At 43.1% G+C, this 55,174-nt stretch overlaps 2 protein-coding genes across 2 annotated transcripts; both read right to left on the bottom strand.

Annotated features, from left to right (window-relative positions):
- Positions 1-9,007: 9,007 nt before the first annotated feature.
- LOC145356086 (hydroxycarboxylic acid receptor 3-like) lies at positions 9,008-10,179 on the bottom strand. Its single transcript, XM_080208691.1, has one exon. The coding sequence runs from the start codon at positions 10,177-10,179 to the stop codon at positions 9,112-9,114; it is 1,068 nt and encodes a 355-aa protein (XP_080064817.1). The 3' UTR covers positions 9,008-9,111.
- Positions 10,180-33,661: 23,482 nt separating this feature from the next.
- On the bottom strand, positions 33,662-51,114 carry LOC145356166 (uncharacterized). Its single transcript, XM_080208775.1, has 3 exons — positions 50,052-51,114; positions 35,087-35,160; positions 33,662-34,750 (listed from the first exon to the last, which is right to left on the bottom strand). The coding sequence occupies exons 1-3, from the start codon at positions 51,112-51,114 to the stop codon at positions 33,662-33,664; spliced, it is 2,226 nt and encodes a 741-aa protein (XP_080064901.1).
- Positions 51,115-55,174: the final 4,060 nt, after the last annotated feature.

The raw sequence follows: 55,174 nt of genomic DNA, 5'->3' as shown, positions 1-55,174 counted from the left end.
ACTCGAAGGACCATCGTAAACTCGACCATAAATTTGCAAGTCCAATTTCAAGACCACAGTAATGAATATTCTATGAGTCAGCATGTGTTGTAGGAATTTACCATATCATCCATAATGTGGCCATTACTAAGGATTTGATATTCCGTGTAAAGAAAGGGAAGAAGGAAACAATGAGCAAAAGAGAATTCCCTTACTTACAATGAAGATGCCCAGGAGATAGGAGTTTGACGTAGCAATGTTATTACCAGCTTGCTGACAGAGGATCATCAGCAACCTCTTCCAAGATGGAGATTGCCCTCCAGTTTCTTAACACAATTAATGCCTTCAATAACCTTTACATTTAGACAATCATTCAAGTCACTAATAATAATAATTTTTATATGATGTAGTTAGTCCTGTTAAAAATTTGCGTGGTAGGTATTTTGATGCAGCACTTGTCCACACTTTCAATAAAAATGCTTTTTGACACCGGGGTTTCGTTCCACATTGTAATATCCAGAGTGCTGACAAAATCTCTATTTTCTGGTTAGAGATAAAACAGACTTTAATCAAATACAAAGAGGTAAGAAAATTATCAATCAATTCATAAAGGCTTCTCCTGCAAAATATCAACTAATTACTCCAATCATCTGTCATATAACACTGTGCTCACAGCACCACCTATGGGTGTGAGATACTGAATAGGAGACATCATGATTCTACAAAGTCTGAGAATCTGAAGTGCATGATGTTAATGCATACTAAAAATTTTGGGACTAGTTAAAGATGGGTCCCTGGCATTGTCGTGGCCAGGACAGGCCCGGTATCATATGAAGTAGAAGTTTCAAGGTAAAAATATTGAAGAAGCATCAGGATCACTTGAGAAGAATGAAGTCACATAGAGAACCAGTGGGGAGTCCACTCCAAGAATGTTGTTGTGTTTGAAAGCAGTATGGAAATACATTAGTCTGAGGTAGAGTCAAGTAGTATTCCAATGAGAACTGGAGAAGTGATCTGCACTGATGCATCTTTACAAGTTGGGAGTCTGATTTCTGAAAGTCAAATCAAATTTACCCCTGCTGTTGAGGCACTTTTCATGGAGCTGCATCATTCCCAGAGAGAAAGAAAACCCCCTGACAGATTGACTTTATAATTGTCTGTGCGAAATAATTCATTTATGGTGTTATATTGTAAACAGCTTAACTTTTGTTGGTATGTGTTAATGAAGACTTAAATGTGTAGCAAATCCATTTAAGGGGCATAATGGTGTTATATTGTAAACAGCTTAACTTATGTTGGTATGTGTTAATGAAGACTTAAATGCGTAGCAAATTCATTCAAGGGGCAAGGTTTAGGAGGGTTATGTGTCCGGTTTGGCCAGCTGGGCCGAAGCGAGTGAATCCTAGGGCTGAGCACAGGCTCTCCCAGGCAATCTGGAGACTTGCGTCAAAGTAATCGGTAGCATCTTTCTCACTCTCTGTGTCCAGTTATTCCTGTTAATAAATAATTCTTTAGTTACTCAGCTTTGTGGTCACCACTCTTTCCAAATATTACAACTTCAGTTGTACAGATCTTTGCTTGGATTACTGTGTTCAGCTTCCATGGACTGTGAATATCTGATTTCCTTGCATTAGTTGCTCCAAATGCACTTAATTATGACCCATTCCAAAACTGGCCTGATCCTTTCCTCTTTTAAAGTTATCTTGTCTATACCAAACATATTGTTCATTTGCCTGTCAGCTGAGTTCTGGAAACTGCACTCGAAGCATACCTCTTTACCGCCCCTAGACTGATTTTTAAAAAAATTCCATGTCCAATTACCGGAGTGGAAAAATTGTTAATAACATAAAAATCAACATACAGCCACAACACTATCCTTTGCACACACATCACTTCCATACAGAACAGAATAACTACTCCAGAAACATTATGAAGAACCCCACTTGTTCCGACAACCCAATCTCCCATTTCCATTCCCCCCCCCCCACACTTCCCACTCAAAAATGAAGGTAATTCATGATTCAGCAGATTTGTTAATATAATTGACATTTATATTGACCAGTGGCTGAATTCTTCAATGTTAACCAGGCAATATCTTGAGGGCAGTATTTTGTTCTTGCCTTGGCCAGTTTTTGGCTTGCGTTCAAGATTGAGACTCAAATAGCAAAATTCAGTATTCATTGGTCATTATAAAACTATTAGAAGGTTTAAGTAATATTTATTATCATTAATCATTATTATTACTTAACATCAAAGAAAAACATTTTTCTATCTGTAAAGGACCAGATCAAAAACTCCAAAGTATATTATGAAGTTAGTCTAGACCCTAACATTTACATTTGCTTTTGGCATTAGGGTGAGCATAAAGTTTTTCACTCCAAGTATGAATCAAGTGACCAACTAGGAAGCCTTTATCAAACCAAACTTTATTTAAGAACACAGTTAGAATATAACAACAAAAATTAGCATAACTTTTACCAATTAAAATATTGAAACATGACAAAATATAATTTTTAACAGCTAGTTAACTCTATTGTTCTAATTTAGCAGTTTTCCCAGACATTAATCCCATCTTTAGAACCAGTTAGCTCAGAAATCAAACATGCTTCCATGAGTACTAGATTTCTAGCCTTTCGATACTTCTAGAGAGTGATCCAGACAGACACCTGTCTTCTAATTCTCATGCAGCAACTTCCAGAGAAAATTCAACAGTCAAATCTCAGAGATAAAAGTTTCTTTCTTGGCAGATTGTGGTCTCCACTTCAGACAGAGCAAGAAATACAGTGAAAGCAACCTCTCTCTAAAAATCCCAAAAGGAGTTCTCTGTGAAAGCCTAGCTGTACCCAGTCGTGTGAATCGAACTGTCAGTCAACCCAATCAAGGTCTAGTCTGCAATATTGCAGAGGAAAACACAAAACAGAATCCTTCATTAATTCAGATAAAAACAAACACTGCATCAATTAAGATCAATCATGTTGTTGCAGTAACAGTACAGTGCTGCTGGATCTAGACAAAATGGCTCCGATACAATGGTAGGGAATAGTAACCATATTCAGCACAGAAACATGACTGAAATACATTTCTTAAAGGTACAGTATTGTCACATATCCAATAGAGAAGTGACTTGGTAATTATGAAAAAAGATGGAGCGTGTTGTCGAAACACACAGACCTCAACCCTACAGGAAAAATAATTTGAGTTATATATTTCTTTACTTTGTTCCTGAAAAATAAGCAAAATTGTTTCCAATGTATTCACTCTGCTCTTTCTGTTTGTGACTTGGTTCCACAGAGAGAATACATCCCTCTTGTGGAACAATCTGTAAGTACAAAATTAATTTGTTGAACCTTTGGACAGGGAAGTTCAGAAACTTTTTAATCCCCTCTATGATCTCTAGAGAAACCATGAATCCAGCCAGCTCCTTGTCAAAAAGTGTTCTTTGTCAAAGAAGTCAGAAATTAATTAAAAATGGAAAAATATTGACAGTAAAACCGTTATGTTTTGACAACTGATTTTTATCACATATACCACAGGACTGATATCAGTTTTTCAATGTCACTTATCTTTACACAGTACGCAACAGAATATTCTATCCTACTTCCTCTTTATTCTATCTCTACTTTGTTCTGTTGTAGCTGCCTTCCTTCTTTCTGGTAACCTATAGTTTGAAACCTTTGTTAGTTTTTTGAAGTATGTCATTTTTTCAGAAATTCATCCCAAAGTTATGTCATATTTCCCTCTAAAATTAAATATTCCTAGAAATTGAACATTTTAAGTATGTTATCTTATCTGTTTGATTGGTAAGGCCAGCATTAATTGCCATTTTGTTATCCTTAAATTAGGAGAAATGAGCTGCCAGTTTAAACATCCTAAGAAGTCTCACAACACCAGTTTAAAGTCCAACAGGTTTATTTGATAGTAAACACCATAAGCTTTCGCAATGCTGTTCTTCCATCAGGTGAGTGGAGAGTTTGAACATCTGCAGATTATGTAGTGAAAGTACCCTCACAGTGCTGTTAAATAAGGAATTCCAAGATTTTAAAACACCATCAATGAAGGAATGGTGATATACATCCAAATCGTGATTGTGTGTGAATTAGAGAGGAACTTAGGAGGCAGTGGTGATCCCATTGCTTGTTACCTTCATCTTTCCAAGTGGTAGAAGACCCATCCATTGAAGGAGCCTTTCTCGTTTCCACTGTGCATCCTGTAAATGATACACACTACTGGCACTGCATGCCTGTGAAGGATGGAGTGAATATTTGGTGTGGTGAAAAAGATGCTGATCAAACAGACTGCTTTGTACTGAATGGTATTACGCTTCTTGATTGTTGTGGGAGTTGACCTCATCCATGCAACTGGAGACTATTCCATCACACTGATGACTTGTGGGTGATGGAAATGCTTTGTGAAGGCAGAAACAGGTCACTCTCCACACAATACGCAGCCTCTGATATGGTCTCGTCACTATACTATTTACATAGATGGTCTGGTTATGAGTCTGTTAAATGCTAATCCCCAAGATGTTGATGGTGAGGATTCAGCTGTGATAATGTTATTGAACATCAAGGGAAGATGGTTAGACTCTCTCTTCATAAAGATAATCATTATCTCGGTATTTGTTTGCTGTGAAAGTTGCTTACCATTTATCAGCATAAACCTGAATGTTTTCCTGAACTTGCTGCATCCATGTTTTAATGTTTAATTATGTCAAATGACAGTGGACTCTGTATAATCATCAACAAACATCCCCACTTCTGACCTTATGGTGGAAAGAAGGTCTTAATGCAATAGCTGAAGAGGGTTAAACTGAGGATGCTGCCCTCAGCAATGACTGCAGCAATATCCTGGGACTGAGGCATTGGTTTCCAAAGCCATAACCTTGTGTTAGGTTTCTTTGTGTGATGAAGTGTCCCCCATTATTTTCAACCTTTCTTGGATTCTTTGAGGTCACATTTAGCCAAATATCAACAGCAGTCAATCTCCAGCTCTGGAATACACCCATTATGTCCATGTTTGGACCAAAGCCGCAATGGGATGTGCAACGGAGTGATCTGGTGAAACTGAAATTTAGCATCAGTGGGTAAGATACTGGTGTTTGTTACTCAATAGCCCAGTCAATAGCACTATTCATCACTTTGCTGATGATAACTAAAAGAACAGAAAATGATGGAAACACTCAGCAGTCCTAGCATTATCTGTGGGGAGTCGAGCAGAATTAAGGTTACAATTCTGCGTGATTATTCATCAGCATTGAAGAGAGGTCAAAATGTGGTGGGATTTATACTATTGAGAAAGGGAATGGAGCAGATGGAGCAAAATAGAAGGTTAGGCAGAGGTGAGAACTCAAGTGAGATTTAATATTGGTGTCATGGACACAAGACAAAGAAAGAGGTAATGAAAGACTAGTTTTGTTACAAGCAAGATTAAGGATAGAAAGAGTCAAAGGAAATATTTCTGTCAAATTTATGTAACATTTCGCAGGGTGGAAGAGTCAATTACTGGGGGCATGGGTTTAAGATGTAAGGGGCAAGATTTAAAGGAGATGTGTAAGGCAGATTTTTTACACAGGGTGGCGGATGCCTGGAACTCATTGCCGGGGGAGATAGTGGAAGCAGATATGACAGTGACTTTTAAGGGGTGTCTTGACAAATACATGAATAGGATGGAAATAGAGGGATATGGTCCCCGGAAGGGTAGGAGGTTTTAGTTAAGTCAGGCACCATGGTCAGTGCAGGCTTCGAGGGCCGAAGGACCTGTTCCTGCACTGAAATTTTCTTTGTTCTGTAAGCCCCAATTTTAATCACCCACACCTGGGCCACGGCGATGGGGTAAAGGTTACAATCACAGCTGTGTGTAAATTATCAACCTTTCCCTCCATGCCACTTCAATGGGCACATTGTGGACAGCAAATAAAAACCTCATCCCAAGCTGGGTACTTGTGCTTCTAATTAGCTCATGACTCCCAAGATTTAAAGACAACCCACATGTCGCAAAATAGGACTTTTGGTGACTGTTTGAGCTGTTGCTGAATAAAAAATATCTGCCTCTTCCATCACTCAGATATGTATGGCATGTAGGTTATTAAATCTAATCATAATTTCCCTGTGGTTCCATCTCCTCATCACTGCTGCAGGGAAATGTAAATATATTTAATGGGTTTATACAATATTGGCATAAAGCAGGCTTCAGCAAGACACACAGATATCCCAGACTGGATTTGAACACACCATCAGGGAAGTGTGAGAAATGAATGTTAAATTCAGCATTAAACTCCTTTTGCAATGAACATTATTAGAGATGACAACACCTTGATGAAACTGTACAGAGAGCAGAAGTTTCCTAATTTTCTAATGACCTAAGTCAGTTGACAGCAATATGAAAACAAACATAGTTGACCACTCTCTGAAAGAATGCCAATAATAAATATTGTAAATGGTTATCGATAAGGACAAGCCCCTCTTGTGATGCTCAGCCTTAGGATCATAAGGATTCCCAAAAAAATTAAACTCAATGGCATAAGAGATACAAGATACAGAATTGAAGACATGAATTTTATTGGGCTGAAATATAACCATTTTGGGCAATGAAATGAATAATAGAATGATTCTTTTGTTTCACTTCAGAAAAACGTAAGTTAGCATCTGCACCAAAATCACAAACATGTAAAACTGCCTAAATGCTTAATCTGAAAGGGCTGATAGAATCTTGTAGAAGTCTAGTAATGCTATGACCAACTGAGTTCATATGGACCCCAATGAATTGAGTAATATTGAGAAAAGATATCTCATGTGTTCAATAGAAACCAAAATGTTGCTGGCCATAGGCAATGTATATTGAAGAAACCCACTTGAAGAAGTGAGCAATGACTTAAAGCAACATCTTGAACTCCTGAGGCACTCTTGCTACAGACCTTTTTTTATTCAACTGTTGGACATGAACATCGCTGGATGGCCAGCATTTATTGCCCATCCTCAATTGCCCTTGAGAAGATGGTGGTGAGCTGCCTTCTTAAAACACTGCAGTCCATGTGCTGTGGGTTGACTCGCAATGCCATTAGGGAGGGAATTCCAGGATTTTAACACACTGACTGGAAAGAAAGAGCAATATATATCCAAGTCAGGCTGTTGAGTGGCTTTGAGGGGAACCTGCATGTATCTGTTGCCCTTGCCTTTACTGATGGAGGTGATTGTGGGTTTGGAAGGTGCTGTCTAAGGATCTTTGGTGAAATTCTGCGCTGCATCTTTTAGATAGTCCACATTGCTAATACTGAACATTGATGGTGGAGAGAGTGGATATTTGTGGATGTGGTGCTAACCAAATGAGCTGCTTTGTCCTGCATGGTTCGAGCTTCTTGAGTGTTGTTGCAACTGCACCCATCCAGACAATTGAAGAGTAATCCATCAAAATATTGACTTGTGCTTTGTAGATAGTGGACAGGTTTTGGGGAATCAGGAGGAGAGTTATTTGCTGCAGTATTCCTAAAGTCTGACCTCTTGTAGCCACTGTGTTTATGTGGCAAGTCCAGTTGAGTTTCTGGTCAATGGTAACTCCAAGGATGTTGACAGTGGGGGATTCAGTGATGGTAACACCATTGGATGTGAAGGGGTAGTGGTTAGAGTGTCTCTTATTGGTGATGGTCATTGCCTATCATTTGTGTAACATGAATGTTACTTGCTACTTGTTAGCCCAAGCCTGGATATTATCCACATGCTGTTGCATTTGAACATGGGCTGCTTCATTATCTGCAGAGCCGTGAGGAATGCTAAGCATTGTATATTCATCGACAAACATCCCCACTTTTGACATTATAATGGAGAAAAAGTCATTGATGTAGCAGCTGAAGATGGTTGGGCCTAGGTCACTACCCTGAAGGACGCATGGAGCTGAGGTGACTGATTCCCCCACAATCATACCATCTTCCTATGTGCCAGTTATGAGTCCAACCAGTGGAGAGTTTCCCCAATATCCATTCATTCCAGTTTTGCCAGGGCTCCTTGATGCCACACTCAGTTGAATGCAGCCTTGATGTTGAGGGCAGTCACATTCATGTCACCCCTGGAATTCATCTCTTTCCACATAGGAACGGAAAAACGGAGTGGACTATCTAGTTCATCGGGTATTCTGCTATTCAATAGAATCATGGCTGACTTGTACCTCTAGGGACTCAGCATTGTTGGTGCCTGTGAAGGTGATAACAGTCCTTTACTTTAACACATCCATGCAATGTGACATGGATCACATCAGCCAGTCAGCTGATCAGCACTGATTATCACACCTCACTGGATGCCTTGTTCAAGTGCTTCCAATATGGAACCAGTACAGCAGACAAAAGCGACCCACCAGTGTATTTAAAATAGTTAAATCCCACAGAGCAAGATGCTACTGATGCAGTCCATAACAAGATGACCACTTACCTTCTTCTAACCCACTCTCTTCCCTTTCCTCCTTGCTCTGATCTTTAGTCCAGAAGGATTCAGCTCCTTGTGGAAGAATGTATTTTATCATTGAAAATCCCTGACCATATTGTGTAGTAAAATACCATACGTTTTCTGGTAAAGCAGTGTCATGTTTTGACTGCAGACACTTTTCTAATATCCCAATCCTTCTTGAGTTAAACAGCAGTGAGAATACAAAGAATGAGATCTATTTCTTCCATTTCATTCTACAACTCACTTTCTCTCTTTTAATTCTCTTCTTTGTCTCTACTTAATTCATTTTTAAAGTCTTTGTTTATTTGTTGGAAACTTCTACCTCTAGGATGTATCACATTTCCTATTGGAACAGTGAAGAGCTGTCAGCAATGACGTGCAGGAGGAGTATGTTGGGGTTGGGTGGAGTAAGGTGTCGCTTAAATGGGTGTAATTGGTAATGTTTCTGATGCAGAAGCTGTTCTACCAACGCTTTCTGACTATTCAATTTCCATTGCTTAGCATGATCTTTAAATCCCTGTAGAAATCATCTTGCAATAAAAATATTCTACACGTGGATAAGTTGAATTAAAAACCGCAGTTTATTTCAGCACACATTTGTTAGAAACAGATTGGCTAGTTTGAAAATGTGACAAAATCGCCTTATTTCCAACATTTAGCAATTATTGACAGTCTGTACTTTAATTACACAAGCTGACAATTAACCACTGTGTATTGCAGTCGATGTGATATCTGACTGGGATTGATCACGGGGATTACATCCCGGGATCCTTTTTAGTTCCTGACCCATAACCATTTCTCCTCTGGGTTCTCCTCGTTGCATTGAACGACGAGTTGTTGATCTGAAGCATCTTAAACTAAAACGGGCAACTGCTTTCATCATAGCACTTCTGAATTTTGAACTTGAAAAGTAGTAAATAACTGGATCCAGCACTGTGTTCAGATATGTCATAAACAGTGTATTACAAAATACCTCAACAGCTATTTTATACGACTTGCAGCCTTCACTGCCTGTTAGTCTGGTAACTAAAACAGCGATTACAGCAATGTTTGTGGGCAAGAAACACAGTACAAAAACTGCTGCCACAGCTATCACAAGCTTTACTGCTCGTTTATATTTACCCCTCGATTCAGTTTTCATCTGTTTTAACTTCCATGTTATACAGAATGTGGAGAACAGGATAATCGGAGCTGGCAAAGCAAACTTGAAAACAATAAAAACAATATCAGTCCAAATTTGTGTAGGACTGAGATGATGGGTCATGTTAAAGGGTTCACAGTACGTCACATCGTCATGATTGAAGGTATGTGATTCTGCTAAAAGATGCGAACAAATAGCCACTGCGAAAATCCATAAGGCGCCTGTTACCTTCACTGCACAGCTTGCAGGCATCTTGTTCATTCTGTGGTGAGGGTGGACCACTTTAAAATAGCGATCGATCGATATAACAGTGAGGAACAGGATGCTTCCTGCCCGGTTTAAGGAGATGAAAAATACATTCAGACGACATGGAGCATCACCAAAGATCCAGTTCTTGCCCCGTATGAAGTAATCTGCTCGAAATGGTAAAGAGCAGATTAACAGAGTGTCTGCAATCACCAGGTTCAGTGAATAAACAGTGTTTGGCCTCCAGGACTTTACATGAAAACAGAAGATCCATAAAGCAATCACATTTCCAATGAATCCGAGGATACAGGTCACAATAATTATGGGTGGATTATAGGCTGAAGGAACCTTTTTCTCAAAAACACACGTCTGGTTGTCCATTTGGGGCAGCATTGCAGTAAACTCTCAGCCACACTGCCACAGGAATGAGTTGATGAACTGAACGTTCCATAACTTTATATAAAGTTCTTCCACATTACATCATGGATTGTGGGTGGTGCTTTAATTTTACAAAATTACAGCCAAACTCCAGAAAACACTTCAGCTAGTATTTACAGTGAGGTCACTCTTCACATTTGAAATACAGTTAGGTTTTTAAAATGGTTATTTGTTAAAATACCGACATATTAGAATATTGAATATTGAACTGTAAAGACTGAAGTTGCTCTGTGAGAGCAGTTCAAAATGGGCTGACAGTCAGTCAGCAAGAGATATTTCACTGTTACCCATCTCCTTTACACTGGAGTGCACAGGACAATCGTTCATTCCCTTCTTAGAGACTCGTTTCTTGATCTCACTGTTGGGTACAATTGCTGTGAAATTTAACAGTTTGGCAACATTTTCCATGATGTGGATATGCAACATTTTCCAAGCCAGCATAAAATAAAAACTGTGTGGTAAAAAGTGAGCAGCAATTCAAAGAAGCTTGTTGGCTAGTTTCACTCACTATATTTCTATTGATTTTTGAACTGAGTATCTTCACCCTGTCCTTCGGCTAGAGGTTCTTTACAGTTAATTTATTTGCTTGCTCAACCAATGTTTTGCAATTCCTATTCATGTGGGAAGTGGTAGAATGTTGACTGAAACTTTTTCTTTTACGAATTGGCTTCCAGTTCAGTTCAGTGTTTAACTGTTTAAGTGCTCTGACTGTAAATGGTGCAACCAGATAGGTTGTCTTGTAAGTATATGGTAAAAGAATAGGAAATAATGATTATTCTGCTTAACACATTCCAACACTCTCCCTCTCTCTCTCTCTCACTCACACACACACACAGTGAAGAGTTTTTAAAAATAAAAAACATACACATAAGGTCCTCAGACATTGTCTTAGACATGGCTTGGCGATCACTATAGTTTTACCTTAATTAAAAGGAATAATTGGACACGTATGGGAAACTATTAGAATGGCCAAACTAATCCATACAGAGAGGTATGAACCCCTAAAAACAAAAATATAATGTATAACTCTGCATGGATGATACTCCGACCGCATGGTGACTGGATAGAATCCACAGGCAGATCTGGGGAAAGTGCAAATCTTTTAAGTATTCGACTATCAGAAGCAATGGTAGAAACCTGTACATAGATTGACTCATTACAACTAACGAGGTTGGATTGACCATGCTGAATTCTTCCTCAGTTTACCTTTCCACGGTAATTTCATTACATTGCTAACGTGAGCCTACTGGAGACACTCATTAATTAACTAAATAAATTGTCGATGAAGTAATTTTTGCACTACCAACAAAAGACTTATCCTCATACCAAACCCATAAACCAACCAAATAAATGGGAATATCCCTGTACCAACTTGCTCCAACAACTAGTGCCCCCACCCCAACCCAGTACATACTACCTGAATCCACACCACGACATCCTGCCCACCACAACATAAAACACCCACAAAGAATAAAAAGTCACTCCATCCCATCAGCTCTGGGAGCCCCCTCAACCCACCCAACCTAATAGGCACACACAGGAGACGAAGGCGCCAAGATAGGGGAGGACAACAAACCACCCTTCAACCAACAACCTACCCTCCAAATCCCTATCAGGAAACCCCCAAGATCTTTCTTTTCCACTGCCTGACCTCTTGCCCCTCCCCATCCCCAGTAGCCCACCTACTATCCCATCAGTAGCCCAACCACTAACAAATCCTCCCTCACACACACACACAAACCCACCCACCCACCCCAGAAAACAGAATCTGACTTGGCAACAGACACAAAACCTTCCTGGGGCCAGGAAACCCCCAAAATACAACTCTCCAACACACACACCACTTGGACATCCATCACAGCCCCCAGAAACATATAAACCCCTGACCTAGCAGCCCCCTCCTCCTAACACACACCAACTCAACAACCATCTTCCCTGACCCTCCTAAAATATGACAGAAGCAGACCATTACCATGTTTTCCTTTGTTCTTTCCCCCCCACCCCAACTATTCCTTCTCTTTCGCCACATGGGGGTAACCCCCACTCACCACCGCACACAAGAAAAAACTAACAAATAATAATATACAATATATAAGAAAAAGGCCTAGGAGGCGATAAGACAACAAGCCACAGGGAGCAACAAGGGTTAGACGTAAGCCGAAAAAAAAGTGGCGGAGCACAAAGGAAAAGGGACAGGTCCTCTCTCTGTCCGATCCCAAAAATCAATCTCTCTCACACAGACATGCATTTAAGAGTTTACATTTCCTGACACATGTATGTCACAAAGCAGAAGAATGGATGAAATTGTAAACAGCCCAGTACAATCCTGTAAATTGATCACTGGGATTATTTTTGACCAATCCTGATAGTCTTTCTGGATTCTAAGTGATTTGGAGATGTTAACAGCTGCTGAGTTGAATTTTACAAAGCTGCCCACATTATTTGGCTCATTAAACAACAGACAAGGTTCAAGTGGACAGCATGTTAGCACTGTGGTTAGCACGGCAGCTTCACAGTACCAGGGACCCGAGTTTGATTCCCGGCTTAGGTCACTGTCTGTGGGGAGCTTGCATGTTCTCCCTGTGTCTGCGTGAGTTTCCTCTGGGTGTTCCAGTTTCCTCCCACATTCTGAAAGACATGATAGTTAGGTGCATTGACCCGAACAGGTGCTGGACTGTGGCGACTAGGAGAATTTCACAGTAACTTCACTGCAGTGTTAATGTAAGCCTTCCTTGTGACTAATAATAAAATAAGTAAATAAAGCATGCAGGATAGCTGGAGAGAGAGCGAGTTGTTAGGGTCCCAGCCAAGAACCCCAGCGTATATCATGAAGCCAGACTAGCCCAACATCCTTTTCTATTTTGGCATGAGTGTGAGGAAAGGATGCTTCACTCCAGGAGTAATTTTACTGACAAGTTAGCAGTCTTTTATCAAAATAAGCTTTATTCATAACACAGTTTAAGTATAACTCTAACAAAATTAAGCAGTTTAAGTATAAATAATTGAACAGTCTTTAAATATGAAAAGACATATCTCTAGTTTCTAACTTAACACTCTTTCTGTTCCAAATATGCAACATCCTTAAAACCCCCTTTAAATATAGTTATCAATCACAAATATAATTGCTATAATCTGTGTTGACAGCCTTGAAGTTTTCAGATATAGTGCTTTTAGAAGCCTAAAAAAATCTCCTAACTTCAACAAGAGCAGCCAAGCTCCTACTCCTTTCAGCAAAAGCCTGTTTCCATGTTTCAAATCCAGGACTGTACATAAACCACAAGATCACATGACCCTGTAAATCAACTTAATCAGAAATCCCAGGGAACTTAAATAAACAAAATCCATTAACTCTACTTAACTTGCTAGGTTGAAATGAGAAATTATCTTGCTTCTCAGCATCTGAACTGTTCATCCCAGACTACCTGTCAAAAAAAATGTGAACTTTAAAACATTCTCCTGAAATGGAAAAAATACACTATGTATATACATATATTCACACCTTTCCCTTAAAAACCAATGTCTTCATTTTACTAAAGGCTTTTTCCCCCATACTATTGGTACTCTATAAGATATGTACCATATTAAATCTAAGCATGCAAAGTTACACCATGGTATAGTCCAGTTCAGCCTTCCTTTTCCAATATTGAACATTCCATCCTTTTACATCAACGTTGTGATAAGGCATCTGCAGTCGCTTTCTCTGTTCTTGCTAATGCTTGTAACTCTGCTGTTGTTCAACTGCTTCCTCTTTCTTTTCAGGTGTCTCCTTCTATCCTTCGTCCTTTTTTGATTCCAAGTCAGTGTCTGGTTCCCTTGTCTTGATTGTAAGTTAATCTTGGTGGTGTCCTCAGAGGCCGGATCTGGAGGGTAAAACTTTATATTGAATGCAAACTGCCGCAAACCATTTCAGATTTGCTTTTTAATTTCTTTTGCTGAATCCAAAAAGTTCTTTTGATTTTCAGAGTTCTGAAATTTCAAAACTGAAGTAACCTTTTTCCAGAAGGTTGAGCTTCACATAGACTTTGTCAAAGAGAATCTGTCCCTTTGCACACTTTCTTAACTTTGCATATGTTCAGAACCATCCAGAAAATGTCACTTTACCCCTGTCCCTTTTCCTTTGAAATGGCCTTAGTTGCTCTGTCAGGCAGTCCAACTCCCCCTTCTGCTGTGAAATGGTATGCTCAAAAGTCTTCCCAGAGTCTCCAGTTTTCAGCTTCAGTTTATTCTTACAGCTGCTGGCATTCCTTTATCATTCTGCTATTTTGTTCCCCAGTCTCCATCTTGTGATCACATATGACTGCTGACTGATCTAAATTTTTCTTATCATGGATGCTGAGCTGTTGTTGAAGGTCCTGCGGTTTATAGTCAGTTAATTTCAACAACTCAGGAACAGGCTCCAAATCAGTCAACTTTTTCTATCTTCATCATGGTCAACAAATACTGATTCTCACTTTTCATTTTAGGCAAGGGTTCCATGCAATCAATTAGCACACTAGAGAAAGATTCCTCAAATTCCCAAATGGAAATTAAGGGTACTGGTTTGATTGTCGCTTGAAGGTTTCCAAGTACCTGAAATGTGGGACATGTAAGGCAAAATTCAACCACACTGTTGTGTAATCCAGGCCAATAAAAGTATTTTTGTATTTTTGCTTGTGTTTTCCTTACCTGCAAATGACCTGCTACGAGAATCTCAAGTGCCTCCCACAAAACCTCCTTTCTATAACCCAATGGTAGTATAACTTTATGAACTTCTCCCCATTTTTCATTTACCTGAATATGCAAAGGTCTCCACTTCTCCATTAAGAAATTACTTCTAAAGTAACCACACTTCAGTTTGACTTTGTTGTATTCCTATGTTCCATCGGGAATTGGCTTAGTCATTTAGACAATGATCCTTGGTCACAAATTACCTTCAACGAATGCTTCATTGTCTGAACAAACCTGTCAGCCAGCTTATTTATGGCAGGATAATAAGGAGTGGATCAGATGGGTTTGATTCTGTTCTCTTTTCGATAATTTGTTAATTCTTGCAAAATGAACTGCAGCCCATTGTCACTAACAAGCTTTTAGGTTAACCGATTCTTGCAAAAATCTCATCCAGTCTTTCTTTTGTTCTTTCCAAGGACATAGACTTCCTAAAAGTGACTTCAGAACATTTTGAGTGCATGTTTCCCATAATCAAAACCTTTTGTCCTTTAAATGGTCTGGTGTAAGGCAGACACAGGGAGAATGTGCAAATGACAGACAGACAGTCAGCCAAAATCAGAATTGAACCTGGGTGGAGCTTAGCAAGCCTGAAATAATCAGAGCTTTGAACTGCGCATGCACAGTGAGAAAATAATGTCTGTGGGAACCATCGCTCCCAGGCTGCAAATAGGGGATAAAGTGGTCCAGGAACCAAAAGCGGGAATGATGGCCCCCATAGACATTGCCCTACCCCCACAAAATAACTGTCTCCCTTATCCACCCACTCCCCTCTGCTACCCAGATCACAACCCCCACCGTTCAACCGCAGAATGGCAGCAGTCCCCCCTCCCCTACCAGAGATCCGTTGGCCTCGCCCCCAACCCCTCTCCACCAGAGAATTACCTGGCTCGCCTTTGCCAAGCCAGTCTGTATCACGCTGAATCTGGACACACGACCGCGATGGTAAAAAGGGAAATGCTGGTAAAGTTGGGCGGGCGGCCCATTAATACAATTTAAATTGTTCTGCTCAGCAACGTTCAGATGGGACAGGGAGGTTTTGGTAGGTTACGGGAGCCATGGTACATGAAAGTTGTAACGAACCTAGTCAAAAAGAAAAGTGTACAATAGGTTCAGAAAGATAGGCGATGTTAGGGATCTAGAGGAGTATACGGCTTGTAGGAAGGAACTTAAGGATATTAGGAGAACCAGAAGGGGTCATGAGAAGGCCTTGGTAGGTAAGATTAAGGAGAACCCTAAGGTGTTCTACAAACATGTGAAGAGTAAAAGGATGAGATATGAAGGAATAGGAGCTATAAAATGTGAAGGTGGGAAAGTTAGAAATAGCAGAGGTGCTTAGTGAATACTTTACCTCGGTATTCACAGTGGAAAAAGATCTGGGTGGTTGTACTGCAGGCTTGTGGCGAACTGAAAAGATTGAGTATGTGGACATTAAGAAAGAGGATGTGTTGGAACTTTTGAATAGCATCAAGATAGATAAGTCCCTGGGACAGGATGGGATGTACCCCAGCATACTGTGGGACGTGAGGGAAGAGATTGCAGAGCCTCTGGCGATGATCTTTGCATCATCGATGGAGACAGGAGAGTCCCCGAGGATTGCGGATGTGGTTCCTATATTCAAGAAAGGGAATAGGGATAGCCCAGGAAACCTCACTGGTTGGTAAGTTGATGGAGAAGATCCTGGGGAACAGGATTTATGAACATTTAGAGAAGTTTAGTATGCTCAAAAGTAGTCAGCACAGCTTTGTCAAAGGCAGATCGTGCCTTACGAGCCTGGTTGAGTTCTTTGAAAATGTGACTAAACACATTGACGAAGGAAGAGCGGTAGATGTGGTTTATATGGACTTCAGCAAGGCATTCGATAAGGACCCCCATGCAAGACTTCTTGAGAAAGTGAGAAGGCATGGGATCCAAGGGGCTGTTGCCTTATGGATCCAGAAGTGGCTTGTCCGCAGAAGGCAGAGAGTGGTTGTAGATGGGTCTTTTTCTGCATGAGGTCGATCACCAGTGGACTGCCCCAGGGATTTGTTCTGGGACCCTTGCTGTTTGTAATTTTCATTAATGACCTGGATGAGGAGGTGGAGGGATGGGTTGGTAATTTTGCCGACGACATGAAGGTTGGTGGTGCTGTGGATAGTTTGGAGGGAAGTCAGAAGTTGCAGCGTTACATAGATAGGATGCAAGACTGGGCGGAGAAGTGGCAGATAGACTTCAATGCAGATAAATGTGTAGTGGTCCATTTTGGCAGGTCAAATGGGATGAAGGAGTATAATATCAAGGGTTGGACTCTTAGCAGTGTAGAGGATCAAAAGGACCTTGGGGTCCGAGTCCATAGGACTCTTAAATCGGCCTCGCAGGTAGAGGATGTGGTTAAGAAGGCGTATGGCGTACTGGCCTTCATCAATCGAGGGATTGAGTTTAGGAGTCGGGAGACAATGCTGTAGCTTTATAAAACCCTAGTCAGACCCCAGTTGGAGTACTGTGCTCAGTTCTTGTCGCCTCATTACAAGAGGGATGTGGAAGCTATTGAAAGGGTGCAGAGGAGATTTACAAGGATGTTGCCTGGATTGGGTGGCATGCCTTATGAGGATAGGTTGAGGGAGCTTGGTCTTTTCTCCTTGGAGAGACGAAGAATGAGAGATGACCTTATAGAGGTGTATAAGGTGTTGAGAGGTACAGATCGGGTGGATTCTCAGAGGCTTTTTCCCAGGGCTGAAATGGTTGCTACGAGAGGACACAGGTTTAAGGTGATGGGGAGTAGGGACAGAGGAAATGTCGGGGGTAAGTTTTTCACTCAGAGGGTGGTGGGTGAATGGAATTGGCTGCCATCAGTGGTGTGGAGGCAAATTCGATGGGGTCTTTGAAGAGACTTCTGGATGAGTACATGGGATTTAATAGGATTGAAGGTTATAGGTAAGCCTTGTAGGTAGCGATATGATCGGCACAACTTGTGGGCCGAAGGGCCTGTTTGTGCTGTAGTTTTTCTGTGTTCTATGTTCTAAATGCATGCAAATGTATTTAAATCGCCATTGCACCCGTTTCAGGTGCGAATCGGATCGGAGCCATTTTCGGGCCTAGGTAAAATGGGCATGGGCGTGGATCGCGTTATGGGCCTCACGCCCAACTTCACCAAGTTTTCGCGCCCACTATGGTAAAACCAGGCCCATTGAGTCACATTGCAAAAGCTTGTTGGGCTATCCCACTTTCCCCAACAAAGAATATTCAGAAGCAGAATCTGGGTACCTTCTAGAAGAGCAAGTTGCATTCTAATAACAGAATTTACAACACAGAAGAAAAGAACTACGACCGTGAAGAAGAGAATGCCATTTGGATTTTGGGTGATTCTGAAGTTAAATGGACAACCTATCAGGATGGAGGGCAATACTGGTACTACTGTGTCTTTATTTCCGTGGACTGCATATCAACAAAAGCTGATCTCTCTTCCTTTAAAACCAGTTGACGTGATTTTAAGGACATATGTGGAAGAGAAGATGCCATTAATTGGTTATATCATGGTCAACATTGACTTGAATGGACTGCGGAGTTGCCTCTCATGTGGTCCTTGGTAATTTTCCTGCTCCAACTGGAAGATAATGATTGGGGAAGATAAAGCTTAACTAGTGTGCTCTCATTTGACTAGTCAATGTCAAAACAGACCTACCACACCTTCTGGATAAATATAAGCATATTTAAAGTTTGGATGGATAGTTAACTGTACGGCGGTATGCCTTGGACTACAAGAAGATATAGACAGAATGCCAAGTGGGCAGATAAGTGGGAGGTAGAATTTAACCCTGAAAAGTGTGAGGTGATATACTTTGGAAGGAATAATTTGACAAGAAAGTATTCAATGAATGGGAGGATACTAGGAAGTTCTGTGGAACAAAGGGACGTTGGCTTGTTTGTCTACAGACCTCTGAAAGCAGGATGTTAATACGGTGCTGAAAAAGGCATATAGGACACTTGCCTTTATCAGTCGAGGCTTTGATTACAAAAGCAGGGAAGTCACATTGGAGTTGTATAGAATTTTGGTGAGGCCACAGCTGGAGTACTGTGTGCTCCACGTTATAGGAAGGATGTGATTGCACTGGAGGGAACATAAGAACATAAGAAATAGGAGCAGGAGTAGGCCATCCAGCCCTTCGAGCCTGCCCCGCCATTCAATAAGATCATGGCTGATCTGTCGCTGCTCAGTTCCACTTTCCCGCCCTCTCCCCATAACCCTTAATCCCCTCTCCTATCAAAAACCCATCAACCCGCGTCTTAAAAATATTTAGCGAGGCAGCCTCCACCACTTCAACGGGCAGAGAATTCCGGAGATTCACCACCCTTTGAGTGAAGAAGTTCCTCCTCAACTCCGTTCTAAACCGCCCCCCTTTTATCTTGAGGCTGTGCCCCCTAGTCCTATTGTCTTTTTTGAGCGGGAAGAGTCTTTCCACCTCTATCCTATCCATCCCATTCATCATCTTATACGTCTCAATGAGATCTCCTCTCATTCTTCTAAACTCTAACGAGTACAAGCCCAGTTTATTCAGCCTCTCCTCATAGCTCAACCCCCTCAACTCCGGTATCAGCCTAGTAAACCTCCTCTGCACTCCCTCCAAGGCCAAAATATCTTTGCGCAGGTGCGGCGCCCAAAAATGCACACAGTACTCCAGTTGCGGCCTCACCAATGCCCTATACAGCTGCAGCAAGACCTCCCTACTTTTATATTCAATCCCCTTCGCTATGAAGGCCAGCATCCCATTCGCCTTCCTGACCACCTGCTGCACCTGCAAGCTGGGTTTTTGCGACTCATGCACAAGGACCCCGAGGTCCCTCTGCACCGTCGCCTGCTGCAGTTTTTCGCCCCGTAAGTAATAGTCCTTCCTACCATTCTTCCTACCAAAGTGGACCACCTCACACTTGCCAACATTAAATTCCATTTGCCATTTCCTGGCCCATTCGCCCAGCCTATCTAGATCCTTCTGCAGACTCTCCACACCCTCCGCACAATTTGCCGTTCCCCCAATCTTGGTGTCATCAGCAAATTTCGACACTCTACACTCGGTTCCTTACTCCAGATCATCTATATAAATGGTGAAAAGCTGAGGCCCCAGCACCGACCCCTGGGGCACTCCACTAGTCACCATCCGCCAATCCGAATAGCACCCGTTGACCCCCACTCTCTGCCACCTATTTGACAACCAATCCTCTATCCACGCTAACACCCTACCCCCAACTCCATGTCCCTCGACCTTCTGCAATAACCTCTTGTGAGGCACTTTGTCAAACGCCTTCTGAAAATCTAGAAAGACCACATCCACCGGCTCTCCTCTATCCACCGCCCTAGACACATCCTCATAGAACTCCAGTAAATTTGTCAGACACGACTTCCCTTTAATGAAACCGTGCTGCGTCTGCTCTATCAAACAATTCCCTTCAAGATGCCTCGCAATTTCCTCCTTAATGACAGATTCTAACATTTTACCTACCACAGACGTTAAACTAACCGGCCTATAATTCCCCGCCTTTTGCCTGGCACCCTTCTTAAACAACGGCGTAACATTAGCCGTTTTCCAATCATCCGGCACTTCCCCGGAATCCAGCGACGTTTGGAAAATAACCACCAAGGCATCCACTATCACCTCCGCCATTTCTTTCAGAACCCTCGGATGCATTCCATCCGGTCCTGGGGACTTATCCACAATCAGCCCCTCCAGTCTGTCGAGCACCGCCTTTCTAGTAACAGTAATGTCATTAAGACCCTCCAGTCCTACCACCTTTCCATCGCTAACACCCGACAAATTATTCAATTACCCCTCCGTGAAGACAGAAACAAAAAAGTTATTCAATATCTTAGCCATATCCCCATCTCCTACCACTAGGTCCCCTTTCTCATCCTCTAAAGGACCAACATTCACCCTAGCCAGCCTCTTCCTTTTTATACATTTATAAAAACTCTTGCTATCCTTTTTTATATTAAGCGCTAGCCCAGCTTCATAGTTTCTCCTACCCTTCCTTATCAACTTCTTTGTCAATCTTTGTTGACATTTAAACCTCTCCCAATCCTCTTCTCGCCCACTACTCTTAGCTACTCTAAATTCCTCCACTTTTAGTTTAACACTTTCCTTCACCTCCTTCGTTATCCACGGCTTATTACCTCTCCTCCCACTATCCCACTATGAAAGGAGATTCACCAAGATGTTGCCTGGGATGGAACATTTAAGTTATGAACAGAGGTTGGATAGGCTTGGGTTGTTTTCATTGAGCAGAGAAGACTGAGGGGTTACCTGATTGAGGAGTGCAAGATTATGAGAGACATGGACAGAGTGGATAAGGAGCAACTATTCCCCTTAGTTGAAGGGTCAGTCACGAGGGGACATATGTTCAAGATGAGGGACAGGAGGATTAGGGGGGATGTGAGGAAAAATCTTCTTAATCAGATGGTGGTGACAGCCTGGAATGCACTGCTTGAGAGGGTGGAGGAGGTAGGTATCTGGATGAACACTTGGCACACCATAACATTCAGGGATCTGGGCCAAGTGCTGGCAGATGAGATGAGGTGGAAGCTCAGGTGTTTCTAATGTGTTGGTGCAGACTGGATGAACTGAAGGTCCTTTTCTGCACTGTACGATTTTAAGAGTGCACTTGAAGAGACACTGGTTCACTGAAGGGAGCTCAAATCAAACTCAAGATAAAGCCTAACAGAATGAGGGGAGATTTGATAGAGGTGTCTAAAATTATGATGGGTATAGGTAGAGTGAATACAAGCAGGTTTTTTCCACTGAGGCTAGGGGACAAAAAAACTAGAGGACATGGGTTAAGGGTGAAAAGGGAAAAGTTTAAAGGGAACATTGGGGGGGCTTCTTCACACAGAGAATGGTGGAAGTGTGGAATGAGCTGCCGGATAAAGTGATGAATGTGGGCTCACTTTTAACATTTAAGAAAAACTTGGACAGCTACATGGATGAGAGGGGTGTGGAGTGACATGGTCCAGGTGCAGATCAGTGGGACTAGGCAGAAAAATAGTTCAGCACAGCCAAGAGGGGCCAAAAGGCCTGCTTCTGTGCTGTAATGTTCTATGGTTCTATGAAACCTAACAGTCAACCAATAAGTCTCAAAACAAGAGCAGTGCCACATGTCATTTATTTGGAGTTCGAAGAAGAATTAGTATGACTTGTTAATACTGATGCATTTGAGCTGGTTCCAATGAGTGACTGGGTTCTATCCTAAAGATTGATGGATCAGATATTAAGTGAAATCTCTGCAATGTTGCCTGAATGATGTCCTAATTTCAGGGACCATTGAAGAAGAACACTGGTGTAATTTAGAAGTAACATGGGAATTTCTTCAACCACATGGCCTGTGTATCAAGAAAGAAATGTGTGGCATTTTCCAGACATCAGTCCATTATTTGAGGCATATTATTGATAATAAAGGCCTTCATAAAGCAATTAAAAAAAGGAAGCTATTCTAGAAGCACCATAACTGATGAGTATGATGCAATTGAGATCCTTCTTAGGATTAGTAACGTATTATGGTAAATTTGTTCCTAATGTGGCTGCATTATTGGAGTATAATTTTTCGTTATTTGTATAGTAGTCACTTCACATTATCGACTGATCATCGATCCTTAACTACTATCTTTGTGCCATATGAAGGCAAACCATCATTAGCTGCCAGCCAGTTGCAAAGATGATCACTGACCTGATCTGCACACTCTGACAATGTAAAATATTTTCTATCAGAGCGCCACGCGAATGCTGATCCTTTACCATGCTTAGTGTTCTCAATTGAACAGATGCTATGAACTAATTTTACTCATATTCTTTATTTTTTGCTGGTAGATCATTTGCCTGTCAAAGTTTCTCAAGTTCAGAGATGTAGCAGGAATGATCCCATGATGGAGACAGTGATGGATATGATACTGAAAGGAACAATAGATGGAATGTGTTGTCCACACCTGATTTGAAATCACGGCCATGATTCTGCCAAAAGCGCTGAATTTGGTGGGAAAACTGTTCTAAATCCTGACTGTTTTATCAGTTCGGCTTCTCACCCGAATCTCCCCACTCTGTGCATTGCAGAGTTCCCTCTGTGAAAATCATTAAAAACCCAGGGGGACGGGGCCTATTCACTCCGGAGTCTGACAGTCCTGGAAGTCTGCGCAGGAACAGTAGTTCCAATCTGTCAGTCTTCCCGTTTGCTGGCCAGCCCGATCTCTGACCAGCTCGGGACCCCAAAGGCGCTGCCCAATCAGCTCACCTCCCCCATCAACCCCCACGACCCGATTGCGGACTCTGCAACAATTCCTGGGCCAGCCCTAAACCACACCACCACCCATCGCCGCACCCCCCCCCCCCCCCCCCCCCCCCCCCCACCCCAGCCAGGTCCTGGAGTGCCCCAATGCGCAGCCTAGCTCCCCCAGTGGTGGCCATCCCCCACACCCCTCACCCCAGCAGAAGCCCCCTCCACCTGATCCCCTCCTGGGTCAGACCCCACCACCCATAAGGCAGGTCTCTCCCCTCCCCCAGCAGACCATCACCGCCCCCCCCAGCTTGCCCCTGTCACTGTTCTTCCTCCAGCCCAGACAGATCCTGTCTGCAGAATGGCAGCAGGACCCACCATCCTGACCATTTGCCCCTAGGCCCCCTTGGCACTGCCCAATATCTGATGGGCAATGCCAAGGTGCCCCCAGACATGGGCACTTTGCTTCTTGGGCAGTGCCGGAGGTACAGACTGGCACCTGCCCATGCCCGGGGGCACCACCCGCCCCCACCGCTCAGCCCCCCTCCCCCGCCTCTCCCCCCGGGGTCCCAAATTGCCCATTATGGCAGGATTGTTTGCTGGAGCAGAGAGAGAGAGAGAGCTAAGATTTTACCTGTTAAAAACCTGTTTAAAATAAGTTTAAAGCACTTTACTCTTTGTAGAACTGTTTAAAGCATTTATTTATTGTATTTACTGCTTTAAGAATTCTGAGGGTGTGGTGAAAAGGCATTTGTGGACCAGCCTGCTTTAAATCAGCACCAGGTTTAAAAGGAGGCCTGGTGTAGACAGCGGGCAGCGTCTGAGCGGGCAGCGGAGTGAGTGGGAAGCAGAGTGAGTTAATAGGGCTTAATATCAAAAAGGGCTTGAAGAAAAAAGGCCAGGTGAGTTTGTTTGAAAAAAAACAAAGAAAAAAAAATTTTTTCAAAACTACTACAGCAAGAAACAAGGAAAAAAATTTTTTCCCCATAAAAAATTACAGTGAATAATGGAGGGGCATGTGATGTGTGGTTTCTGTATGATGTGGGAACTGGCGGACCCCAGGGTCCTTCCCAGTGACCATGTCTGCAGTAAGTGCAGGTTGCTGGAGGAGCTCCAGCTCAAGGTGGATGAGCTGGCCTCTGAGCTACAGACACTGAGACTCATCAGGGGGAGAGAGGGTGCCCCTAGACTGGCTAAATCTAAGGGTCAGGGACAAAAGGGGGCTGCTGGGAGGAGGAAGGGGGGTGAGGAGCGGAGGCCTCAGCCTCTTAATCTGCATAACAGGTTTGAGGTTCTTGCTTCCAGTCTGGAAGAGGACGAGGCAGGTGAGGTTGGTGAGCAAACTGCACACGGTACAGTGATGCAGCAGGACATAGGCAAAGAGAAGGGGAAAAGGAACGTAGTAGTGATTGGGGATAGTGGGGTGAAGGGTATTGACACTGTCCTTTGTCACAATGACAAAGTGCACAGAAGGGTGTGTTGTCTGCCTGGTGCTCGGGTACAGGATGTCGCAGCTGGGCTGCAGAGGAACCTGGAGTGGGAGGGTGAGAACCCGGTCGTTGTAGTACATGTGGGTGCCGGCGACGTAGGCAAAGTGCGGACTGATGATCTGGGGAGGGAGTATGAGAAGCTGGGAATGGAATTAAAAAGTAGAACCGACAAGGTGGTCGTCTCTGGGCTACTGCCTGAACTGAGTGCAGACGGGCGTAGGGTTGACAGGATAAAGGAAGTGAATGGGTGGCTCAGGGATTGGTGTGGGAGGAATGGGTTCGAATTTATGGGGCATTGGCACCAGTATTGGGGTAGGTGGGACTTGTTCGGGCGGGATGGGGTTGGTCTGAATCGTGCTGGGACCAGAGTGTTGGCGAATCGAGTAAAGAGGACTGTAGACAGGGCTTTAAACTAATTAGGGGGGGGGAGGGTGCGAGGGTAGGTGACGCTACGAGGTCTAAAGTTAAGGATAGGGTACAGGTAAGGGAAGAGGCCGAGGATGTCCAAATTGGTGGCGTGACGGCAAATAGGGTCCAGGTGAAGGCTGGGATGAAAGCGCTTTATCTGAATGCACGAAGCATTCGGAATAAAGTGGATGAGCTGGTGGCGCAGATCGACACAAATGGATACGATCTGGTGGCCATTACAGAGACGTGGCTGCAAGGTGACAGGGACTGGGAGATGAATGTACAGGGCTATCAAGTGTTTAGGAAGGATAGGCAGGAGGAAAGAGGGGGTGGCGTAGCTCTGCTGATTAAGGATAGTATCAAGGTGGTAGCAAGGGATGATATCGGAGCCAAAGAGCAGAACGTGGAATCGTTGTGGGTGGAGATTAGGAACAGCAAAGGGAGGAAGACGCTGGTGGGTGTCGTCTATAGGCCCCCGAATAATGATCTGGAGGTGGGGCAGGCTGTTGACACGCAAATAAGTGCGGCGTGCAGGAATGGGACGGCAGTAGTTATGGGAGATTTCAATCTGCATATTGATTGGTCGACCCATGTTGGACGAGGTGGGCTCGAGGAGGAGTTCTTGGAATGCTGCCGGGATAATTTCCTTGAACAGTGTGTGTTGGAGCCGACGAGGGAGCGAGCTATCTTGGATCTGGTGCTATGTAATGAGGCGGGTAGAATTAGGGACCTTGCGGTGAAGGATCCTCTTGGAGAGAGTGATCATTGTATGGTGGAGTTTCTGGTGCAGATGGAGGAGGAGAAAGTGGGTTCCCGGACACGCGTCCTTTGTTTGAATAGAGGGGAGTATGGTAGGATGAGAGAAGAATTGGCGAATGTGGACTGGGGGAGTGCGTTGGAAGGTAGGTCTGCTGAGGAGCAGTGGAGGATCTTTAAGGAGATCTTTCTTGGTGCTCAGCAGAAATTTATTCCAATGGTTAAAAAGGACAGTAGGAAGAGAGGTAATAAGCCGTGGATAACGAAGGAGGTGAAGGAAAGTGTTAAATTAAAAGCGGAGGAATTTAGAGTAGCTAAGAGCAGTGGGCGAGAAGAGGATTGGGAAAGGTTTAAATGTCAACAAAGATTGACAAAGAAGTTGATAAAGGAGGGTAGGAGAAGCTATGAGGCTGGGCTAGCACTTAATATAAAAAAGGATAGCAAGAGTTTTTATAAATATATAAAAAGGAAGAGGCTGGCTAGGGTGAACATTGGTCCTTTAGAGGATGAGAAAGGGGAGCTAGTGGTAGGGGATGGGGATATGGCTAAGGTCTTGAATAACTTTTTTGTTTCTGTCTTCACGGAGGAGGACGTGAATAATTTGCCGGGTGTTAGCGATGGAAAGGTGGTAGGAATGGAGGGTCTTAATGACATTACTGTTACTAGAGAGGTGGTGCTTGACAGACTGGAGGGGCTGATTGTGGACAAGTCCCCAGGACCGGATGGAATGCATCCGAGGGTTCTGAAAGAAATGGCGGAGGTGATAGTGGATGCCTTGGTGGTTATTTTCCAGACGTCGCTGGATTCCGGGGAAGTGCCGGAAGATTGGAAAACGGCTAATGTTACGCCGTTGTTTAAGAAGGGTGCCAGGCAAAAGGCGGGGAATTATAGGCCGGTTAGTTTAACGTCTGTGGTAGGTAAAATGTTAGAATCCGTCATTAAGGAGGAAATTGCGAGGCATCTTGAAGGGAATTGCTTGATAGGGCGGACGCAACACGGTTTCATTAAAGGGAAGTCGTGTCTGACAAATTTACTGGAGTTCTATGAGGATGTGTCTAGGGCGGTGGATAGAGGAGAGCCGGTGGATGTGGTCTTTCTGGATTTTCAGAAGGCGTTTGACAAGGTACCTCACAAGAGGTTATTGCAGAAGGCCGAGGGACATGGAGTTGGGGGTAGGGTGTTAGCGTGGATAGAGGATTGGTTGTCAAATAGGAGGCAGAGAGTGGGGGTCAATGGGTGCTATTCGGATTGGCGGTTGGTGACTAGTGGGGTGCCCCAGGGGTCGGTGCTGGGGCCTCAGCTATTTACCATTTATATAGATGATCTGGAGGAGGGAACCGAGTGCAGAGTGTCGAAATTTGCTGATGACACCAAGATTGGTGGAAAGGCAAATTGTGCGGAGGGTGTGGAGAGTCTGCAGAAGGATCTAGATAGGCTGGGCGAATGGGCCAGGAAATGGCAAATGGAATTTAATGTTGGCAAGTGTGAGGTGGTCCACTTTGGTAGGAAGAATGGTAGGAAGGACTATTACTTACGGGGCGAAAAACTGCAGCAGACGACGGTGCAGAGGGACCTCGGGGTCCTTGTGCATGAGTCGCAAAAACCCAGCTTGCAGGTGCAGCAGGTGGTCAGGAAGGAGAATGGGATGCTGGCCTTCATAGCGAGGGGGATTGAATATAAAAGTAGGGAGGTCTTGCTGCAGCTGTATAGGGCATTGGTAAGGCCGCAGCTGGAGTACTGTGTGCATTTTTGGGCGCCGCACCTGCGCAAGGATATTTTGGCCCTGGAGGGAGTGCAGAGGAGGTTTACTAGGCTGATACCGGAGTTGAGGGGATTGAGCTATGAGGAGAGGCTGAATAAACTAGGCTTGTACTCGTTAGAGTTTAGAAGAATGAGGGGAGATCTCATTGAGACGTATAAGATGATGAATGGGATGGATAGGATAGAGGTGGAGAGACTCTTCCCGCTCAAAAAAGACAGTAGGACTAGGGGGCACAGCCTCAAGATAAAGGGGAGGCGGTTTAGAACGGAGTTGAGGAGGAACTTCTTTACTCAAAGGGTGGTGAATCTCTGGAATTCTCTGCCCGTTGAAGTGGTGGAGGCTGCCTCGCTAAATATTTTTAAGAAGCGGGTTGATGGGTTCTTGATAAGAGAGGGGATTAAGAGTTATGGGGAGAGGGCGGGAAAGTGGAACTGAGCCACAACAGATCAGCCATGATCTTATTGAATGGCGGGGCAGGCTCGAAGGGCTAGATGGCCTACTCCTGCTCCTATTTCTTATGTTCTTATGTTCTTATGTCTCCTGCTAGTTCCCCAAACATGGGGAGCCAGTCTAAACCCCACTGGAATGAAGTACTCCTGGCCCCGTCCCCCTGGGTTTTTAATTATTTTCACAAATGGGAACTCTTTAATGCGTAGAGTGGGGAGATAGATTTGGGTAAGAAGCTGAACTGAAAGTTCCCGATAATCACATTGAAAACATATTTAAAATACATTTTAAAAAGAGTCAAATTGCTTACCTGCCTTCCCGCCAGTTTCTAGCATAGTCTGACCAGCGACTGTTCCCCGGCTTTGGAAGATGTGCATACGTTCACTGCATATGCGCAAATCCTGGAACAAAGCCAGTGGTGCACATCTCCCACCACAGCCTGCCACAAGAGTTGTCAATCAGGATGGGAGATTTGCGACCTATATGTATCAAGAAAGCTTGAGTGATCATCTCAGTTAAGTGTCTATTGTGGGGAATTCATAGAATCCCTACAGTACAGAAGGAGGTCATTCAGCCCATCAAGTCTGCACCAACCACAATCCCATTCAGTCCCTTTTCCTGTAACCCCACTTTACCCTACTAATCCCCGACACTAAAGTTAATTTTGTATGACCAGTCCATCCTAACTCGCACATCTTTGGAATGTGGGAGGAAACCGCAGCACCCGGAGAAAATGCACACAGACATGGTGAGAGTGTGTAAATTCCACGCAAACAGTGACCCAAGGCTGGAATTGAACCTGGATCCCTGTTGCTGTGAGGCAGCAGTGCTAACCACTGTGCCACCTTGCCATCTAATTTGAATGATCATTCCTCCTGGTCTGCATGGAAAAGCTCTTGAATAATTACATGAAGGACATCTTCATGTCATCCAAATGAAGGAATCAACACATAGTTATTTTTGGTGGCTGGATTTGGGTAGCCAAGTTGAAGAAAAATTGGGACAGTGTAAATCCTGTGCACGAATAAGAAATACACCACTATTTTCTCATTTCCACCACTGGGAGCGACCTAAAATGCCATGACAACAATTGTATGTAATTTTTGCTGGTCTGTTTGAGGGTTACATGTCATTAGTTATAACTGATGCGCACTCAAAGTGGCCCGAAGTTGTTTTCTGAGACCTGCTATATCTGAACAAACTACTGAAACAGTTGACAAAATCTTATATGAATGATTTGGTAAACCAGAAGAGATTGTTAGCAATAATGGTCCACAGTTTACTTCACAAGAACATAAGAAATAGGAGTAGGAGTAGGCCATCTGGCCCCTCGAGCCTGCCCCGCCATTCAATAAGATCATGGCTGATCTGTTGTGGCTCAGCTCCACATTCCTGCCCTCTTCCCATAACCCTTAATCCCCTCTCTTATCAAAAACCCATCAACCTGCGTCTTAAAAACATTTAGCGAGGTAGCCTCCACCACTTCAACGGGCAGAGAATTCCAGAGATTCACCACCCTTTGAGTGAAGAAGTTCCTCCTCAACTCCGTTCTAAACCAACCCCCCTTTATTTTGAGGCTGTGCCCCCTAGTCCTACTGTCCTTTCTGAGCGGGAAGAGTCTCTCCACCTCTATCCTATCCATCCCATTCATCATCTTATACGTCTCAATGAGATCTCCCCTCATTCTTCTAAACTCTAACGAGTACAAGCCTAGTTTATTCAGCCTCTCCTCATAGCTCAACCCCCTCAACTCCGGCATCAGCCTAGTAAACCTCCTCTGCACTCCCTCCAAGGCCAAAATATCCTTTCGTAAGTACGGCGCCCAAAACTGCACACAGTACTCCAGCTGCGGCCTTACCAATGCCCTATACAGCCGCAGCAAGACCTCCCTACTTTTATATTCAATCCCCCTCGCTATGAAGGCCAGCATCCCATTCGCCTTCCTGACCACCTGCTGCACCTGCAAGCTGGGTTTTTGCGATTCATGCACAAGGACCCCGAGGTCCCTCTGCACCGTCGCCTGCTGCAGTTTTTCTCCACGTAAGTAATAATCCTTCCTACCATTCTTCCTACCAAAGTGGACCACCTCACACTTGCCAACATTGAATTCCATTTGCCATTTCCTGGCCCATTCGCCCAGCCTATCTAGATCCTTCTGCAGACTCTCCACACCCTCCGCACAATTTGCCTTTCCACCAATCTTGGTGTCATCAGCAAATTTTGACACCATACACTCAGTTCCCTCCTCCAGATCATCTATATAAATGGTAAAAAGCTGAGGCCCCAGTACCGACCCCTGAGGCACTCCACTAGTCACCAACCGCCAATCTGAATAGCACCCATTGACCCCCACTCTCTGCCTCCTATTTGACAACCAGTCCTCTATCCACGCTAACACCCTACCCCCAACTCCATGTCCCCTGACCTTCTGCAATAACCTCTTGTGAGGTACTTTGTCAAACGCCTTCTGAAAATCAAGAAAGACCACATCCACCAGCTCTCCTCTATCCACTGCCCTAGACACATCCTCATAGAACTCAAGTAAATTTGTCAGACACGACTTCCCTTTAATGAAACCGTGCTGCGTCTGCTCTATCAAGCAATTCCCCTCAAGATGCTTCGCTATTTCCTCCTTGATGACGGATTCTAACATTTTACCTACAACAGACGTTAAACTAACCGGCCTATAATTCCCCGCCTTTTGCCTGGCACCCTTCTTAAACAATGGCGTAACATTAGCCACTTTCCAATCTTCCGGCACTTCCCCGGAATCCAGCGACGTCTGGAAAATAACCACCAAGGCATCCACTATCACCTCCGCCATTTCTTTCAGAACCCTCGGATGCATTCCATCCGGTCCTGGGGACTTGTCCACAATCAGCCCCCTCCAGTCTGTCTAGCACCACCTCTCTAGTAACAGTAATGTCATCTAGACCCTCCAGTCCTACCACCTTTCCATCTCTAACACCCGGCAAATTATTCACGTCCTCCTCCGTGAAGACTGAAACAAAAAAGTTATTCAAGACCTCAGCCATTTCCCCATCCCCTACCACTAAGTCCCCCTTCTCATTCTCTAAGGGTCCAACGTTCACCCTAGCCAGCCTCTTCCTTTTTATATACTTACAAAAACTCTTGCTATCCTTTTTTATATTAAGCGCTAGCCCAGCTTCATAGTTTCTCCTACCCTTCTTTATCAATTTCTTTGTCAATCTTTGTTGACATTTAAACCTCTCCCAATCCTCTTCTTGCCCACTACTCTTAGCTACTCTAAACGCCTCCGCTTTTATTTTAACACTTCCCTTCACCTCCTTCATTATCCACGGCTGATTACCTCTCCTCCTACGGTCCTTTTTGACCATCAGATTAAATTTCTGCTGAGCACCAAGAAAGATCCCCTTAAAAATCCTCCACTGCTCCTCAGCAGACCTACCTTCCAACGCGCTCCCGCAGTCCACATTCGCCAATTCATCTCTCATCCTACCGTACTCCCCTCTGTTCAAACAAAGGACGCGTGTCCGGGAACCCACTTTGTCGTCCTCCATCTGCACCAGAAACTCCACCATACAATGATCACTCTCCCCAAGAGGATCCTTCACCGCAAGGTCCCTAATTCAACCCGCCTCATTACATAACACCAGAAGAGTTTGAGGATTATCTCAAAGTAAATGGTATTTTGCTATAAAATCCACACCTCATCGTCTGTCAACCAATGGATTTGCTGAAAGTTTTGCACAAGTTTTGAATTCTTCAAAGCTTCAAGAGAGCAAAGTTCGTTATCACATTGTGTGAATAGCTTTTGCATCTTACAGAAGTTTAACTCGTGACTACCCGAAGTTCACCTGCATTACTACTTTTAAAGAGAAAGATGCGAGCTACATTTGATTTGTTATGACCTCCAGAAACTTCAGAAATAGCAAAGCGTCAACAAAAATCTCAAGTTTCTAGATGAGAAGCGAGGTCAAATCAATGTTTATTTCAAGAAGAAAAGTGAATGTTAGTGCTTAATTATGCCATGAGTGAGAAATGGGTACCAGCCATTGTTTTAGCAAAAACAGGTCCAATTTCCTACGTGCATCAAGCTGAAGATGAACTAGTTTGGTGACGCCACGCTGATCAATTGTTGTCATTTCGAAATGATTCCTCAGAATCATCTCCAGAAGTACCAAGTGCTTTAGTCCTTGGTGTTGTGAATACGACTACAAAAGACTTAGTTGAATCTGAGATGCCTGATAATAGTGTCTCAGCTACCATCACACGTAGAATGATGCAGAACTAGTTCAAGAGAAGAAGTGAAGAAGCATCTACTGAACTTCCAATTCATATGTTTAGGGCCAAATTCCTGAAAGTCGTACACAACTGGAGAGGAATAGACGTCCTTCTGATCAACGTTCTTTTTGATTTGATTTATTATTGTCACATGTATTGGCATACAATGAAATGTATTGTTTCTGGTGAGCTATATGGAAAATGCATACCATTCATAGAGAAAGAAAGAAGAGGGTGCAAAATATAGTGTTACAGTCATAGCTAGGGTGTAGAGAAAGATCAACTTAGTGCAAGATAGGTCCATTCAAAAGTCTGACAGGAAAGAAGCTGTTTTTGAATGAGTTGGTACATGTCCTCAGATTTTTGTATCTTTCTTCCGACAGAAGAAGGTGGAAGAAAGAATGTCCGGGGTGCCTGGAGCCATTAATGTTGCTAGCTGCTTTTTTTGAGGCAGAAGGAAGTGTAGACAGAGTCAGTGGGTGGGAGGCTGGTTTGAGTGATGCACTGGGCTTCGTTCACGACCCTTTGTAGTTTTCTGCAGTCTTAGGCAGAGCAGGAGCCATACCAAGCTGTGATACAACCAGAAAGTAATCTATAAAAATTGGTGAGAGTTGTAGTAGACATAACAGATTTCCTCAACCTTCTGAGAAAGCTGAGGCACTGGTGGACTTTCTTAACTATAGTGTTGGCATGTGGGGACCAGGACTGTATAAAATGATTAATAATGCATTGTACTGTATCTAGAGTGTTATTGTTCCTGTGTATAACATTGCAATAATTCGTTGTCATGACCATAGAAGTAAAAGGGCAGGGGTGTTATATATTTAAGTAGTTGCATGTTTGCTTTAAGAGCTGACCACATGAGTTGACCATTACTTAGCATGATCTGAAACACGGTAGAAGTCACTTTAGTTCTATGGAAGAAGAGAACAAGTATTTTTCAAATTGATAACTTGATTTAAAACTTGCAGTTTATTTTAGCAGACACTTGTTAGAAACAGATCAGCCTTTTATTAGATATCACAAAATGCATTTATTTCATCGTTGTGCGCTTAATTTAGAAAGTTTATCTTTTAGTCATAAGTAAGCTTATATTAACACTGAAAGTTACTGTGAAATTTCCCCGAGTCTTCAGAGTGCAGAGCCTGTTCGGGACAATGCATCTAACCAGCAAATCTTTCAGAGTGTAGGAGAAAACCGGAGCACTTGGAGGAAACCCACTCAGACACAGGGAGAACATTCAAGCTCCACACAGACAGTGACCCAAGCCAGGAATCGAACCCGGGTCCTTGACGCTGTGAAGCAGCAGTACTAACCACTGTGCTCCAGTGCCGCCCCAATTACATAATTACATATGCTGAAATTAACCACTGGGTGTTGTAGTCAATGTGATATCTGACTGGGATTGATCACGGGGATTACACTCCAGGATCCCTTTTAGTTCCAGACCCGCAACCATTTCTCCTCTAGGTTCTCCTCGTTGCATTGAACGATGAGTTGTTGACCTGAAACAGTTTAAATTAAGAGAGGCAAGCGCTTTCATCAAAGCATCTTTAAATATCGAACTTGAAAAGTAGTAAATAACTGGATCCAGCACTGTGTTCAGATATGTCATAAACAGTGTATTACAAAATACCTCAACAGCTATTTTATACGACTTACAGCCTTCACTGCCTGTTAGTCTGGTAACTAAAACAGCGATTACAGCCACGTTTGTGGGCAAGAAACACAGTACAAAAACTGCTGCCACAGCTATCACAAGCTTTACTGCTCGTTTATATTTACCCCTCGAATTAGTTTTCATCTGTTTTAATTTCCATGTTATACAGAATGTGGAGAACAGGATAATCGGAGCTGGCAAAGCAAACTTGAAAACAATAAAAACAATATCAGTCCAAATTTGTGTAGGACTGAGGTGATGGGCCATGTTAAAGGGTTCACAGTATGTCACATCGTCATGATTGAAGGTATGTGATTCTGCTAAAAGATGTGAACAAATAGCCACTGCGAAAATCCATAAGGCGCCTGTTACCTTCACTGCACAGCTTGCAGGCATCTTGTTCATTCTGTGGTGAGGGTGGACCACTTTAAAATAGCGATCGATCGATATAACAGTGAGGAACAGGATGCTTCCTGCCCGGTTTAAGGAGATGAAAAATACATTCAGACGACATGGAGCATCACCAAAGATCCAGTTCTTGCCCCGTATGAAGTAATCTGCTCGAAATGGTAAAGAGCAGATTAACAGAGTGTCTGCAATCACCAGGTTCAGTGAATAAACAGTGTTTGGCCTCCAGGACTTTACATGAAAACAGAAGATCCATAAAGCAATCACATTTCCAATGAATCCGAGGATACAGGTCACAATAATTATGGGTGGATTATAGGCTGAAGGAACCTTTTTCTCAAAAACACACGTCTGGTTGTCCATTTGGGGCAGCATTGCAGTAAACTCTCAGCCACACTGCCACAGGAATGAGTTGATGAACTGAACGTTCCATAACTTTATATAAAGTTCTTCCACATTACATCATTGATTGTGGGTGGTGCTTTAATTTTACAAAATTACAGCCAAACTCCAGAAAACACTTCAGCTAGTATTTACAGTGAGGTCACTCTTCACATTTGAAATACAGTTAGGTTTTTAAAATGGTTATTTGTTAAAATACCGACATATCAGAATATTGAATATTGAACTGTAAAGACTGAAGTTGCTCTGTGAGAGCAGTTCAAAATGGGCTGACAGTCAGTCAGCAAGAGATATTTCACTGTTACCCATCTCCTTTACACTGGAGTGCACAGGACAATCGTTCATTCCCTTCTTAGGGACTCGTTTCTTGATCTCACTGTTGGGTACAATTGCTGTGAAATTTAACAGTTTGGCAACATTTTCCATGATGTGGATATGCAACATTTTCCAAGCCAGCATAAAATAAAAACTGTGTGGTAAAAAGTGAGCAGCAATTCAAAGAAGCTTGTTGGCTAGTTTCACTCACTATATTTCTATTGATTTTTGAACTGAGTATCTTCACCCTGTCTTTCGGCTAGAGGTTCTTTACAGTTAATTTATTTGCTTGCTCAACCAATGTTTTGCAATTCCTGTTCATGTGGGAAGTGGTAGAATGTTTACTGAAACTTTTTCTTTTATGAATTGGCTTCCAGTTCAGTTCAGTGTTTAACTGTTTAAGTGCTCTGACTGTAAATGGTGCAACCAGATAGGTTGTCTTGTAAGTATATGGTAAAAGAATAGGGAATAATGATTATTCTGCTTAACACATTCCAACACTCTCCCTCTCTCTCTCTCTCACTCACACACACACACAGTGAAGAGTTTTTAAAAATAAAAAACATACACATAAGGTCCTCAGACATTGTCTTAGACACGGCTTGGCGATCACTATAGTTTTACCTTAATTAAAAGGAATAATTGGACACGTATGGGAACCTATTAGAATGGCCAAACTAATCCATGCAGAGAGGTATAAACCCCTAAAAACAAAAATATAATGTATAACTCTGCATGGATGATACTCCGACCGCATGGTGACTGGATAGAATCCACAGGCAGATCTGGGGAAAGTGCAAATCTTTTAAGTATTTGACTATCAGAAGCAATGGTAGAAACCTGTACATAGATTGACTCATTACAACTAACGAGGTTGGATTGACCATGCTGAATTCTTCCTCAGTTTACCTTTCCACGGTAATTTCATTACATTGCTAACGTGAGCCTACTGGAGACACTCATTAATTAACTAAATAAATTGTCGATGAAGTAATTTTTGCACTACCAACAAAAGACTTATCCTCATACCAAACCCATAAACCAACCAAATAAATGGGAATATCCCTGCACCAACTTGCTCCAACAACTAGTGCCCCCACCCCAACCCAGTACATACTACCTGAATCCACACCACGACATCCTGCCCACCACAACATAAAACACCCACAAAGAATAAAAAGTCACTCCATCCCATCAGCTCTGGGAGCCCCCTCAACCCACCCAACCTAATAGGCACACACAGGAGACGAAGGCGCCAAGATAGGGGAGGACAACAAACCACCCTTCAACCAACAACCTACCCTCCAAATCCCTATCAGGAAACCCCCAAGATCTTTCTTTTCCACTGCCTGACCTCTTGCCCCTCCCCATCCCCAGTAGCCCACCTACTATCCCATCAGTAGCCCAACCACTAACAAATCCTCCCTCACACACACACACAAACCCACCCACCCACCCCAGAAAACAGAATCTGACTTGGCAACAGACACAAAACCTTCCTGGGGCCAGGAAACCCCCAAAATACAACTCTCCAACACACACACCACTTGGACATCCATCACAGCCCCCAGAAACATATAAACCCCTGACCTAGCAGCCCCCTCCTCCTAACACACACCAACTCAACAACCATCTTCCCTGACCCTCCTAAAATATGACAGAAGCAGACCATTACCATGTTTTCCTTTGTTCTTTCCCCCCCACCCCAACTATTCCTTCTCTTTCGCCACATGGGGGTAACCCCCACTCACCACCGCACACAAGAAAAAACTAACAAATAATAATATACAATATATAAGAAAAAGGCCTAGGAGGCAAAAAGACAACAAGCCACAGGGAGCAACAAGGGTTAGACGTAAGCCGAAAAAAAAGTGGCGGAGCACAAAGGAAAAGGGACAGGTCCTCTCTCTGTCCGATCCCAAAAATCAATCTCTCTCACACAGACATGCATTTAAGAGTTTACATTTCCTGACACATGTATGTCACAAAGCAGAAGAATGGATGAAATTATAAACAGCCCAGTATAATCCTGTAAATTGATCACTGGGATTATTTTTGACCAATCCTGATAGTCTTTCTGGATTCTAAGTGATTTGGAGATGTTAACAGCTGCTGAGTTGAATTTTACAAAGCTGCCCACATTATTTGGCTCATTAAACAACAGACAAGGTTCAAGTGGACAGCATGTTAGCACTGTGGTTAGCACGGCAGCTTCACAGTACCAGGGACCCGAGTTTGATTCCCGGCTTAGGTCACTGTCTGTGGGGAGCTTGCATGTTCTCCCTGTGTCTGCGTGAGTTTCCTCTGGGTGTTCCAGTTTCCTCCCACATTCTGAAAGACATGATAGTTAGGTGCATTGACCCGAACAGGTGCTGGACTGTGGCGACTAGGAGAATTTCACAGTAACTTCACTGCAGTGTTAATGTAAGCCTTCCTTGTGACTAATAATAAAATAAGTAAATAAAGCATGCAGGATAGCTGGAGAGAGAGCGAGTTGTTAGGGTCCCAGCCAAGAACCCCAGCGTATATCATGAAGCCAGACTAGCCCAACATCCTTTTCTATTTTGGCATGAGTGTGAGGAAAGGATGCTTCACTCCAGGAGTAATTCTACTGACAAGTTAGCAGTCTTTTATCAAAATAAGCTTTATTCATAACACAGTTTAAGTATAACTCTAACAAAATTAAGCAGTTTAAGTATAAATAATTGAACAGTCTTTAAATATGAAAAGACATATCTCTAGTTTCTAACTTAACACTCTTTCTGTTCCAAATATGCAACATCCTTAAAACCCCCTTTAAATATAGTTATCAATCACAAATATAATTGCTATAATCTGTGTTGACAGCCTTGAAGTTTTCAGATATAGTGCTTTTAGAAGCCTAAAAAAATCTCCTAACTTCAACAAGAGCAGCCAAGCTCCTACTCCTTTCAGCAAAAGCCTGTTTCCATGTTTCAAATCCAGGACTGTACATAAACCACAAGATCACATGACCCTGTAAATCAACTTAATCAGAAATCCCAGGGAACTTAAATAAACAAAATCCATTAACTCTACTTAACTTGCTAGGTTGAAATGAGAAATTATCTTGCTTCTCAGCATCTGAACTGTTCATCCCAGACTACCTGTCAAAAAAAATGTGAACTTTAAAACATTCTCCTGAAATGGAAAAAATACACTATGTATATACATATATTCACACCTTTCCCTTAAAAACCATTGTCTTCATTTTACTAAAGGCTTTTTCCCCCATACTATTGGTACTCTATAAGATATGTACCATATTAAATCTAAGCATGCAAAGTTAAACCATGGTATAGTCCAGTTCAGTCTTCCTTTTCCAATATTGAACATTCCATCCTTTTACATCAACGTTGTGATAAGGCATCTGCAGTCGCTTTCTCTGTTCTTGCTAATGCTTGTAACTCTGCTGTTGTTCAACTGCTTCCTCTTTCTTTTCAGGTGTCTCCTTCTATCCTTCGTCCTTTTTTGATTCCAAGTCAGTGTCTGGTTCCCTTGTCTTGATTGTAAGTTAATCTTGGTGGTGTCCTCAGAGGCCGGATCTGGAGGGTAAAACTTTATATTGAATGCAAACTGCCGCAAATCATTTCAGATTTGCTTTTTAATTTCTTTTGCTGAATCCAAAAAGTTCTTTTGATTTTCAGAGTCCTGAAATTTCAAAACTGAAGTAACCTTTTTCCAGAAGGTTGAGCTTCACATAGACTTTATCAAAGGGAATCTGTCCCTTTGCACACTTTCTTAACTTTGCATATGTTCAGAACCATCCAGAAAAGTCGCTTTACCCCTGTCCCTTTTCCTTTGAAATGGCCTTAGTTGCTCTGTCAGGCAGTCCAACTCCCCCTTCTGCTGTGAAATGGTATGCTCAAAAGTCTTCCCAGAGTCTCCAGTTTTCAGCTTCAGTTTATTCTTACAGCTGCTGGCATTCCTTTATCATTCTGCTATTTTGTTCCCCAGTCTCCATCTTGTGATCACATATGACTGCTGACTGATCTAAATTTTTCTTATCATGGATGCTGAGCTGTTGTTGAAGGTCCTGCGGTTTATAGTCAGTTAATTTCAACAACTCAGGAACAGGCTCCAAATCAGTCAACTTTTTCTATCTTCATCATGGTCAACAAATACTGATTCTCACTTTTCATTTTAGGCAAGGGTCCCATGCAATCAATTAGCACACTAGAGAAAGGTTCCTCAAATGCCCAAATGGAAATTAAGGGTGCTGGTTTGATTGTCGCTTGAAGGTTTCCAAGTACCTGAAATGTGGGACATGTAAGGCAAAATTCAACCACACTGTTGTGTAATCCAGGCCAATAAAAGTATTTTTGTATTTTTGCTTGTGTTTTCCTTACCTGCAAATGACCTGCTACTAGAATCTCAAGTGCCTCCCACAAAACCTCCTTTCTATAACCCAATGGTAGTATAACTTTATGAACTTCTCCCCATTTTTCATTTACCTGAATATGCAAAGGTCTCCACTTCTCCATTAAGAAATTACTTCTAAAGTAATCACACTTCAGTTTGACTTTGTTGTATTCCTATGTTCCATCGGGAATTGGCTTAGTCATTTAGACAATGATCCTTGGTCACAAATTACCTTCAACGAATGCTTCATTGTCTGAACAAACCTGTCAGCCAGCTTATTTATGGCAGGATAATAAGGAGTGGATCAGATGGGTTTGATTCTGTTCTCTTTTCGATAATTTGTTAATTCTTGCAAAATGAACTGCAGCCCATTGTCACTAACAAGCTTTTAGGTTAACCGATTCTTGCAAAAATCTCATCCAGTCTTTCTTTTGTTCTTTCCAAGGACATAGACTTCCTAAAAGTGACTTCAGAACATTTTGAGTGCATGTTTCCCATAATCAAAACCTTTTGTCCTTTAAATGGTCTGGTGTAAGGCAGACACAGGGAGAATGTGCAAATGACAGACAGACAGTCAGCCAAAATCAGAATTGAACCTGGGTGGAGCTTAGCAAGCCTGAAACAATCAGAGCTTTGAACTGCGCATGCACAGTGAGAAAATAATGTCTGTGGGAACCATCGCTCCCAGGCTGCAAATAGGGGATAAAGTGGTCCAGGAACCAAAAGCGGGAATGATGGCCCCCATAGACATTGCCCTACCCCCACAAAATAACTGTCTCCCTTATCCACCCACTCCCCTCTGCTACCCAGATCACAACTCCCACCGTTCAACTGCAGAATGGCAGCGGTCCCCCCTCCCCTACCAGAGATCCATTGGCCTCGCCCCCAACCCCTCTCCACCAGAGAATTATCTGGCTCGCCTTTGCCAAGCCAATCTGTATCACGCTGAATCTGGAAAATGAGGGAAATGCTGGTAAAGTTGGGCGGGCGGCCCATTAATACAATTTAAATTGTTCTGCTCGGCAACGTTCAGATGGGACAGGGAGGTTTTGGTAGGTTACGGGAGCCATGGTACATGAAAGTTGTAACGAACCTAGTCAAAAAGAAAAGTGTACAATAGGTTCAGAGAGAAAGGCGATGTTAGGGATCTAGAGGAGTACACTGCTTGTAGGAAGGAACTTAAGGATATTAGGAGAACCAGAAGGGGTCATGAGAAGGCCTTGGTAGGTAAGATTAAGGAGAACCCTAAGGTGTTCTACAAACATGTGAAGAGCAAAAGGATGAGATATGAAGGAATAGGAGCTATAAAATGTGAAGGTGGGAAAGTTAGAAATAGCAGAGGTGCTTAGTGAATACTTTACCTCGGTATTCACGATGGAAAAAGATCTGGGTGGTTGTACTGCAGGCTTGCGGCGGACTGAAAAGATTGAGTATGTGGACATTAAGAAAGAGGATGTGTTGGAACTTTTGAATAGCATCAAGATAGATAAGTCCCTGGGACAGGATGGGATGTACCCCAACATACTGTGGAGGCGAGGGAAGAGATTGCAGAGCCTCTGGCGATGATCTTTGCATCATCGATGGAGACAGGAGAGTCCCCGAGGATTGCGGATGTGGTTCCTATATTCAAGAAAGGGAATAGGGATAGCCCAGGAAACCTCACTGGTTGGTAAGTTGATGGAGAAGATCCTGGGGAACAGGATTTATGAACATTTAGAGAAGTTTAGTATGCTCAAAAGTAGTCAGCACGGCTTTGTCAAAGGCAGATCGTGCCTTACGAGCCTGGTTGAGTTCTTTGAAAATGTGACTAAACACATTGACGAAGGAAGAGCGGTAGATGTGGTTTATATGGACTTCAGCAAGGCATTCGATAAGGACCCCCATGCAAGACTTCTTGAGAAAGTGAGAAGGCATGGGATCCAAGGGGCTGTTGCCTTATGGATCCAGAAGTGGCTTGTCCGCAGAAGGCAGAGAGTGGTTGTAGATGGGTCTTTTTCTGCATGAGGTCGATCACCAGTGGACTGCCCCAGGGATTTGTTCTGGGACCCTTGCTGTTTGTAATTTTCATTAATGACCTGGATGAGGAGGTGGAGGGATCGGTTGGTAATTTTGCCGACGACATGAAGGTTGGTGGTGCTGTGGATAGTTTGGAGGGAAGTCAGAAGTTGCAACGTTACATAGATAGGATGCAAGACTGGGCGGAGAAGTGGCAGATAGACTTCAATGCAGATAAATGTGTAGTGGTCCATTTTGGCAGGTCAAATGGGATGAAGGAGTATAATATCAAGGGTTGGACTCTTAGCAGTGTAGAGGATCAAAAGGACCTTGGGGTCCGAGTCCATAGGACTCTTAAATCGGCCTCGCAGGTAGAGGATGTGGTTAAGAAGGCGTATGGCGTACTGGCCTTCATCAATCGAGAGATTGAGTTTAGGAGTCGGGAGACAATGCTGTAGCTTTATAAAACCCTAGTCAGACCCCAGTTGGAGTACTGTGCTCAGTTCTTGTCGCCTCATTACAAGAGGGATGTGGAAGCTATTGAAAGGGTGCAGAGGAGATTTACAAGGATGTTGCCTGGATTGGGTGGCATGCCTTATGAGGATAGGCTGAGGGAGCTCGGTCTTTTCTCCTTGGAGAGACGAAGAATGAGAGATGACCTTATAGAGGTGTATAAGGTGTTGAGAGGTACAGATCGGGTGGATTCTCAGAGGCTTTTTCCCAGGGCTGAAATGGTTGCTACGAGAGGACACAGGTTTAAGGTGATGGGGAGTAGGGGCAGAGGAGATGTCGAGGGTAAGTTTTTCACTCAGAGGGTGGTGGGTGAATGGTGCCATCAGTGGTGTGGAGGCAAATTCGATGGGGTCTTTGAAGAGACTTCTGGATGAGCGCATGGGATTTAATAGGATTGAAGGTTATAGGTAAGCCTTGTAGGTAGCGATATGATCAGCACAACTTGTGGGCCGAAGGGCCTGTTTGTGCTGTAGTTTTTCTGTGTTCTATGTTCTAAATGCATGCAAATCTATTTAAATCGCCATTGCACCCGTTTCAGGTGCGAATCGGATCAGAGCCATTTTCGGGCCTTGGTAAAATGGGCATGGGCGTGGATCGCGTTATGGGCCTCACGCCCAACTTCACCAAGTTTTCGCGCCCACTATGGTAAAACCAGGCCCATTGAGTCACATTGCAAAAGCTTGTTGGGCTATCCCACTTTCCCCAGCAAAGAATATTCAGAAGCAGAATCTGGGTACCTTCTAGAAGAGCAAGTTGCATTCTAATAACAGAATTTACAACACAGAAGAAAAGAACTACGACCGTGAAGAAGAGAATGCCATTTGGATTTTGGGTGATTCTGAAGTTAAATGGACAACCTATCAGGATGGAGGGCAATACTGGTACTACTGTGTCTTTATTTCCGTGGACTGCATATCAACAAAAGCTGATCTCTCTTCCTTTAAAACCAGTTGACATGATTTTAAGGACATATGTGGAAGAGAAGATGCCATTAATTGGTTATATCATGGTCAACATAGACTTGAGTGGACTGCGGAGTTGCCTCTCATGTGGTCCTTGGTAATTTTCCTGCTCCAACTGGAAGATAATGATTGGGGAAGATAAAGCTTAACTAGTGTGCTCTCATTTGACTAGTCAATGTCAAAACAGACCTACCGCACCTTCTGGATAAATATAAGCATATTTAAAGTTTGGATGGATAGTTAACTGTACGGCGGTATGCCTTGGACTACAAGAAGATATAGACAGAATGCCAAGTGGACAGATAAGGGGGAGGTAGAATTTAACCTTGAAAAGTGTGAGGTGATATACTTTGGAAGGAATAATTTGACAAGAAAGTATTCAATAAATGGGAGGATACTAGGAAGTTCTGTGGACCAAAGGGACGTTGGCTTGTTTGTCTACAGACCTCTGAAAGCGGGATGTTAATACGGTGATGAAAAATGCTTATCGGACACTTGCCTTTATCAGTCGAGGCTTTGATTACAAAAGCAGGTAAATCACGTTGGAGTTGAGTGGAATTTTGGTGAGGCCACAGCTGGAGTACTGTGTGCTCCACGTTATAGGAAGGATGTGATTGCACTGGAGGGAATGAAAGGAGATTCACCAAGATGTTGCCTGGGATGGAACATTTAAGTTATGAACAGAGGTTGGATAGGCTTGGGTTGTTTTCATTGAGCAGAGAAGACTGAGGGGTGACCTGATTGAGGAGTACAAGATTATGAGAGACATGGACAGAGTGGATAAGGAGCAACTATTCCCCTTAGTTGAAGGGTCAGTCACGAGGGGACATATGTTCAAGACGAGGGACAGGAGGATTAGGGGGGATGTGAGGAAAAATCTTTTTAATCAGATGGTGGTGACAGTCTGGAATGCACTGCTTGAGAGGGTGGAGGAGGTAGGTATCTGGATGAACACTTGGCATACCATAACATTCAGGGATCTGGGCCAAGTGCTAGCAGATGAGATGAGGTGGAAGCTCAGGTGTTTCTAATGTGTTGGTGCAGACTGGATGAACTGAAGGTCCTTTTCCACACTGTATGATTTTAAGAGTGCATTTGAAGAGACACTGGTTCACTGAAGGGAGCTCAAATCAAACTCAAGATAAAGCCTAACAGAATGAGGGGAGATTTGATAGAGGTGTCTAAAATTATGATGGGTATAGGTAGAGTGAATACAAGCAGGTTTTTTCCACTGAGGCTAGGGGACAAAAAAACTAGAGGACATGGGTTAAGGGTGAAAGGGGAAAAGTTTAAAGGGAATATTGGGGGTACTTCTTCACACAGAGAATGGTGGAAGTGTGGAATGAGCTGCCGGATAAAGTGATGAATGTGGGCTCACTTTTAACATTTAAGAAAAACTTGGACAGGTACATGGATGAGAGGGGTGTGGAGCGACATGGTCCAGGTGCAGATCAGTGGGACTAGGCAGAAAAATAGTTCAGCACAGCCAAGAGGGGCCAAAAGGCCTGCTTCTGTGCTGTAATGTTCTATGGTTCTATGAAACCTAACAGTCAACCAATAAGTCTCAAAACAAGAGCAGTGCCACCTGTGATTTATTTGAAGTTCGAAGAAGAATTAGTATGACTTGTTAATACTGGTGTATTTGAGCTGGTTCCAATGAGTGACTGGGTTCTATCCTAAAGATTGATGGATCAGATATTAAGTGAAATCTCTGCAATGTCGCCTGAATGATGTCCTAATTTCAGGGATCATTGAACAAGAACACTGGTGTAATTTAGAAGTAACATGGGAATTTCTTCAACCATATGGCCTGTGTATCAAGAAAGAAATGTGTGGCATTTTCCAGACATCAGTCCATTATTTGAGGCATATTATTGATAATAAAGGCCTTCATAAAGCAATTAAAAAAAGGAAGCTATTCTAGAAGCACCATAACTGATGAGTATGATGCAATTGAGATCCTTCTTAGGATTAGTAACGTATTATGGTAAATTTGTTCCTAATGTGGCTGCATTATTGGAGTATAATTTTTCGTTATTTGTATGGTAGTCACTTCACATTATCGACTGATCATCGATCCTTAACTACTACCTTTGTGCCATATGAAGGCAAACCATCATTAGCTGCCAGCCAGTTGCAAAGATAGTCACTGACCTGATCTGCACACTCTGACAATGTAAAATATTTTCTATCAGAGCGCCACACGAATGCTGATCCTTTACCATGCTTAGTATTCTCAATTGAACAGATGCTATGAACTAATTTTACTCATATTCTTTATTTTTTGCTGGTAGATCATTTGCCTGTCATAAGAACATAAGAACATAAGAAATAGGAGCAGGAGTAGGCCATCTAGCCCTTCAAGCCTGCCCCGCCATTCAATAAGATCATGGTTGATCTGTTGTGGCTCAGTTCCACATTCCCGCCCTCTCCCCATAACGCTTAATCCCCTCTCTTATCAAAAACACATCAACCCGCATCTTAAAAATATTTAGCGAGGTAGCCTCCACCACTTCAACGGGCTGAGAATTCCAGAGATTCACCACCCTTTGAGTGAAGAAGTTCCTCCTCAACTCCGTTCTAAACCGCCCCCCCTTTATCTTGAGGCTGTGCCCCCTAGTCCTACTGTCCTTTCTGAGCGGGAAGAGTCTCTCCACCTCTATCCTATCTATCCCATTCATCATCTTATACGTCTCAATGAGATCTCCCCTCATTCTTCTAAACTCTAACGAGTACAAGCCTAGTTTATTCAGCCTCTCCTCATAGCTCAATCCCCTCAACTCCGGTATCAGCCTAGTAAACCTCCTCTGCACTCCCTCCAAGGCCAAAATATCCTTGCGTAAGTACGGCGCCCAAAACTGCACACAGTACTCCAGCTGCGGCCTCACCAATGCCCTATACAGCCGCAGCAAGACCTCCCTACTTTTATATTCAATCCCCCTCGCTATGAAGGCCAGCACCCCATTCGCCTTCCTGTCAAAGTTTCTCAAGTTCAGTGATGTAGCAGGAATGATCCCATGATGGAGACAGTGATGGATATGATACTGAAAGGAACAATAGCTGGAATGTGTTGTCCACACCTGATTTGAAATCACGGCCATGATTCTGCCAAAAGCGCTGAATTGGTGGGAAAACTGTTCTAAATCCTGACTGTTTTATCAGTTCAGCTTCTCACCCGAATCTCCCCACTCTGTGCATTGCAGAGTTCCCTCTGTGAAAATCATTAAAAACCCAGGGGGACGGGGCCTATTCACTCCAGAGTCTGACAGTCCTGGAAGTCTGCGCAGGAACAGTAGTTCCAATCTGTCAGTCTTCCCGTTTGCTGGCCAGCCCGATCTCTGACCAGCTCGGGACCCCAAAGGTGCTGCCCAATCAGCTCACCTCCCCCATCAACCCCCACGACCCGATTGCGGACTCTGCAACAATTCCTGGGCCAGCCCTAAACCACACCTCCCCCCCCTCCCCCCAGGTCCTGGAGTGCCCCAATGCACAGCCTAGCTCCCCCAGTGGTGGCCATCCCCCACCCCTCACCCCAGCAGAAGCCCCCTCCACCTGATCCCCTCCTGGGTCAGACCCCACCACCCATAAGGCAGGTCTCTCCCCTCCCCCAGCAGACCATCACCTCCCCCCCCCCCCAGCTTGCCCCTGTCACTGTTCTTCCTCCAGCCCAGACAAATCCTGTCTGCAGAATGGCAGCAGGACCCACCATCCTGACCATTTGCCCCTAGGCCCCCTTGGCACTGCCCAATATCTGATGGGCAATGCCAAGGTGCCCCCAGACATGGGCACTTTGCTTCTTGGGCAGTGCCGGAGGTACAGACTGGCACCTGCCCATGCCCGGGGGCACCACCCGCCCCCACCGCTCACCCCCCTCCCCCCCCCCCCCCCCCCGGGGTCCCAAATTGCCCATTATGGCAGGGTCTCCTGCTAGTTCCCCAAACATGGGGAGCTAGTCTAAACCCCACTGGAATGAAGTACTCCTGGCCCCGTCCCCCTGGGTTTTTAATGATTTTCACAAATGGGAACTCTTTAATGCATAGAGTGGGGAGATAGATTTGGGTAAGAAGCTGAACTGAAAGTTCCCGATAATCACATTGAAAACATATTTAAAATACATTTTAAAAAGAGTCAAATTGCTTACCTGCCTTCCCGCCAGTTTCTAGCATAGTCTGACCAGCGACTGTTCCCTGGCTTTGGAAGATGCGCATACGTTCACTGCATATGCGCAAATCCTGGAACAAAGCCAGTGGTGCACATCTCCCACCACAGCCTGCCACAAGAGTTGTCAATCAGGATGGGAGATTTGCAACCTATATGTATCAAGAAAGCTTGAGTGATCATCTCAGTTAAGTGTCTATTGTTGGGAATTCATAGAATCCCTACAGTACAGAAGGAGGTCATTCAGCCCATCAAGTCTGCACCAACCACAATCCCATTCAGTCCCTTTTCCTGTAACCCCACTTTACCCTACTAATCCCCGACACTAAAGTTAATTTTGTATGACCAGTCCATCCTAACTCGCACATCTTTGGAATGTGGGAGGAAACCGCAGCACCCGGAGAAAATGCACACAGACATGGTGAGAGTGTGTAAATTCCACGCAAACAGTGACCCAAGGCTGGAATTGAACCTGGATCCCTGTTGCTGTGAGGCAGCAGTGCTAACCACTGTGCCACCTTGCCATCTAATTTGAATGATCATTCCTCCTGGTCTGCATGGAAAAGTTCTTGAATAATTACATGAAGGACATCTTCATGTCATCCAAATGAAGGAATCAACACATAGTTATTTTTGGTGGCTGGATTTGGGTAGCCAAGTTGAAGAAAAATTGGGACAGTGTAAATCCTGTGCACGAATGAGAAATACACCACTATTTTCTCATTTCCACCACTGGGAGCGACCTAAAATGCCATGACAACAATTGTATGTAATTTTTGCTGGTCTGTTTGAGAGTTACATGTCATTAGTTATAACTGATGCGCACTCAAAGTGGCCCGAAGTTGTTTTCTGAGATCTGCTATATCTGAACAAACTACTGAAACAGTTGACAAAATCTTATATGAATGATTTGGTAAACCAGAAGAGATTGTTAGCAATAATGGTCCACAGTTTACTTCACAAGAGTTTGAGGATTATCTCAAAGTAAATGGTATTTTGCTATAAAATCCACACCTCATCACCTGTCAACCAATGGATTTGCTGAAAGTTTTGCACAAGTTTTGAATTCTTCAAAGCTTCAAGAGAGCAAAGTTCGTTATCACATTGTGTGAATAGCTTTTGCATCTTACAGAAACTTAACTCATGTGACTACCCGAAGTTCACCTGCATTACTACTTTTAAAGAGAAAGATGCGAGCTACATTTGATTTGTTATGACCTCCAGAAACTTCAGAAATAGCAAAGCGTCAACAAAAATCTCAAGTTTCTAGATGAGAAGCGAGGTCAAATCAATGTTTATTTCAAGAAGAAAAGTGAATGTTAGTGCTTAATTATGCCATGAGTGAGAAATGGGTACCAGCCATTGTTTTAGCAAAAACAGGTCCAATTTCCTACGTGCATCAAGCTGAAGATGAACTAGTTTGGTGACGCCACGCTGATCAATTGTTGTCATTTCGAAATGATTCCTCAGAATCATCTCCAGAAGTACCAAGTGCTTTAGTCCTTGGTGTTGTGAATACGACTACAAAAGACTTAGTTGAATCTGAGATGCCTGATAATAGTGTCTCAGCTACCATCACACGTAGAATGATGCAGAACTAGTTCAAGAGAAGAAGTGAAGAAGCATCTACTGAACTTCCAATTCATATGTTTAGGGCCAAATTCCTGAAAGTCGTACACAACTGGAGAGGAATAGACGTCCTTCTGATCAACGTTCTTTTTGATTTGATTTATTATTGTCACATGTATTGGCATACAATGAAATGTATTGTTTCTGGTGAGCTATATGGAAAATGCATACCATTCATAGAGAAAGAAAGAAGAGGGTGCAAAATATAGTGTTACAGTCATAGCTAGGGTGTAGAGAAAGATCAACTTAGTGCAAGATAGGTCCATTCAAAAGTCTGACAGGAAAGAAGCTGTTTTTGAATGAGTTGGTACATGTCCTCAGATTTTTGTATCTTTCTTCCGACAGAAGAAGGTGGAAGAAAGAATGTCCGGGGTGCCTGGAGCCATTAATGTTGCTAGCTGCTTTTTTTGAGGCAGAAGGAAGTGTAGACAGAGTCAGTGGGTGGGAGGCTGGTTTGAGTGATGCACTGGGCTTCGTTCACGACCCTTTGTAGTTTTCTGCAGTCTTAGGCAGAGCAGGAGCCATACCAAGCTGTGATACAACCAGAAAGTAATCTATAAAAATTGGTGAGAGTTGTAGTAGACATAACAGATTTCCTCAACCTTCTGAGAAAGCTGAGGCACTGGTGGACTTTCTTAACTATAGTGTTGGCATGTGGGGACCAGGACTGTATAAAATGATTAATAATGCATTGTACTGTATCTAGAGTGTTATTGTTCCTGTGTATAACATTGCAATAATTCGTTGTCATGACCATAGAAGTAAAAGGGCAGGGGTGTTATATATTTAAGTAGTTGCATGTTTGCTTTAAGAGCTGACCACATGAGTTGACCATTACTTAGCATGATCTGAAACACGGTAGAAGTCACTTTAGTTCTATGGAAGAAGAGAACAAGTATTTTTCAAATTGATAACTTGATTTAAAACTTGCAGTTTATTTTAGCAGACACTTGTTAGAAACAGATCAGCCTTTTATTAGATATCACAAAATGCATTTATTTCATCGTTGTGCGCTTAATTTAGAAAGTTTATCTTTTAGTCATAAGTAAGCTTATATTAACACTGAAAGTTACTGTGAAATTTCCCCGAGTCTTCAGAGTGCAGAGCCTGTTCGGGACAATGCATCTAACCAGCAAATCTTTCAGAGTGTAGGAGAAAACCGGAGCACTTGGAGGAAACCCACTCAGACACAGGGAGAACATTCGAGCTCCACACAGACAGTGACCCAAGCCAGGAATCGAACCCGGGTCCTTGACGCTGTGAAAGCAGCAGTACTAACCACTGTGCTCCAGTGCCGCCCCAATTACATAATTACATATGCTGAAATTAACCACTGGGTGTTGTAGTCAATGTGATATCTGACTGGGATTGATCACGGGGATTACACTCCAGGATCCTTTTTAGTTCCAGACCCGCAACCAATTTTCCTCTAGGTTCTCCTCGTTGCATTGAACGACGAGTTGTTGACCTGAAACAGTTTAAATTAAGAGAGGCAAGCGCTTTCATCAAAGCATCTTTAAATATCGAACTTGAAAAGTAGTAAATAACTGGATCCAGCACTGTGTTCAGATATGTCATAAACAGCGTATTATAAAATATCTCAACAGCTATTTCATACGACCGGCAGCCTTCACTGCCTGTTGGCCTGGTGACTAAAACAGCGATTGTAGCAATGTTTGTGGGCAAGAAGCACAATACAAAAACTGCTGCCACAGCTATCACAAGCTTTACTGCTCGTTTATATTTACCCATCGATTCAATTTCCAATTGTTTTAACTTCCAGATTATAGAGAACGTGGAGAACAAGATAATCGGAGCTGGTAAAAAAAAATCGAAAACAATATAAACAATATCGGTCCAAATTGCCGTGGGACTGAGATGCCGGGTCATGTTAAAGGGTTCACAGAATATCAGATTGTCATACATGAAGGTGTGAGGTTCTGTTAACAAGTGCGAACAAATAGCCATTGCCAGAATCCACACGACACCTGTTACCTTCACTGTACAGCTTGTAGGCATCTTGTTCACTCTGTGGTGAGGGTGGACAACTTTAAAATAGCGATCGATTGACATAACTGCAAGGAACATGATGCTTCCTGTCCGGTTTAAACAGATCAAAAATGTATTCAGACGACATAGAACATCACCAAAGATCCAGTTCTTCCCCCGTACGTAGTAATCTGCTCGACATGGTAAACAGCAGATTAACAGAATATCTGCAATCGCCAGATTGAGTGAATAAACACTGTTTGGTTTCCAGGGTTTTACATGAAAACAGAAGATCCATAACGCAATCACATTTCCAATGAATCCGAGGATAAATGTCACAATTAGTATGGGTGGATTGTAGGATGAAGGAACCTCTTTCTTAAAAACACACGTCCAGTTGTCCATTGTAGGTAGCATTGCAGTAAACTCAGCCACACAGACACAGAAATGAGTTAACCAACTGAAGAGCACTTCCACTTTAGGTCATGGATTGTGGGTGGTGCTCTAATATTAGAAAATTACAGCAAAATTCCAGGAAACCTGTAAACGTATATTTACCACAAAGTCCTTTTAGAATACATTTAGGTTCTGAAAACGATTATTTGATATTGGACATTGAATTGTAAGGATTGAAATTGCTCTGTAAAAGCAGTGCAACATCTGCTGATAGTCAATCAGCCATTGGTTTTTCACAGTTACACATTTCCTTTCCATTGAAGTGCACAGGGCAATGATTCATTCCTTTTTCAAAGACTCATTTCCTGGTCTGGCTTTTGGGTGCACTTGCTGTGAAATTAAACATTTGGGAAACATTTCCAAGTCAATGGAAAACTAAACTTGATTTGGTGAAAAGTGTACAGCAATTCAAAGGAAGCTTGTTTCACATTGCAAACATTGGCTAATTTCACCCACTATATTTCTATTAATTTTTCTACTGGGTATCTTCACCCTCTCCTTGTGGATAGAGGTTTACATGTTAACTTCATTTACTCATGGACACCACGAAGCACAGTGGTTAACACTGCTGCCTCACAAGCTCGATTCCTGGCTTGGATCACTGTCGGTGTGAAGTTTGCACAGCCTCCCCCTATCTGCCTAGGTTTCCTCTGGGTGCTCCAGTTTCCTCCCACAGTCCAAAGATGTGCAGGTTCAGTGGATTGGCCTTGCTAAATTGCCCCTTACTGTCAGGGGGACGAGCTAGGGTAAATGCATGGGGTTATGGGGATAGGGCATGGTTGGGTTGTGAATCATAGAAACCCTACAGAGCAGAAGGAGGCTATCTGGCCCAATGAGTCTACACCAACCACAATCCCACCCAGGCTCCATCCCCATACCCATACACATTTACCCACAAGTCCCTCTACCCCTATGCTTTTCAGGACACTTGATCGGCTGGCTCGATGGGCCAAATAGCCTCTTCCTGCACTGTAAGATTCTATGTGATCTATGCTTTGCTAAATAGATGTTTTACAATTCCTGCTCACTATTAGTTTGCTTTCCATTGTAATTTTCACATGGAAAGTGATTACTGCAACTGTTTTTTTTTAAGAATTCACTTCCCAATTCAGTAAGAACTGTTTAAGTTCTCTGACTGTAAAAGGTAGCCACAGACAGGTTTTCTTGTGAATTTATTTTAGAAGAACAGGAAATAGCCTTTATTCAGCTTAATACCCAATCTACATGAAACAAATAAAACACTCCAACTCTCCCTCTCACACACACACATGCACATTCAATAGTTCACATTCCCACACAGAAGTATGTTACATAGTGGAATAGTGGGCGAAATTGCAACTGCATAGTACAATCTTGTAAATTGATTTTGTTGATTATTTGAGCCTAGTCCATGTAGTCTTTGTGGGTTCAAGATGATTTAAAGATGTGAATAGATGATTTCCATCGAAAGTCAGCAGCTGCTGAGTTGAATCTTAAGAAGCTGCTCACATTATGCGTCTGCTTAAACAACAGACAGGGTACAAACAGGCAGGATGGTTGGAGAGAGAGATGGAGCATGAGACCATTCAGAGCCTTGATGATCTCACACTGAGACCCTCTTTATTCTTTGATTGGCAGGGAGAAAATGCAATTTCTTAAAGCAAAATGAAAGCGGCATATCTGGAACAAAGGAATTATATTGTACTGACCTCCAAATTATGTCAATTCCATCTCGTTGACATTGGTGATGTTTGTATTGGGAGTTTCTGGGCTCCAACTGGAAATCCATGCCATGCACTTCATGGGTAGATATCGAGATGTGACCATGTTAGAAAGAAAGACATTTAGTAAACATGAAAAGCTGGACTACAATATAAAACTCCTTCACTCCCACTTATCTTCACAAATGTACACAGATTTTCAGGATAACGTAGGTCACAACATATAACTTCTGCTATAATGTTCTCAGTAACTACAACATTCCTGTTACCCAACAGGATGTATTCAGACACATCCCACTCTGAAAACTAGTGGCAGATGTCAGCCAATTGTGTATTTCTCCTCAAATCCCCCCTAGGTGGCTATTACTCTGTCAATCAACTAATCTTACTCTACTCCAGCTTATGCATGAGTATTTCCAAACTCTACTCTCAAAAGAGAGTAGATGCCTTAGAATTATCTTTCAAACAATGCTTTCCCGTGACTGCTGTCAGCAAAGCTCCACTTCCAGAATGTCCAACTCTCCGTTTAGTATTCCTTTGTCTTGAATAGGCGCAAGCTGTAAAACCTTCACACTATTTCTCAGTGATCCAGCGACTAATTGCTTTACAATTGATGACAGGTTGTAGGAGGATATCACCAACTTTATGACTACTTCAGATCTCCGGCTTCTAAGTAGCCAACTTCACCAGATCTGTACTCTTAAGTTTTGACTTCGCCTTAGAGCGAATAGTACTTGTTCCAATTCCCGTTCCTCTTTCTTCCTCTGTCTTCAAACTTCCTGGAATTTCTGTTTTCATTCCCTGGTTTTCTGGACTAAATATCCTTTAATGTCTGGAACTTGTATTCGTGCCCATGATTCATTGCATTGCATTTCTGCTTCTGACAAAACTGTGAGAGCTGTTCCCTTCTCTACCCTCTTGAGAATTCAATCACATCCTTCTCATTGCACATAAATGCAATACTCTGGCTGCAGTCTGGTGTGAGATATTGAGTAGCCAACACTGTGGAAGATGGAGATAATTGTGGGAAGGCTGGATGCAAGGAAGATGTCAGATTATTTTCTTGATGGTGACAGACTGGGAACTTTTGAGGCACTAAAGAAATTAAGTTTCCAAATGCACAACGCACTAAAACCTGGTGCACGGTAATTAAAATGACTAATGGAATACTCATCCAATAAGGGAATGAAATCAGAGTTGGAATACAAAGAGCAGAAGCTGTACATTAGTGCACAGAACTTTGCTTGGATGTGTTCAGCTCAAACAACCCATTTCTAAGAATTGTAGACCAATCCTAAAAATCCCATCATATTAAGTATATTATGGGCAAAAGAGTAACTAAGGAGAGAATAGGGTTCCTTAACGATCAATGAGATTTTTCATTTGTGGAGCCACAGGAGATGGGTGAGTTCATAAATAAATATTTTTCATCATTATTTACAGTAAAGAAAGTCATAGAAGCGAGAGAACAAGGGGAAGTAAATGGTGATGTCTTGAACAGTGTCCGCATTACAGAAGAGGAGGCACTGAAGGTCATAAAACGCATAAAGGTAGATAAATCCCCAGTCTCAGATCAAGTGTATCCCAGAACATTGTGAGAATCTAGGGATGAAATTGCGGGTCCCTTAGCAGAGATATTTGCGTCAGCAGCAGCCACAGGTGAGGTACTGGAAGACTGGAGGGAGGCAAATGTTGGCCGTTATTTTAAAAAGACAGCAGGAATAAGGTAGGGAACTACAAACTAATGAGCCCAACATCAGTTGTGGGTAAGTTGTGGAGGGAATTCTGAGAGACAGGATCTAAATGCACTTGGAAAGGCAAGGACTGATTAAGGATAGGCGAGAGGCTGATTGAATGGGCGCGAGGCTGACCTTGCTGGAATTTCGGTTCCGGTATGATCACAAGAGCTTAGAAATCAGGTACGATTGGGCCTGGCGAGTGTTATCGAGCAGAGAGACTAGCAGTGCAGGTACATAGTTCCTTGAAAGTGGCATCACAGCTACACAAGGTGTCGAAGAAGGTGTTTTGCACACTTGCCTTCGTCAGTCAGAGCACTGAGTATAGGAATTGGGACATTATGTTACAACTGTACAAGACATTGGTAAGGCCACATTTAGAGTATTGCGTACAATTCTGGTCACCCTGCTATAGCAGGGATGTTATTAAACTGGAAAGGTGCAAAAAAGGATTTACAAGAATGTTACAGGGACTGGAAGGTTTGAATTCTGAGAGGAGGCTGGATAGGCTCGGACTTTTTTTCCTGGAACATTGGAGGGTGAGGGGTGACTTTATAGAAGTATATAAAATCA

The sequence above is a fragment of the Carcharhinus amblyrhynchos genome, chromosome 20, assembly GCF_965287045.1.
Source record: "Carcharhinus amblyrhynchos chromosome 20, sCarAmb.v2.hapA, whole genome shotgun sequence".
NCBI lineage: Eukaryota > Metazoa > Chordata > Chondrichthyes > Carcharhiniformes > Carcharhinidae > Carcharhinus > Carcharhinus amblyrhynchos.
The sequence above is the reverse complement of the archived record's forward strand: the minus strand, read 5'-3'. Positions and strand labels throughout refer to the sequence as shown.

Bases quoted from the DNA above. Each gene is read 5' to 3' on its own strand.
- LOC145356086 (XM_080208691.1), bottom strand. From the start codon at position 10,179: ATGGACAACCAGACGTGTGTTTTTGAGAAAAAGGTTCCTTCAGCCTAT.
- LOC145356166 (XM_080208775.1), bottom strand. From the start codon at position 51,114: ATGGACAACTGGACGTGTGTTTTTAAGAAAGAGGTTCCTTCATCCTAC. The intron at 35,161-50,051 runs GTTAATTTCAGC...TAAATTTCACAG, and splicing joins ATTGACTACAACACCCAGTG to CAATTGTACCCAACAGTGAG. The intron at 34,751-35,086 runs GTAAAGGAGATG...TGTGGCTGAGAG, and splicing joins ATTGTCCTGTGCACTCCAGT to TTTACTGCAATGCTGCCCCA.